Source organism: Coregonus lavaretus, assembly GCF_964263955.1.
Source record: "Coregonus lavaretus genome assembly, chromosome: 7".
Taxonomy (NCBI): domain Eukaryota; kingdom Metazoa; phylum Chordata; class Actinopteri; order Salmoniformes; family Salmonidae; genus Coregonus; species Coregonus lavaretus.
The window spans coordinates 38,522,796-38,594,884 of record NC_139994.1 but is presented as its reverse complement, the minus strand read 5'-3'; the positions used below and the strand labels follow the sequence as shown (position 1 = coordinate 38,594,884).

General features: G+C 44.3%; 1 protein-coding gene across 1 annotated transcript; it reads left to right on the top strand.

The window, feature by feature from the left end:
- The first annotated feature begins 24,156 nt into the window (after nt 1-24,156).
- On the top strand, nt 24,157-70,034 carry LOC311132243 (6-phosphofructo-2-kinase/fructose-2,6-bisphosphatase-like). The gene is made up of 14 exons (XM_084165473.1): nt 24,157-24,405; nt 24,869-24,994; nt 34,747-34,843; nt 35,043-35,109; nt 37,710-37,784; nt 49,867-49,923; nt 50,055-50,176; nt 50,498-50,705; nt 54,011-54,157; nt 55,074-55,178; nt 66,627-66,756; nt 68,412-68,474; nt 68,771-68,835; nt 69,181-70,034. Exons 1-14 carry the CDS (start codon nt 24,315-24,317, stop codon nt 69,238-69,240), a joined length of 1,413 nt encoding a protein of 470 aa, XP_084021599.1. The 5' UTR covers nt 24,157-24,314; the 3' UTR covers nt 69,241-70,034.
- Nucleotides 70,035-72,089: the final 2,055 nt, after the last annotated feature.

Genomic DNA, 72,089 nt, shown 5'->3' with positions numbered 1-72,089 from the left:
ACATAGTGAGATGTGTAACCTCTTTAGGCTCAACACAGATAAAAGCTTTTCCTCTATTCCTTCTTCTAGTCCTTTTTATTTTCACTTCAATTGTTGGATATTTTCTTCTTCTCCCTAAATCGGTGCTATCAGCTGACACCCCCCTTCGGATCTTCTAGGCACTCTAGAATCCTTGCTCCTTTAAGGGTTCACCTGGAGAACAGGTGATCTTCACTTGCTCATTTATCTTCCTCAGAAATTTCCTCTGTTGTTTCCTCCTGGCGCATTGCACTCACAGGTAAAGTGACCAACCTGTCCACAATTATAACACTCTTCTGAAAGTTGCTGGAAGTGTGGCTGAAACCTTCCTCCTCCTTCTAAGCCTTCTCGTCCTCTTCCTCTCCAATTATGTGTCTGTCCAGAAACTGGCTGTGGATATGGAACAACTTGTACCGCTATTGGTGGCTGATACAATTGCATTTGACCTTGTTCAGTTGAAGCTGTAGCAGTGATTGTTGATTTGGTTCACCCTGATTCTTCATAACCAAAGCTTTTCTTCTCCTTCTTCTTCTCCACCAGTTGTATTTGATTGAGTTTTCTGAGAGTTTCTTGGTCCTGCTCTTTCTTGTTGTTGACATATCAGTATTCTTCAAAAGGTTATATTCTAAGTTCTGTCCTCGAAATATCATCTTCCATCATCTTCTTCCTAGTGGCATTTTTCCTTGGCCTTAATGTATTCTTCTCCTCCAATTCTTGGGATCCTTTTCTCAGCAGTTTTTTCTTCTCTTCTGTATCTTCAGCTTCTCGAGTTGTACTTTGCAGTTCTCTTACTTCTTCTAAATCATTCGCTTTATCCAGGCATGATACGCATCGGTCTATATCTCTTTCTATTTCTTCTTTGCTAATCATTGTTGGATAAAATCCTCTTGAATATGAAGCACCTTTAATCTCCAAGTCTTCATCTTTGTCTTCATCTTTCCGAACCTCATTCTTCTCTTAGTTTCCAGACATCTCGGTTTGTCTTACTTCTGGAGTTTGGATTCATTTTTATGGTCGTTTCTGCTTGTCCTCTCTCTATTATTCATTCATCTTCATCTCTGATGCAATAATCACCCTCCTAAACGATCACCGGAAGCTGAGGATAGACATCGTTAAGCTCTACTTCCTTCTCATAAGGTGGGGATCTTTTTGCTGAATCCGTATGTGAGAAAGGTATACTAACTTCTGCCATTAGTTTTTCTGTCGCCTTCTCTTCCTTTAGCATTTTCTCTATACCTTTGTTTCTCTTATCGTTGGTATCTTTCATCAGTTTTTGTTTGAGAATGAAGGACAACTTAAGAACACCCAGCTCTTTTTATGTCTTTTCTTTACGTTGTTCCCTTTTTTCCCTTTCTTTTGATCTGCTTTATGAATTGACAGAAGCACTTTCATTATGTTGATTACGTCAGGGTTAAGAGTCCCTTCCACTAGCTATGGTTTGTTCAATGTCAGGCCAACTTTTGTTTCATTTGCCGGATAACCTTGCAATACTTTAGTTAATGGTATTGCTATTTTGTACTATATCAACAGGTGTAATTACCTTCATAGTCCTTATACCCTTTTTACCCATTGTAACAACTATTTTATATTCCTTTATTGTGAATTATTTTATTTTAGACTATATAGCCTATGGCTTCCTCCCTTTAATTATTAATATAAACAAAAAAATGAGTACTGTAGCAACACTACAGTACTCATAAACCCCATTGCTTAATAAGCACCCAATTATCTTAATTTTACAGAATAATGTCAGTACTTGATTTCCAACAGAACTCTAATCAAACCAACTCATGTACAGAAACTCCAAAATGCAAATTTTATTCAATCAGTCTTTTGCCAAGTCGCTGTGAAATTGTCATAACATGAAATATCCTGTAGGGGAAGATTTTGTAAACAGAACAGCACCAAAACCTTTTGACTCGATCCTCTGTCGCGTCACCCCTTGTCACGTGATGTACACGTCAGCACCTCTCTTTCTTTCTCTCTCTCTCCTCTCGTCCTATCGCCTCTCATATGACAAAAGAGCATAGAAACAGACAAGAATTTAGCAGTTTATGCAATCACTGAGTCACTTCAACCATTCAATATTCCTCCGTTCACATTCTCTCTAAGAATTAACTCAGGAATCGATTTAAATAGCTCAATAACATTTTTATTTTATTTATTTATTTATTTATTTTTATTTTTAATCCGTCAACATCTCTCTCTCATTTATCAATTCAATAGGTCACAAAAACAGTTTCATCTTTAAACAACAGCCAATGTAACAACCAGAATACACCATTAGACTCTAAATGTCTAAATCTTTGTTCCTCCGTCTGTGTCTGTGCCTCCCCCCTTGCAGTGTAACAGAGGCATATTCTCCCTACGTCACTCTAGTGTCGTAAAATCACACATGCCGTAATGTAGTGTAGTAAAATCCCACGTGTCGTAATGTAGTGTAGTAAAATCCCACGTGTCGTAATGTAGTGCCGTAAAATCACACGCATGCGCAGTACATTCACCAATACGATTTCACCGTGGAAGGGTGCTTCTCAGCTCTCTCTCCATGCCAAACAGAAAGTTAACAGTCCCGCTGTAACTCCGTTTTCTCCTCATAGCCAAACAACATTTAACAGAGCTCACAAAGCATAGAACTTAAATTCTACACACACAAACATAATTTAAGAGGCTTTATTCCATCGCAATGGCCCTCTAAGGTCACATGTTAGCATGTAGCATAATTAGCATTTAGCATTAGCATTTAGCATTAGCATGTATGTAACATGTGGCATGTAACAATGTAACCTACATTGCGCCTTAAATTCCTTTTTCCTTTGTCCCTAACTTTATGCTGCCGTGAGTTTATGGATATTCTATGAGAGGTTCCCCCAAACATATACCCCGTCGGATACAAGATGAGCAGTAACTTGCAAAAGAATGTATATTCCACTCTCCAGTCCCAGACTGACCTAAAACACATAATGCGTGAGAGGATTTTCGGCCCATCCTAAGATCGCCTCGTTTAGAGGTCTTTCCAGATTCGCAATGCCCTAATGTGTATACGTATCTCTGCCTTATTCACTTCCATCGATTGTTCTTGAATTCCTATTATTCAAGCCACATATTTCTATAGCCACTCTATTGGCTCTCTCCCCCCTTTTGCGCTGTCTACCAGTGCAAACAAATGTATAATGATTAGGCCAGACCCCCAGTTCTCAGCAATAAAGCAACACAAAGCACACATCGGTCCCCAACGGTACATCTCTCCAGCGTACACTCAAATAGCCTCCAAACTAACAAATGCCCAAAGTGGTGAGGAACTCACCCTTATCTGGCCATGACTTCGGAACGAGAGTCAGCTTGGCGGCAATGAATGGAACAAAGGAGAGAGGCAAACCCATCCTGTTCGTGACGCCATTTGTAGTGTCGAGTCAATGTTGCTAGTTATTGCTGTAATAAAGGAGTCCGCTTATACTGAACTTTGATCATAAGGTTTATTCATATCACAAGATTTCAGCATAAGTTTACGGGTGTCATGATCCCCCCGGTGAGCAGCGTCCCTGATTGCAATGGCCGCTCTAACCTCTTCTTCGTTTAAACCCAGTATATATAATCTTCCCCAAAATATGGGTGGCTCCCTCTACTGTCCAATCCCCTGTCTACAACACACAGACGTCTCTGTCCTATGTGGCGTCACACTAAACCCATTCCCCCTGACACTAAATAAACATCCCCTCAGGTTCCACTTAAAACCATTAACAAAGTCATAATCTTAATACACTACAATTGTATTACTGTTATGATGAGTTTTCTGGTATTGAGGAATTCCAGATGCAAGAGAATAGTTAAACACTTAGATGGAGAGTTGATACAAATTATTTAATATTACGGTACGGGATTCAGCATAATGAGTGAGTTGCCCCTCGTTATCTGAATGAAAGGCATACAAAATATCTCAGTTTATATACTGCTTTGCAAGCTAATTCCATCCAACAGTTGCCAACCATTATTGAGTGTCACTCCTAACCACAATAGTATCACCCTATATGGTGTCGTCTTGCACCCTAGTCAGGATATTCCATCACGTACTCCTTCTAAGATTAGCACCAGTGGCCCCCCAGTCTTCCTTGGCACGCATACCTTCTGGCACCCACCAGTGACAGAAATAAATACATGGAAATGTCCTCATCCTCAAAATCCTATGCAACACAATATCAAAGACATTAACAAATCCTGTGAAAAAGAAGTCATATCAATTATGTTAGTAATCAATAACCTATGTGTGTTTGTATTGTGTTATTATTTCACCCATTCAACAATAGCCTATTCTTGAAGTACAGTATGTTTACGATATCATAAATAAAAGTATGTTCCAAATTACATGTTATATATTCAAACGGTTTAAGGGGGCACTTTTGTCATGACGAGAAGGGGAAGGTGCTCTCTACTCAAATGGCACAGCAGAATCATTCAGATTGACCAAAGTATATCATATGCCAACCATCTTGTATAACTGAGTGATGTCTCCTTTCATGTCTGGAAAAGGACAAAGTAGTAGAAGTAGAAACTGCTGCTGCTGCAGCATTGCTCATCTTCACAGTGGGAATCCAGTCAGCTTATGAACCTACAGTACATAAACAAATGCAAAGCACACCTGATGTTAAAATATGATTTCTACTGGTCATCTATACCATCAGGGCGCTTGATTGGTTGTGTTTAACTCATTCAGGTATTTTAGTGTCATATAAAGATAAAATCTATTGTTGGGCTGGAACAACCATTAGTCCACACAGCAGGTTGTCTATCCCATTGAGGCATTTGTCCTATGCTGTAATGTCCATACATTTTCCCTGTTATGAATAAAGTTCTAAACAAATTATTATTGGGTCAGTGCCACTGGAGTTTTTTTTTATTACAATAATGCGATGATAGATTAATACAATCCTTCGTTACATATTTTATATTACATATATATTACGTCCCGAGTGGCGCAGTGGTCTAAGGCACTGCATCGCAGTGCTAGCTGTGTCACTAGAGATCCTGGTTCGAATCCAGGCTCTGTCGTAGCCGGCCGCGACCGGGAGACCTATGGGGCGGCGCACAATTGGCATAGCGTCGTCCAGGGTAGGGGAGGGAATGGCCGGCAGGGATGTAGCTCAGTTGGTAGAGCATGGCGTTTGCAACGCCAGGGTTGTGTGTTTGGAAGTTTACATACACTTAGGTTGGAGTTTACATACACTTAGGTTGGAGTCATTAAAACTCGTTTTTCAACCACTCCACACATTTCTTGTTAACAAACTATATATTTGGCAAGTCGGTTAGGACATCTACTTTGTGCTGACACAAGTCATTTTTCCAACAATTGTTTACAGACAGATTATTTCACTTATAATTCACTGTATCACAATTCCAGTGGGTCAGAACTTTACATAAAACTAAAGTTGACTGTGCCTTTAAACAGCTTGGAAAATTCCAGAAAATGATGTCATGGCTTTAGAAGCTTCTGATAGGCTAATTGACATCATTTGAGTCAATTGGAGGTGAACCTGTGGATGTATTTCAAAGCCTACCTTCAAACTCAGTGCCTCTTTGCTTGACATCATGGGAAAATCTAAAGAAATCAGCCAAGACCTCAGAAAAAATATTTTAGACCTCCACAAGTCTGGTTCATCCTTGGGAGCAATTTCCAAATGCCTGAAGGTACCACGTTCATCTGTACAAACAATAGTACACAAGTATAAACACCATGGAACCACGCAGCCGTCATACTGCTCAGGAAGGAGACGCGTTCAGTCTCCTAGAGAATAACGTACTTTGGTGCGAAAAGGGCAAATCAATCCCAGAACAACAGCAAAGGACCTTGTGAAGATGCTGGAGGAAACAGGTACAAAAATATCTATATCCACAGTAAAATTAGTCCTATATCGACATAACCAAAAAGGCCGCTCAGCAAGGAAGAAAAAAGCCAGATTACGGTTTTCAACTGCACATGGGGACAAAGATCGCACTTTTGGGGGAAATGTCCTCTGGTCTGATGAAACAAAAATAGAGTTGTTTGCCCATAATGACCATTGTTATGTTTGGAGGAAAAAGGGGGTCGCTTGCAAGCCGAAGAACACCATCCCAACCGTGAAGCACAGGGGTGGCAGCATCATGCTGTGGGGGTGCTTTGCTGCAGGAGGAACTGGTGCACTTCACAAAATAGATGGCATCATGAGGAAGGAAAATTATGTGGATATATTGAAGCAACATCTCAAGACATCAGTCAGGAGTTAAAGCTTGGTCGCAAATGGGTCTTCCAAATGGACAATGACCCCAAGCATACTTCCAAAGTTGTGGCAAAATGGCTAAAGGACAACAAAGTCAAGGTATTGGAGTGGCCATCACAAAGCCCTGACCTCAATCCTATAGAACATTTGTGGGCAGAACTGATAAAGCGTGTACGGGTAAGGAGGCCTACAAACCTGACTCAGTTACACCAGCTTTGTCAGGAGGAATGGGCCAAAATTCACCCAACTTATTGTGGGAAGCTTGTGGAAGGCTACCCGAAACGTTTGACCCAAGTTAAACAATTTAAAGGCAATGTTACCAGATACTAATTGAGTGTATGTAACTTCTGACCCACTGGGAATGTGATGAAAGAAAAAAAGCTGAAAGAAATAATTCTCTCTACTATTATTCTGACATTTTACATTCTTAAGATAAAGTGGTGATCCTAACTGACCTAAGACAGGGAATTTTTACTAGGATTAAATGTCAGGAATTGTGAACAACTGAGTTTAAACGTATTTGGCTAAGGTGTATGTAAACCTCCGACTTCAACTGTAGGTGTTCCTTTTGTCCAGGTGGGAACGTCACTGTGCAGCTCGTGGCTGGGTTTCCCTTTGTAGTCTGTAATAGTTTGCAAGCCCTGCCACATCCGACGAGCGTCAGAGCTTGTGTAGTACGATTCAATCTTAGTCCTGTATTACCTTTTTGATGGTTCGTCTGAGGGCATAGCAGGAATTCTTATAAGCATCTGGATTAGTGTTCCGCTCCTTTAAAGCGGCAGCTCTAGCCTTTATTTTGGTGCGGATGTTGCCTATAGTCCTTGGCTTCTGGTTAGGATATGTATGTACGGTCACTGTGGGGACGATGTTGTCAATGAACTAATTGATGAAGCCGGTGACTGAGGTGGTATACTCCTCAATTCCATTGGATGAATCAAGGAACATATTCCAGTCTGTGCTAGCAAAACAGACCTGTAGCGTAGCATCCGCGTCATCTGACCACTTCCGTACTGAGCGAGTCACTGGTGCTTCCTACTTTAGTTTTTGCTTGTATGCAGGAACAGGAGGATAGAGTTATGGTCAGATTTGCCAAATGGAGGGCGAGGGAGAGCTTTGTATGCGTCTCTGTGAGTGGAGTAAAGGTGGTATAGAGTTTTATTCCCTCTTGTTGCACATGTGGTATGCAGGTAGATATTAGGTAAACCTGATTTAAGTTTGCCTGTATTAAAGTCCCCGGCCACTAGGAGCGCCACTTCTTGATGAGCATTTTCTTGTTTGCTTATGACCTTATACAGCTCGTTGAGTGCGGCCTTAGTGCCAGCATCGGTTTGTGATGGTAAATAGATGGCTAAAAATAACATAGATGAGAACTCTCTTGGTAGATAGTGTGGTCTACAGCTTATCATGAGGTACTCTTCCTCAGGCAAGCAATACCTCAAGACTTCTTTAATATTAGACATTGCGCACCAGCTGTTATTGACAAATAGACAACACCCCCACCGCTCGTCTTACCAGTCGTATCTGCTCTGTCCTGCCGATGTTTGGAAAACCCAGCCAGCTCTATATTATCCATGTTGTCGTTTAGCCACGACTCTGTGAAACATAAGATACTACAGTTTTTAATGTCCCGTTGGTAGGATAGTCTTGAACGTAGATCATGGAGTTTGTTTTCCAGTGATTGCACATTGGCCAATAGAACCGATGGTAATGGCGATTTACTCACTCACCTACGAATCCTAACAAGGCACCCCGACCTTCTCCCTATGTATCTCCTCCTTTTCTTCACACAAATAATGGGGATTTGGGCCTGGTCTCCGGAGAGCAGTCTATCCTTCACGTCGGACTCATTAAAGAAAAAATATTTGTCCAGTTCAAGGTGAGTAATCGCTGTTCTGATGTCCAGAAGCTCTTTTTGGTCATAGACGGTAGCAGCAACTTTATGTTCAAAATAATTTACAAACAATGCAAAAAAACTAACAAAATATCACAGTTGGTTAGGAGCCCGTAAAACAGCAGCCATCTCCTCTGGCACCATTTTCGAAGAGAGACACATGCTAACAGCAAGACTACAAGCTATTGAGCAAGCTAATGTTGGCTAACTTAGTCTTTTTAGCATAACAGCTAAACTAAACTCAAAATGTTTCAGACTTACCAGTGGGTTGAGGTCTTGACGGTCAAAAAGGTTTCTTCGCTTTTCTGACAGTTCTTGAGTCTAGAACACCAAGTTCTAACAGTCAGTATATAGATAACACATGTGAAATGCTTGATAATGTATGTGAAATCAACAGAGAGGTATATTTTCTGGGTGATTTAAATATTGACTGGTTTTCATCAGGCTGCCCACTCAAGAGAAATCTTCAAACTGTAACTAGTGCCTGCAACCTGGTTCAGGTTATCAGTCAGCCTACCAGGGTAGATACAAACCGCACAGGAATGAAATCATCAACATGTATTGATCACATCTTTACTAATGCTGCAGAAATTTGCTTTAAAGTAGTATCCAATTCCATCAGATGTAGTGATCATGATATAGTAGCCATATCTAGGAAAACCAAAGTTCCAAAGGCTTGGCCCAATATAGGTCATAAGAGGTCATACAATACGTTTTGTAGTGACTGCTATGTTGTTGATCAAATAATATTTGTTGGTCCATGGTGTGTAATGAGGAGCAAACAGACGCCGCACTTGACACATTTATGAAATTGCTTATCCCAGTTACTAATAAGCTGCACCCATTAAGAAAATGACTGTAAAAATTGTTAAATCCCCGTGGATTGATGAGGAATTACAAAATTGTATGGTTGAGAGGGATGAGGCAAAAATAATGGCAAATAAGTCTGGCTGCACAACCGATTGGCAAACATACTGCAAATTGAGAAATCATGTGACTAAACTCAATAAAAAGAAAAGGAAACTACAGACTAAGATAAATGACATAAGGAACGACAGTAAAAAGCATTGGAGCACCTTAAATTAAATTTTGGGCAAAAAGGCAAACTCAGCACCATCATTCATTGAATCAGATGGCTCATTCATCACAAAACCCACTGATATTGCCAAATACTTTAATGATTTATTAATTGGCAAGATTAGCAAACTTAGGCATGTTATGCCAGCAACAAACGCTGACACTGTTGTAGAAATATTTGACTCAAAAGTAGTCAACTCAAAAATATCTCTCAAGAAACTGGAGCTTGTGAATCCAAAAATTAGACTTTTATTATCTAATAACAAAAGCCGAGCAGTTCCATGGAACGGCTGTCTCTCTTTGGCTTAGCGCTCCCTTTTATACACACACAAATGCACAAACATGCTTACATGGCATATACAGATACCCCCTTATGGCAAATTCCTAACTTATTTTAGTTCTGCACCACCCTTCTTTTCCAACGTCCAGCTGTCACACAATGTCCACTCCAAAAGGTCATGAATGCTTTTTTCTATATGAAGCCTCTCATCTTATCATTCTATTGGCTGCGTGGCTCAGGCCCCTTCTTAAAACAGAACTAATGAAAAGCATACTGTGTCCATAATAAGTATATGGGTTATAGGTTGAGAGCTTTTGTGAAAGAGCACATATATTCATTTAAAACACAGTATATACTACATGGCCATATTCCTTATTTAAGCATGCATCTGGATGATAAAATATCAAACATGTTTATTATATTTTACCTTTGACATCTCCCTACATTTGCATTAATGATACATATAATCATTCTATAACACTAGTATATCTGACCAAATTCTGAAAGACAAGCATTGTAATTTTGAATTCCATAAAGTGAGTGTGACAACTTGGATGGAAAATTACTGAGGATAATAGCGAATGATATTGCCACTCCCATTTGCCATATCTTCAATCTAAGCCTACTAGAAAGTGTGTGCAATCAGACCTGAAGGGAAGCAAAAGTAATTCCGCTACCCAAGAATAGCCTTTACTGGCTCAAATAGCCGCCCAATCAGCCTGTTACCAACCCTTAGTAAACTTTTGGAAATAATTGTGTTCGACCAGATACAATGCTATTTTATTGTAAAGAAATTTAAGGTTGCCAGGTATGCGTAATGATGGGTTGCCAGGACCGGTGGTTAGTAAACCGGCGACATCGAGCGCCGGAGGGAGAGAGTGGGAGTAGACGTGACAGTACCCACACCGACGCCTGGCTACAGCCACAGGAGGACGCCGGCTAGGACGACGGCACCGAGGGTGAAGAGCGGGCCGGTCCGGACGGCGAAGTTGGAAATCTCGGATGATGTTGGGATCTAGAATGTTGTCCACCAGAACCCAATACTGCTCCTCTAGACCGTACTCCTCCCAGTCCACCAGGTATGGGAGCCGACCCCCACAACGTCTTGAGTCCAGGAGAGATCTGACGGCATAGGCGGGACCTCCCTCGATGTCCATGGGAGGCGGAGGGGTGTCGTGGGGGATGGCATCAGCCAGGGGACCAGGAACCATTGTCCTGAGGAGGGAAACGTGAAAAGAGGGTGAGATCCGGTAGTTAGTGGGATGCTGTAATCGGTAAAGTACCTCATTGACCCTCCAGAAAAATTTGAATAGTCCCACAAACCGGGGGCTCAGCTTCTGGCAGGGCAGGCAGAGCGGGAGAAAACGGGTGCCTCACTGCCTGCTCCTTCTTATGGCGGACAGTGCGTTGCAGCCTCACGTGGGCAGCGTCCCAAACCTCCTCTGCGCACCAGAACCACTCGTCCACCGCAGGGGCTTCGGTCTGGCTCGGGGTCCACGGGGCCAGGGTCGGCTGGTACCCCAGGACACACTGGAAGGGAGACAACCCAGTGGAGGAGTGACGAAGTGAGTTCTGGGCGTACTCTGCCCAGGGAAGAAACCGGGCCCACTCCCTCTGCCGGTCCTGACAGTGACTCCTCAGGAACCTCCCCAGCTCATGGTTGGTCCTCTCCACCTGCCCTTTTAACTGAGGCCGGTACCCGGATGTTTTTTTATTTTATTTTATTTCACCTTTATTTAACCAGGTAAACCAGTTGAGAACAAGTTCTCATTTACATTTACATTTTACATTTTAGTCATTTAGCAGACGCTCTTATCCAGAGCGACTTACAGGAGCAATTAGGGTTAAGTGCCTTGCTCAAGGGCACATCGACAGATTTTTCACCTAGTTGGCTCGGGGATTAGAACCAGCGACCTTTCGGTTACTGGCACAACACTCTTACCCACTAAGCTACCTGCCGCCCAACTGCGACCTGGCCAAGATAAAGCAAAGCAGTGCGATAAAAACAACAACACAGAGTTACATATGGGGTAAAACAAAACAAAGTCAAAAATACAACAGAAATACATATATATACAGTGTGTGCAAATGTAGCAAGTTATGGAGGTAAGGCAATAAATAGGCTATAGTGCAAAATAATTACAATTAGTATTAACACTGGAATGATAGATGTGCAAGAGATGATGTGCAAATAGAGATACTGGGGTACAAATGAGCAAAATAAATAACAATATAGGGATGAGGTAGTTGGGCGGGCTAATTTCAGATGGGCTGTGTACAGGTGCAGTGATCGGTAAGGTGCTCTGACAACTGATGCTTAAAGTTAGTGGGAGAGATAAGTGTCTCCAGCTTCAGAGATTTTTGCAATTTGTTCCAGTCATTGGCAGCAGAGAACTGGAAGGAATGGCGGACAAAGGAGGTGTTGGCTTTGGGGATGACCAGTGAGATATACCTGCTGGAGCGCAGACTACGGGTGGGTGCTGCTATGGTGACCAATGAGCTAAGATAAGGCGGGGATTTGCCTAGCAGTGATTTATAGATGGCCTGGAGCCAGTGGGTTTGGCGACGAATATGTAGTGAGGACCAGCCAACAAGAGCGTACAGGTCACAGTGGTGGGTAGTATATGGGGCTTTGGAGACAAAACGGATGGCACTGTGATAGACAACATCCAATTTGCTGAGTAAAGTGTTGGAGGCTATTTTGTAAATGACATCGCCGAAGTCAAGGATCGGTAGGATAGTCAGTTTTACGAGGGCATGTTTGGCAGCATGAGTGAAGGAGGCTTTGTTGCGAAATAGGAAACCGATTCTAGATTTAACTTTGGATTGGAGATTCTTAATGTGAGTCTGGAAGGAGAGTTTACAGTCTAACCAGACACCTAGATATTTGTAGTTGTCCACATACTCTAGGTCAGACCCGTCGAGAGTAGTGATTCTAGTCGGGTGGGCGGGTGCAAGCAGCGTTCGGTTGAAGAGCATGCATTTAGTTTTACTAGTGTTTAAGAGCAGTTGGAGGCTACTGAAGGAGTGTTGTATGGCATTGAAGCTCGTTTGGAGGTTTGTTAACACAGTGTCCAATGAAGGGCCAGATGTATACAAAATGGTGTCGTCTGCGTAGAGGTGGATCTGAGAGTCACCAGCAGCAAGAGCGACGTCATTGATATACACAGAGAAAAGAGTCGGCCCAAGAATTGAACCCTGTGGCACCCCCATAGAGACTGCCATAGGTCCAGACAACAGGCCCTCCGATTTGACACATTGAACTCTATCTGAGAAGTAGTTGGTGAACCATGCGAGGCAGTCATTTGAGAAACCAAGGCTATTTAGTCTGCCAATAAGAATGCGGTGGTTGACAGAGTCGAAAGCCTTGGCCAGGTCAATGAAAACGGCTGCACAGTACTGTCTATTATCGATCGTGGTTAAAATATCGTTTTGGACCTTGAGCGTGGCTGAATTGCACCCATGACCAGCTCGGAAACCGGATTGCATAGCGGAGAAGGTACGGTGGGATTCGAAATGGTCGGTGATCTGTTTGTTGACTTGGCTTTCAAAAACTTTTGAAAGGCAGGGCAGGATGGATATGGGTCTGTAACAGTTTGGATCTAGAGTGTCACCCCCTTTGAAGAGGGGGATGACCGCGGCAGCTTTCCAATCTCTGGGGATCTCAGACGTTACGAAAGAGAGGTTGAACAGGCTAGTAATAGGGGTTGCGACAATTTCGGCGGCTAGTTTTAGAAAGAAAGGGTCCAGATTGTCTTGCCCAGATGATTTGTAGGGGTCCAGATTTTGCAGCTCTTTCAGAACATCAGCTGTCTGGATTTGTGTGAAGGAGAAGCGGGGGGGGCATGGGCAAGTTGCAGCGGAGGGTGCAGAGCTGGTGGCCGGGGTAGTGGTAGCCAGGTGGAAAGCATGGCCAGCCGTAGCAAAATGCTTGTTGAAATTCTCGATTATTGTAGATTTATCGGAAGTGCTCTTATTTTCCATGGACTTTACAGTGTCCCAAAACTTTTTGGAGTTAGTGCTACAGGATGCAAATTTCTGTTTGAAAAAGTTAGCCTTTGCTTTCCTAACTGCTTGTGTATATTGGTTCCTAACTTCCCTGAAAAGTTGCATATCGCGGGGGCTATTTGATGCTAATGCAGTACGCCACAGGATGTTTTTGTGCTGGTCAAGGGCAGTCAAGTCTGAGGAGAACCAGGGGCTATATCTGTTCTTAGTTCTGTATTTTTTGAAAGGGGCATGTTTATTTAAGATTGAGAGGAAAGAACAACCAGGCATCCTCTACTGACGGAATGAGATCTATATCCATCCAGGATACCTGGGCCAGGTCAATTAGGAAGGCCTGCTCGCTGAAGTGTTTTAGGGAGCGTTTGACAGTGATGAGGGGTGGTCGTTTGACCGCGGACCCATTACGGACGCAGGCAATAAGGCAGTGATCGCTGAGATCCTGGTTGAAGACAGCGGAGGTGTATTTAGAGGGTAAGTTAGTCAGGATGATATCTATGAGGGTACCCATGTTTACGGATTTAGGGTTGTACCTGGTAGGTTCGTTGATAATTTGTGTGAGATTGAGGGCATCTAGTTTAGATTGTAGGATGGCCGGGGTGTTAAGCATATCCCAATTTAGGTCACCAAGCAGTACGAACTCTGAGGATAGATGGGGGGCAATCAATTCACATATGGAGTCCAGGGCACAGCTGGGGGCTGAGGGGGGTCTGTAGCAAGCGGCAACAGTGAGATATTTATTTCTGGAAAGGTGAATTTTTAGAAGTAGAAGCTCAAACTGTTTGGGCACAGACCTGGATAGTATGATAGAGCTCTGCAGGCTATCTCTACAGGATGTGAGGCTGACCGTGACCCCCAGCTTCTCCATGAAGGCTTTCCATACTTGCGATGTGAATTGGGGACCACAGTCGGAGACGATGTCCTCCGGAAGGCCATAGTGCCGGAAGAGCTGCTGGAACAATGGCTCAGGGACCTGGAGAGTGGTAGGGAGACCAGAGAGAGGGATAAAATCTGTCCACAACAACCATAACAGTGGTGAAACCATCAGATGGGAAAATCAGTAACAATATCTAAAGACAGATGGGACCAAGGCCGCTGAGGCATGGAGAGGGGAAGGAGTTTCCCTGCTGGAGCATGCCGGGGAGACTATGAGCACATACGGAGCAGCAGTTGACGTAGCGGGCGACGTCCTGTGCCAAGGTGGGCCACCAGTAATTAACGGAGATGGATTGAGTGGTGCGGTTGATACCTGGGTGTCCGGCGGCAAGGGATGTGTGCGCCCAGGCCAATAGCCGATCCCTTACCTCCGTGGGAACGTAGGTGCGCTCCGGAGGACAGGTAGCAGGTGCAGGTTCCCTCTCCAGTGCCTGGCGTATGTCCACGTCTATGTCCCAAAGCACAGGGGCAATGATTCGGGAGGACGGTATGATGTGCACGCTCATGACCGGAACCTCTCCCAAATCGTGGAGACGGGACAGGGAATCGGCTTTGATGATTGTCATGAGCCCCCTCACTCCACCGGGTTACCACCTTAATTTGTTTCCACTATCTTCCACTCTGCTCACCACTCTCTCTCTACTCAGCCTAACTAGCTCCACCTGTCCCTGCTCTGCTCGGCTCTAATTACTCTGCCAGCTGCGCTGCATTACCCACTAACCTCTCCCAGTATTTAAGGCCCTGTCTTTCAGCTCTCCGGTGTCAGATCGTCTGCAAAGCTCACACCCGGAACCTGTTTGCTCGCGCTTCTGGCTCACCCTGGTTTTGTGACCCCGGACCTGCCTGTTTTTTGGATACTCTTCTGCCTCAGGAGATCCAGACCTGCTTCTGCCATTACGACTCCTGACTACTCTTCAATCCCGGTAACTCTGACCAGCCTTCTGCCTTGCTACTACGTATTTTGGATTTCCCTTGAACTGTACTGCTGCCTTGTTTCATTCCGCCCTGTTGTGTCTGTGTCTCCCCCCCCCCCAGGACTTCTGGACCACCCACCACCGGCTTCATAGGACGCATCGCTGCCACTGGGGGGGGCACAGACCCAGCACATTGGACGGGATCCCTGTTACCCCTGGAGCCTTCATTCACTCCCTACTTCCCTTTTTCCCTTAAGTTTAATAAACTTTCTGGTGTGACGCAATTGTGGTCCTCTGGTCGTCTGTCTGAACCGTGACAGTACGATCTGACCATTATGGACTCAGCGCACACTTTCCCCGACATGGAAACCGATGAGCATGAGCAGCAGTTCCAGCAGCAGCAACAACAACTCGCCATGATCTTTCAACTCCTCACCAACCTTACCCCAGCCAGTCTGCCCACCAGCCCTGCCCCCGAGTTACCTGCCCCGGTCATTGCAGCCGCTGCCCCGGAACCCAAGATTGGAAACCCCGAGCGGTTCAACGGCGATTCAACCCAGGTCCGGCCATTCCTGACTAGCTGCCGACTTCAGTTCTCCTTGCAGCCAAGGACCTTCGCCACGGAGGGGGCTAACGTTGGGTATGCCATCACTCACCTGACGGGCCGAGCTCGACTCTGGGGAACAGCAGAGTTCGAACGTCAAACCCCCGCATGTGCAACCTTCGACCTGTTTGCTGAGGAGATGCTGAAGGTGTTTGACCTGGATTCACCCACCGCAGAGGCGTCTCGTGAACTGTTCAGTATTCGACAAGGCAGACGTACAGTCGCAGACCATTCCATCGACTTCCGAACCCTGGCTAGACGAAGTTCTTGGAACACACCATCGTTGGTGGACGCGTTCTTCCATAGTTTGGCTGACTATATCAAGGACGAGTTGGTCTCCCATGAACTGCCTTCCACTCTTGATGAAGCCATCGCACTGACTGTCAGGATCGACAGAAGGATACAGACCCGTCGTCGTGAGAGGGGGCGCCAAGGTCCACCTACTACCGGCATTCGGAGAGATCCGACTGGGCTCCTGTCATCTACTGCCACTCACCCAGGTCAGCTTGATCAGTCTGAGCCTATGGAGATTGGGCGAGCCTCTCTCACTCCTGCAGAGCGCCAGCGCCGCTTCACCTCAAACCTCTGCCTCTATTGTGGAGGTGAGGGACATCGTGTGGTAACCTGCCCTTTAAAGGGCCGAAGCTCACCGGGCATAGGGGGAGTCCGGTTGAGTTCAATGACCATCCAGTCCTCCGACCGCAAACCCCTGCTGCAAGTTCACCTCCGCCTCTCTGACTCAACTCACACCCTGGCTGCTCTGGTGGATTCTGGCGCCGAAGCCAACATAATGGACATCAAGCTGGCACGCCAACTGGGACTGGAGAACCTCCGTTTGACACCTCCTATTCCTGCCCGGGCACTGGACGGACACTTACTCGGATCGGTCACTCATGTCACGGCCCCGGTCTCGATGGGTCTGTCCGGAAACCATCAAGAAACTATCCAGTTTCACCTGCTCCCCTCTCCAGGCCAACCCCTCATCCTGGGTTACCCATGGCTCCGCCGGCACAACCCTCAGCTCGACTGGGTGACCGGGGTGATCAGGGAGTGGGGAGAGGACTGCCACCGAACCTGCCTGCTTGCTGCCGCACTACCCCCTCGGCCAGTACCTACTAACTCCGCTCCTGACCTCTCCAATGTCCCAGAATGCTACCATGGTCTCAGAGAGGTGTTTAACAAAGCAAGAGCCACATCTCTGCCCCCTCACCGACCGTACGACTGTGCCATCGACCTCCTCCCTGGAACAGCTCCTCCAAGGGGTCGTCTTTATTCGTTGTCTGCTCCTGAAAGAAAGTCCATGGAGGACTACATCAATGGCTCTCTGTCCGCAGGATTAATCCGTTCATCTTCATCTCCTGCTGGTGCTGGCTTCTTCTTTGTGGGGAAGAAGGACGGATCTCTTCGCCCCTGCATCGACTACAGGGGACTCAACGACATCACAGTGAAAAACCGTTACCCTCTGCCTCTGCTCACCTCTGCTTTTGAGTTGCTCCAGGGAGCCACTGTTTTTACCAAGTTGGATCTCAGAAACGCTTACCACCTAGTGCGGATCCGGGAGGGAGATGAATGGAAAACCGCATTCAATACACCAACAGGCCACTACGAGTATCTGGTTATGCCTTTTGGCCTCACCAATGCTCCTGCTGTGTTCCAGGCTCTAGTGAATGATGTACTGCGGGACATGTTAAACAAGTTTGTCTTCGTTTACCTGGATGACATCTTAATCTACTCCAGAGACCTGTCTGAACACACCCGCCATGTCCAGCAAGTCCTTCATCGTCTTCTGGAGAATTCCCTCTACGCCAAGGCAGAGAAATGTGAGTTTCACGTCAAGACAGTGGCCTTCCTGGGGTACATAGTGGCAGAGGGAAGTATCCAAATGGATCCTGCCAAAGTATCAGCAGTCACTTCATGGCCAGTTCCGGAGAACAGAAAGAAGCTGCAACAGTTTCTGGGGTTTGCTAACTTCTATAGGAAGTTTATCCGGAACTACAGTACCGTTGCTGCCCCTCTCACTGCTCTAACCAGCACCAAGCAACCCTTCACCTGGACCCCAGCAGCCGACAAAGCCTTCAGTACCCTCAAGGTGAGGTTCACCTCCGCTCCCATCCTCCAGATGCCTGATGTGGACCGGCAATTCATTGTGGAGGTGGACGCCTCGGATGTGGGAGTTGGTGCTGTGATTTCTCAGTGGGCTGCGGAGGATAGGAAGCTCCATCCCTGTGCCTTTTTCTCACGTCGGTTGTCCCCCTCTGAGTGCAATTACGACATAGGGAACCGTGAGCTGCTGGCTGTGAAGCTTGCCTTGGAGGAGTGGCGTCACTGGCTGGAGGGGTCCACCATTCCATTTCTCGTTTGGACCGATCATAAGAACTTGGAGTACATCCGCACGGCCAAACGGTTGAACTCCAGGCAGTCCCGCTGGGCCCTGTTCTTCACCAGGTTTAATTTCACTCTGTCATACCGGCCTGGATCACGCAACACCAAGCCAGACGCCCTCTCCCGTCAATTCCAGAAGGATGACACCCCCTCCAAGGACCCTGTGTCGATTCTGCCAAGTCCCTGCATCGTTGCAGCTCTGACCTGGGCTGTTGAGGAACAGGTGCTGGAGGCTCTCCGTAACCAGCCAGGTCCCAGCACCTGCCCAGCTGACCGCCTTTTTGTCCCCGAAGACCTGAGGTCCCAGGTCGTTCAGTGGGGACATGACTCCCGCCTAGCTTGTCACCCTGGCTCCACCCGCACTTACAACCTGCTCGCCCAGAGGTTCTGGTGGCCCTCTCTGAGGAAGGATGTACGGGAATTCGTCCAAGCCTGCCCCATCTGCAACCAACACAAGTCGTCCTGCCAGCCCCCAGCCGGATTGCTGCAGCCCCTGCCTGTGCCCAGACGTCCCTGGTCTCACATCGCCCTTGACTTTGTCACGGGGCTGCCCCCTTCAAGGGGCATGACCGTCATTCTCACCATCGTTGACCGTTTCAGCAAGATGGCACACTTCATTCCCCTCCCCAAGCTCCCAACCGCCAAGGAGACCGCCCAGGTGGTCCTGGAACACGTCTTCCGGATCCACGGACTGCCAAGGGATGTAGTTTCTGACCGTGGTCCACAATTCTCCTCCGCTTTTTGGAAGGAGTTCTGTCACCTGCTGGGAGCCACAGTCAGTCTGACTTCCGGATTCCATCCCCAATCCAATGGGCAGTCAGAGCGGGCTAATCAGGAGCTCGAGAAGGCACTGCGATGCATGACTTCACGCAACCCCCACTCCTGGTCGCAGCAATTGACATGGGTGGAGTACGCACACAATTCTCTGACCTGCTCTGCCATCGGTATGTCCCCTTTCCAATGTGTTTATGGATACCAGCCTCCTCTATTTGCCAGCCAGGAAGAGGAGGTTACTTGCCCATCTGCACTTGCTTTTGCCCGTCGATGTCGCCGCACCTGGTCACAAGCCCGAGCCACACTCCTCAGATCCGTTGCCAGCTACACTACCGGGGCCAACCGTCGGAGAATTCCTGCTCCCACCTACCATGTTGGTCAAAGGGTGTGGTTGTCATCGAAGAACCTGCCACTCAGGGTGGAGTCGCAGAAGCTGGCACCTCGGTTCATTGGCCCATTCCCTATCATAAGAGTGATTAGCCCAACTGCTGTCCGGCTCCAACTGCCTAATTCCCTGAGGGTGCACCCCACTTTCCATGTGTCTAAGATTAAGCCCATCCATGAGAGTCCGCTGGTCCCTGCGGCGCCTGGTCCTCCTCCTCCACGGCTCGTCGATGGTGGTCTGGTTTACACCGTCCGCCGCCTGCTTCGGTCCAGACGGAGGGGTAGGGGTCTCCAGTACCTCATTGACTGGGAGGGCTATGGACCTGAGGAAAGGACCTGGGTGCCAGCTAGTCGGATTGTGGATAGGACTCTCATCACCGCTTTCCACCAACGGCATCCTGATCAACCTGCAATCCGTAGGGGCCGCCCCAGAGGGGTCCCTAACCGTCCTGCCCGCTCGGCTTCCTGTCCTGTGCCTGATCCTGTCTCGGGACCTGTCCCATCTCCCGACCACGGCCCTCCGGCTTCCTCCGAGGATGAGGACGTTCACTCGGACCATTCGGAGGAGTTCTAGCCCTCCTCCGGCTCCCCTCCTCCCGCCCGGCGTGGTGTTGCTCTTGGGACTTCTGGGGCCGTCCCTTGGGGGGGGGGGTTCTGTCATGAGCCCCCTCACTCCACCGGGTTACCACCTTAATTTGTTTCCACTATCTTCCACTCTGCTCACCACTCTCTCTCTACTCAGCCTAACTAGCTCCACCTGTCCCTGCTCTGCTCGGCTCTAATTACTCTGCCAGCTGCGCTGCATTACCCACTAACCTCTCCCAGTATTTAAGGCCCTGTCTTTCAGCTCTCCGGTGTCAGATCGTCTGCAAAGCTCACACCCGGAACCTGTTTGCTCGCGCTTCTGGCTCACCCTGGTTTTGTGACCCCGGACCTGCCTGTTTTTTGGATACTCTTCTGCCTCAGGAGATCCAGACCTGCTTCTGCCATTACGACTCCTGACTACTCTTCAATCCCGGTAACTCTGACCAGCCTTCTGCCTTGCTACTACGTATTTTGGATTTCCCTTGAACTGTACTGCTGCCTTGTTTCATTCCGCCCTGTTGTGTCTGTGTCTCCCCCCCCCCCAGGACTTCTGGACCACCCACCACCGGCTTCATAGGACGCATCGCTGCCACTGGGGGGGGCACAGACCCAGCACATTGGACGGGATCCCTGTTACCCCTGGAGCCTTCATTCACTCCCTACTTCCCTTTTTCCCTTAAGTTTAATAAACTTTCTGGTGTGACGCAATTGTGGTCCTCTGGTCGTCTGTCTGAACCGTGACAATGATCTTTGAACCTGGGCTGTATGACAGGGTGAAGTTGAATCTAGTAAAGAAAAGGGCCCACCTTGCTTGGTGCGGGTTCAGCTGTCCGTATGTACTCCAGTTTCCGATGGTCGGTGAGGATGAGAAACGGGTCCATGGCGCCCTCCAGCCAGTGTCTCCACTCCTCTAATGCCAACTTCACCGCCAGGAGCTCCCGATCACCGACGTCATAGTTCCTTTCTGCAGGATACTTTTTGGTTTGTTTGTAGTATGCACACAGATACAACATTTGTGGATTACCTTCATGTTGTGACAGGATGTCCCCCATGCCCACTTGTGAGGCGTCCACCTCCACCATGAAGGGCAGCGTAGGATCTGGGTGTTTCAGCAACTGGGCGGCGGTCAAATCAAATTTTATTTGTCACATACGCGTGTTTAGCAGATGTTATAGCGGGTGTAGCGAAATGACCCTTCAGTAGGCGGAAGGCCTCATTGGCTGCAGGATTCCAAAATCAACTTACGGGGACCACCTTTGAGGATAGAGGTGAGAGGAGAAGCGATGGAGCTGAAGTTCCTAATGAAGTTGGCAAACCCCAAAAACCGTTGTAGTCCCTTTATAGTGGTTGGGACTGGCCATGACCTGACTGCATTTACCTTCCTCTACTCCATAACCACTCCCTGCTGGCTGATCCGATATCCCAAGAAGCAGACGGCGGCCTGATGGACCTGGCACTTCTCCGCCTTGACGTACAGATGGTTCTCCAGGAGGCATTCCAGGACTACCCGGCCGTGGGTGATGTGTTCCTCCAAGGTTGCCGAGTAGATTAGCATGTCGTCGATATACACGACCACCTGACGCCCAAGCATGTCCCGAAACACCTCGTTCACAAATGCCTGGAACACCGAAGGAAGATTGGCTTATCCATAAGGCATCACCCCGCGGAGCAGTTCAATGGCGGCCGGAACCAACGGGAGGGGGTAGCGATACTTGGTGGTGATGACATTGAGACCTTTGTAGTCAATACATGGACGAAGACCTCCCTCCTTCTTGGCCATGAAAAATAAACCTGCCGACGCAGGAGAGGTGGACGGACGGATGAAACCCTGTTGGCAAGCCTCCTAGATGTACTCCTCCATAGCCTTGGTTTCAGCCACCGACAGGTGCAGAGTCTGTTAGCAGGTCGATGGCACAGGCCCAGGGGTGATGAGGAAGGAGACAGGTGGCACGGGTCTTGGAGAAAACCTCCCGGAGCTCCTGGTAAACCTCTGGGATGTCGGCCCGGAGGGTAACCACAGGACTCTCAACTGACGTGGAATCACAGGGTAAGGGAAAGCAGGTCTTCCGACATTCAGGTGCCCAGGCCTGGATGATGAGGAAGGGGAGGGTTTCTTGGTGCAGGGGACCAACGGTGATGGTGAGTGGTGCTGTGATGTGTGTGATTGTCTTAGATCCCATTGGTCGGTTGTCCAGCACTTGAACTGGAAACGGAGAGGAGAGCGGGTATGATGTTATGTTCAGGGAGGACGCAAGGGCCTGGTCAATAAAATTCCACCTACCCCAGGAGACGGAAATAACCATGGCAACCTTGGACCTCTCGGTGTTGTGGGCTCCCGTTTGATGAGAAAAATAGAATGAGCACTGAAGGAGGAAGCAACGGCATTTGGATGGAGTCCCGTCATATTTGTCCGGGAGGGACAAACAAGCATTGATGACCTGGGTGCAGCAATCACTAGCACATTAGAGGATGCTGCTGCCTATTGAAATCACTGGCCACTTTAAGAAATGGAACACTAGTCACTAATAATGTTTACATATCTTGCATTACTCATCTCATATGTATATATTGTATTCTATTCTATAATATTCTACTGTATCTCAGTCCATGCCGCTCTGTCATTTATGTATATATTCTTAAATTCCATTCCTTACCAGTTTTGTATGTATTGGGTACATGTTGTGAAATTGTTAGATATTACTTGTTAGATATTACTGCACTGTCAGAGCTAGAAGCACAAGCATTTCGCTACACCCGCTATAACATCTGCTAAACACGTGTATGTGACAAATAAAATGTGATTTGATTTGATTTGGGAAGACTGCTGAATGGGCTGGGGTGCTGGCTCGCTGGGTCGACTCATGGTAGAAGATCCTCCGCTCGTTGGGAGTGACGCCATTTGAGGAACATCTAGACGATGAAGAACACGGAGGACCTCATCCATAGCCGTCCCCAGTTGCGCCAGCTGGTCGTGGTGTTAGCGAAGTAGGTCCCCCGACCATCTGGGAGATGTCTTGGTTGGTTGCTGCTTCCATTCTGAGAGGCAGTATTCTGTAACGAAGACGCAGAGAGTCAGGAAGCATGTGCAGTCTGTGAGTTGAATAAGAACAAACATAGCGTGGATACAGACACAAGTGTAGCGTCTGAACATAAAACAGAAACAATACTGCCTGAAGAGTGACAACAACGGAGTGCTAGATAAAGGGGGAGTAATCAGGGAAGTGATGAAGTCCAGTTATGCCCAAACATTTTATCTTAAATCAGCCATTGTGACAGGGGGAATGGAAGATTGTTGTGTGCAACAGGGAGTGGCAATTTAATTTCACATTACATATAATTTTATATATTTGTCTATCTATGGGTAACAGGGTTGACGTGTTATGCTTGAACAACTCAGTTTTACACCACAAAACAACAGAAAATTGACAAAAAGAGTAGAACCAGCTCTCCAAATGTTACACTGATTTGACTTTTAGATGTAAAATATTTCTTAAAAAAATTTTTTTTTTAAAGGAATAGTTTCACCATATTAAATCATGAGTTCAGTTCATGTACCAGGGTTGACCTTAAAATGAGGGAGAGACATAAATACATCACTAATGAAATAATGATCTTCAGATATGACTTTGTCAAAGCAACAAGATAACTAGGGCTACAATGATGGTGAAAATGTGGACAATCTAGATGTCACATCGTTTTGTGCAATTGTCTGATTCTCTAATTCTCTGATTCTTTAATTGCGTAATTAAAGAATCAGAGAATTAGAGAATCAGAGAATTAGAGAATCAGACAATTAGCATCATGAGTAGAGCTGACATTCCCACAAACCAAGGCAACATTTGGTGAATATCTGTTGAAGTGGTCTTGGTGGGGTAGCTCAGAGTGTTTGGCGAATATCTGTTCTATTCCTTCAGTTCTATAAGGCCCTGGTACTGTAGCTCCTCCCACTCAGGAAGTAGCCCCTATATCTCTATAACCTCACACCCTGTAACACACTTGGAGGAGGAGCATGTACCAATACCACACACACACAGACAGACTTAGGCCGCTCCCATCATGAGGTGACCCACACAGACAGTTTCACAAACTCTCTCTCTCACACCTTGTCTCTCTCCAGGCTACTCTCTCTGTCTCTCTCTCCGTCTCTCACTATCTCTGTCTCTCCCCGTCTCTCTCTCTCTCTCTTACACACGGACACTGTGTTTTGTAAACCATGTCTCAGAGGCAGACCAAGCTAACTCAGAAACCTTTAGAGAAGATTTGGATTCCCTCCATGAGTAGCAAGCTGTACCAACGTAGAGGATGTAAGTACACACACACACACACACACACACAAATATACACACAGAAACACCAGACACACACCTGTGTGGTTCATTACCTGTAGTGTACAGGTTGGTGAACGTAACCTGCGGAACTTTGGTATTGTTTGAAATGGTGTGCGTGTGTGTGTGTATGTGTTGGGGTCAGGTTAGGACTTGCATTATGGAACACTGTGTACCTCACTGAGAGAGACCTGAGGGCCGTTCACCCCTAAGACCAAGGCCGTGTATGTGTGCGTGTGTGTGCTAAATGGTCTATCCATTTGTCTAAAACTGATGTGTGTGTGTTCTGTGATCTTTTTATAACTCCAATACATGTGTATGTGTGTGTCATGTCAGTGTTAAATCCATATTGTATGTGTGTGTGTGTGTGTGTGTGTGTGTGTGTGTGTGTGTGTGTGTGTGTGTGTGTGTGTGTGTGTGTGTGTGTGTGTGTGTGTTTCAGCATCCGTCCCCCAGTTCACTAACTCTCCTACTGTGATTGTGATGGTGGGGCTGCCTGCTAGAGGGAAGACCTACATCTCCAAGAAGTTAACCAGATACCTCAACTGGATAGGAGTTCCCACTAAAGGTACCACAACACAACACAATACCACACAACACGACACAATACCACACAACACAATACCACACAAAACCACGCAATACCACACACAACACAACCCAACACAGAAGTTAACCAGATACCTCAACTGGATAGGAGTTCCAACAAAAGGTGCCACAACACAACACACCATAATTAAACACATCACAACCCATTACCACACAATACCACACAACCCAACACAACCCAATACAACAAAACACAACACAACCCGTTAACCAAATACCTAAACGGGATAGGCGTTCCAACTAAAGGTACCACAACACAACACAACACAATTAAACACATCACAAAACAATACCACACAACGCAACACAACATAATACAACAAAACACAACACAACACGTTAACAAGATACCTCAACGGGATAGGAGTTCCAACTAAAGGTACCACAACCCAACACAACACAATACCATACAACACACCAAAATACCACATAACACAACACAATAAGTTAACCAGATACCTCAACTGGATAGGAGTTCCAACTGAAAGGTACCACAACATAACCTAATACCACACAATACCACACAACCCAACACAACACAACAAAACACAACATGTTTAAAAGATACAACAACTGGATAGGAGTTCCAACTAAAAGTACACAACACAAGACAACACAACACGTGGCAACACAAGACAACACAACACACAACAACACAATACCATACAACACAATGGGAAGTTAACCAAATACCTCAACTGGATTGGTGTTCCAACTAAAGGAAGCACAACACAACTCAACACAACACAAGACAAAACAACACAAAACAACACAACACAAGACGTTAACCAGATACCTCAATTGGATAGGAGTTCCAACTAAAGGTACCACAACACAACTTATTTTAACACAACATAACCCAGTACCACATACAGTGGGGAAAAAAAGTATTTAGTCAGCCACCAATTGTGCAAGTTCTCCCACTTAAAAAGATGAGAGAGGCCTGTAATTTTCATCATAGGTACACATCAACTATGACAGACAAAATGAGAAAAAAAATCCAGAAAATCACATTGTAGGATTTTTTATGAATGTATTTGCAAATTATGGTGAAAAATAATTATTTGGTCAATAACAAAAGTTTCTCAATACTTTGTTATATACCCTTTGTTGGCAATGACACAGGTCAAACGTTTTCTGTAAGTCTTCACAAGGTTTTCAAACACTGTTGCTGGTATTTTGGCCCATTCCTCCATGCAGATCTCCTCTAGAGCAGTGATGTTTTGGGGCTGTCGCTGGGCAACACAGACTTGAAATGCTTCTTACGAAGTCACTCCTTCGTTGCCCGGGCGGTGTGTTTGGGATCATTGTCATGTTGAAAGACCCAGCCACGTTTCATCTTCAATGCCCTTGCTGATGGAAGGAGGTTTTCACTCAAAATCTCACGATACATGGCCCCATTCATTCTTTCCTTTACACGGATCAGTCGTCCTGGTCCCTTTGCAGAAAAACAGCCCCAAAGCATGATGTTTCCACCTCCATGCTTCACAGTAGGTATGGTGTTCTTTGGATGTAACTCAGCATTCCTTGTACTCCAAACACGACGAGTTGAGTTTTTACCAAAAAGTTCTATTTTGGTTTCATCTGACCATATGACATTCTCCCAATCCTCTTCTGGATCATCCAAATGCACTCTAGCAAACTTCAGATGGGCCTGGACATGTACTGGCTTAAGCAGGGGGACACGTCTTGCACTGCAGGATTTGAGTCCCTGGCGGCGTAGTGTGTTACTAATGGTAGGCTTTGTTACTTTGGTCCCAGCTCTCTGCAGGTCATTCACTAGGTCCCCCCGTGTGGTTCTGGGATTTTTGCTCACCGTTCTTGTGATCATTTTGACCCCACGGGGTGAGATCCTGCGTGGAGCCCCAGATCGAGGGAGATTATCAGTGGTCTTGTATGTCTTCCATTTCCTAATAATTGCTCCCACAGTTGATTTCTTCAAACCAAGCTGCTTACCTATTGCAGATTCAGTCTTCCCAGCCTGGTGCAGGTCTACAATTTTGTTTCTGGTGTCCTTTGACAGCTCTTTGGTTTTTGCCATAGTGGAGTTTGGAGTGTGACTGTTTGAGGTTGTGGACAGGTGTATTTTATACTGATAACAACTTCAAACAGGTGCCATTAATACAGGTAACGAGTGGAGGACAGAGGAGCCTCTTAAAGAAGAAGTTACAGGTCTGTGAGAGCCAGAAATCTTGCTTGTTTGTAGGTGACCAAATACTTATTTTCCACCATAATTTGCAAATAAATTCATAAAAAATCCTACAATGTGATTTTCTGGAGAAAAAAAATCTCAATTTGTCTGTCATAGTTGACATGAACAGTGGGGAGAACACGTTTTTGATACACTGCCGATTTTGCAGGTTTTCCTACTTACAAAGCATGTAGAGGTCTGTTATTTTTATCATAGGTACACTTCAACTGTGAGAGACGGAAATCCAGAAAATCACATTGTATGATTTTTAAGTAATTCATTTGCATTTTATTGCATGACATAAATATTTGATACATCAGAAAAGCAGAACTGAATATTTGGTACAGAAACCTTTGTTTGCAATTACAGAGATCATACGTTTCCTGTAGGTCTTGACCAGGTTTGCACACACTGCAGCAGGGATTTTGGCCCACTCCTCCATACAGACCTTCTACAGATTCTTCAGGTTTCGGGGCTGTCGCTGGGCAATACGGACTTTCAGCTCCCTCCAAAGATTTTCTATTGGGTTCAGGTCTGGAGACTGTCTAGGCCACTCCAGGACCTTGAGATGCTTCTTACGGAGCCACTCCTTAGTTGCCCTGGCTGTGTGTTTCGGGTCGTTGTCATGCTGGAAGACCCAGCCACGACACATCTTCAATGCTCTTACTGAGGGAAGGAGGTTGTTGGCCAAGATCTTGCGATACATGGCCCAATCCATCCTCCCCTCAATATGGTGCAGTCATCCTGTCCCCTTTGCAGAATAGCATCCCCAAAGAATGATGTTTCCACCTCCATGCGTCTCGGTTGGGATGGTGTTCTTGGGGTTGTACTCATCCTTCTTCTTCCTCCAAACACGGCGAATGGAGTTTAGACCAAAAAGCTCTATTTTTGTCTCATCAGACCACATGACCTTCTCCCATTCCTCCTCTGGATCATCCAGATGGTAATTGGCAAACTTCAGACGGGCCTGGACATGCGCTGACTTGAGCAGGGGGACCTTGCGTGCGCTGCAGGATTTTAATCCATGACGGTGTAATGTGTTACTAATGGTTTTCTTTGAGACTATGGTCCCAGCTCTCTTCAGGTCATTGACCAGGTCCTGCCGTGTAGTTCTGGGCTGATCCCTCACCTTCCTCATGATCATTGATGCCCCACGAGGTGAGATCTTGCATGGAGCCCCAGACCGAGGGTGATTGACCGTCATCTTGAACTTCTTCCATTTTCTAATAATTGCGCCAACAGTTGTTGCCTTCTCACCAAGCTGCTTGCCTATTGTCCTGTAGCCCAGCCCAGCCTTGTGCAGGTCTACAATTTTATCCCTGATGTCCTTACACAGCTCTCTGGTCTTGGCCATTGTGGAGAGATTGGAGTCTGTTTGATTGAGTGTGTGGACAGGTGTCTTTTATTCAGGTAATGAGTTCAAACAGGTGCAGTTAATACAGGTAATGAGTGGAGAACAGGAGGGCTTCTTAAAGAAAAACGAACAGGTCTGTGAGAGCCGGAATTCTTACTGGTTGGTAGGTGATCAAATACTTATGTCATGCAATAAAATGCAAATTAATTACTTAAAAATCATACAATGTGATTTTCTGGATTTTTGTTTTAGATTCCGTCTCTCACAGTTGAAGTGTACCTATGATAAAAATTACAGACCTCTACATGCTTTGTAAGTAGGAAAACCTGCAAAATCGTCAGTGTATCAAATACCTGTTCTCCCCACTGTACCTATGATGAAAATTACAGGCCTACCTCATCTTCTTAAGTGGGAGAACTTGCACAATTGGTGGCTGACTAAATACTTTTTTCCCCCACTGTAATACCACACTACCCAACACAACACACAAAAAAAAAAACACAAGACGATAACCAGATACCTCAACTGGAGAGGAGTTCATACTAAAGGTACCACAACACAACACAACACACCACAAGACAAGACAACACACCACACCACAACACAATACCACACAAAACACAATACACCACAACACAATACCACACAACACAATACAACACAAGACAACACAAGACAACACAACAAAACAAAACAGAAGACAACAGAAAACAATCATTTAACCAGATACCTCAACTATATAGGAGTTCCAACAACACAATACAACAAAACACAACACAAGACAAACAACACAATTCAACACAATAACACAACACAACAACACAATACCACTCAATTTAACACAATACCACAATACCACACAACACAATACAACACAAGACAAGACCACACACCACAACACAAGACAACACAACACAGCACAGGACAATACAACACACCACAACACAAAACACCAAAATACAACACAATACAAAACAAGATGTTAACCAGATATCTCTACTGGATAGGAGTTCCAACTAAAGGTACCACAACACAACACAAGACAATAGAATACAAGACACCACAACACACCACAGCACAACAGCAGACAAGACAACACATCACAACACAACACTAGACAACACAACGAAACACAACCCAAAACAATATAACACAAGACATGACCACACACAACAACACAAGACAACACAACTGAACACAACAAAACTACACAATACCACAAAACACAACACAATACAAGACAAGACCACACACCACAACACACCACAACAACACAGCACAGCACAGAACAGGACAACACAACACAAAACAACACAACACAAGAAGTCAACCAGATACCTCAATTGGATAAGAGTTCCAACTAAAGGTACCACAACACAACACAATTTAACACAACACAACACAATACCACATAATACCACACTACCCAACACAACACAACAAAACAAAACACAACACATTAACTAGATACCTCAACTGGATAGGAGTTCCAACTAAAGGTACCACAACACACCACAATACAACACAAGACAACATAACACACCACAACACAAAACAACACAACACCAGAAGACAACACAACAACACAATACCACACAAGACAAAACAACACAGGACAACACAACAGAAGACCACACAACACAATACCACACAACACAATATCACACAACACTAGACAACACAAGACAACACAACAACACAATACCACACAACACAATACAACACAAGTCAACACAAGTCATGACCACAACACAGCACAGCACAGCACAGGACAACACAACACAACACACCACAATACAACACAACACAACACAACACAGCACAATACAACACAAGATCTTATCCAGATATCTCAACAGGATAGGAGTTCCAACTAAACATTTTTACATTTACGTCATTTAGCAGACGCTCTTATCCAGAGCGACTTACAAATTGGTGCATTCACCTTATAGCCAGTGGGATAACCACTACAATGTTTTTTTTTTGGTGGGGTGGGGTAAGGGGGGGGGGGGGGGGGGTAGAAGGATTACTTTATCCTATCCCAGGTATTCCTTAAAGAGGTGGGGTTTCAAATGTCTCCGGAAGGTGGTGAGTGACTCCGCTGTCCTCGCGTCGTGAGGGAGCTTGTTCCACCATTGGGGTGCCAGAGCAGCGAACAGTTTTGACGGGGGTGTACGGGAGCTGTGCTTCCGCAGAGGTAGAGAGCCAGCAGGCCAGAGGTGGATGAACGCAATGCCCTCGTTTGGGTGTAGGGACTGATCAGAGCCTGAAGGTACGGAGGTGTCGTTCCCCTCACAGCTCCGTAGGAAAGCACCATGGTCTTGTAGCAGATGCGAGCTTCAACTGGAAGCCAGTGGAGTGTGCAGAGGAGCGGGGTGACGTGAGAGAACTTGGGAAGGATGAACACCAGACGGGCTGCGGCATTCTGGATGAGTTGTAGGGGTTTAATGGCACAGGCAGGGAGCCCAGCCAACAGCGAGTTGCAGTAATCCAGACGGGAGATGACAAGTGCCTGGATTAGGACCTGTGCCGCTTCCTGTGTAAGGCAGGGTCGTACTCTCCGAATGTTGTAGAGCATGAACCTACAGGATCGGGTCACCGCCTTGATGTTAGCGGAGAACGACAGGGTGTTGTCCAGGGTCACGCCAAGGCTCTCGCACTCTGGGAGGAGGACACAACAGAGTTGTTAACCGTGATGGCGAGAGGAAGAGCAGCTCCGTCTTGCCAAGGTTCAGCTTGAGGTGGTGATCCGTCATCCATACTGATATGTCTGCCAGACATGAAGAGATGCGATTCACCACCTGGTTATCAGAAGGGGGAAAGGAGAAGATTAGTTGTGTGTCGTCTGCGTAGCAATGATAGGAGAGGCCATGTGAGGATATGACAGAGCCAAGTGACTTGGTGTATAGCGAGAATAGGAGAGGGCCTAGAACTGAGCCCTGGGGGCAACCAATGGTGACAGCACGTGATGCGGAGACAGCTTCTCGCCACGCCACTTGGTAGGAGCGACTGGTCAGGTAGGACGCAATCCAAGAGTGAGCCGCGCCGGAGATGCCCAGCTCGGAGAGGGGGGAGAGGAGGATCTGATGGTTCACAGTATCAAAGGCAGCAGACAGGTCTAGAAGGACAAGAGCAGAGGAGAGAGAGTTAGCTTTAGCAGTGCGGAGAGCCTCCGTGACACAGAGAAGAGCAGTCTCAGTTGAATGACCAGTCTTGAAACCTGACTGGTTTGGATCAAGAAGGTCATTCTGAGAGAGATAGCAAGAGAGTTGGCTAAAGACGGCACGCTCAATAGTTTTGGAGAGAAAAGAAAGAAGGGATACTGGTCTGTAGTTGTTGACATCAGAGGGATCGAGTGTTGGTTTTTTGAGAAGGGGTGCAACTCTCGCTCTCTTGAAGACGGAAGGGACATAGCCAGTGGTCAAGGATGAGTTGATCAGCGAGGTGAGGTAAGGGAGAAGGTCACCGGAGATGGTCTGGAGAAGAGAGGAGGGGATAGGGTCAAGCGGGCAGGTTGTTGGGCGGCCGGCCGTCACAAGTCGCAAGATTTTATCTGGAGAGAGAGGGGAGAAAGAAGTCAAAGCATAGGGTAGGGCAGTGTGAGCAGGACCAGCAGTGTCATTTGACTTAACAAACGAGAATCGGATGTTGTCAACCTTCTTTTCAAAATGGTTGACGAAGTCATCCACAGAGAGGGAGGAGGGGGGAGGGGGAGGAGGATTCAGCAGGGAGGAGAAGGTGGCAAAGAGCTTCCTAGGGTTAGAGGCAGATGCTTGGAATTTAGAGTGGTAGAAAGTGGCCTTAGCAGCAGAAACAGATGAAGAAAATGTAGAGAGGAGGGAGTGAAAAGATGCCAGGTCCGCAGGGAGTCTAGTTTTCCTCCATTTCCGCTCGGCTGCCCAGAGCCCTGTTCTGTGAGCTCGCAATGAGTCATCAAGCCACGGAGCTGGAGGGGAGGACCGAGCCGGCCGGGAGGATAAGGGACATAGAGAGTCAAAGGATGCAGAAAGAGAGGAGAGGAGGGTTGAGGAGGCAACATCAGGAGATTGGGGGGAGAAGGTTTGAGCAGAGGGAAGAGATGATAGGATGGAAGAGGAGAGAGTAGCGGGAGAGAGAGAGCGAAGGTTGCGACGGCGCATTACCATCTGAGTAGGGGCAGAGTGAGTAGTGTTGGAGGAGAGCGAGAGAGAAAAGGATACAAAGTAGTGGTCGGAGACTTGGAGGGGAGTTGCAGTGAGATTAGTAGAAGAACAGCATCTAGTAAAGATGAGGTCAAGCGTATTGTCTGCCTTGTGAGTAGGGGGGACGGTGAGAGGGTGAGGTCAAAAGAGGAGAGGAGTGGAAAGAAGGAGGCAGAGAGAAATGAGTCAAAGGTAGACGTAGGGAGGTTGAAGTCCCCCAGAACTGTGAGGGGTGAGCCATCCTCAGGAAAGGAACTGATCAAGGCGTCAAGCTCATTGATGAACTCTCCAAGGGAACCTGGAGGGCGATAAATGACAAGGATATTAAGCTTAAATTGGCTAGTGACTGTGACAGCATGGAATTCAAATGAGGAGATAGACAGATGGGTCAGGGGAAAAATAGAGAATGTCCACTTGGGAGAGATGAGGATTCCTGTGCCACCACCCCGCTGACCAGATGCTCTCGGGGTATGCGAGAACACATGGTCAGACGAGGAGAGAGCAGTAGGAGTAGCAGTGTTTTCAGTGGTAATCCATGTTTCCATCAGCGCCAAGAAGTCGAGGGCCTGGAGGGTAGCATAGGCTGAGATGAACTCTGCCTTGTTGGTTCCAGAGGCTGCCTGAGACCTGGAACTCCACGTGGGTGGTGCGTGCAGGGACCACCAGGTTAGAGAGGCAGCAGCCACGCGGTGTGAGGCGTTTGTATAGCCTGTGCGGAGAGGAGAGAACAGGGATAGACAGAGGCATAGTTGACAGGCTGCAGAAAATGGCTACAATAAACTAAAGGTACCACACCACATCTCAATACAACACAACAAACTACAACACAAAACAAAACAACACAAGACAAGACCACACCTACCACACAACACAATACAAGGCAAGACAACAAAACACAACACAAGACCACACGAGACACAACACACCACAACACAATACCACACAAGACAACACAACACAATCATTTAACCAGATAACTCAACTATATAGGACTTCCAACAACACAATTCAACACAACACCACACAACAAACCACAACACAAGACAAAACAAGACAAGACAACACAATACCACGCAACACAAAATCCCAATACCACACAATACAACACAACACAATACGACACAAGACAAGACAAGACCACATCACAACATAACACAGCACATGACAATACAACACACCACAACACAACACACCACAACACAATACAACACAATATGTTAACCAGATATCTCAACTGGATAGGAGTTCCAACTAAAGGTACCACAACACATCACAACACACCACAACAGCAGCGTACTAGCAGCACACCACCCTGCATCCCACTGCTGTCTTGCAGGGTTGTTCCTGGTCGGTCCCTGGATGGGAGACCAGATGCTGCTGGAAGTTGTTTTTGGAGGGCCAGTAGGAGGCACTCTTTCCTCTGGTCTAAAATGTTTTATCCCAATGCCCAGGGCAGTGATTGGGGACATTACCCTGTGTAGGGTACCGTCTTTCAGATGGGATTTTAAACGGTGTCCTGACTTTCTATGGTCACTAAAGATCCCATGGCACTTATCGTAGGGGTGTTAACCACACTGTCCTGGCTAAATTCCCAATCAGCCCTAATAGCCACATAATCCGCAGCTTCCAACTGGCTCATTTGTCCCCCGTAAGTATTATCCAGGTTGTTGCTGAAAATGAGAATGTGTTCTCAGTCAAGCTACCTGGTAAAATAAGGGTTAAAAAAATTACACAACACAAAATGTTCACCAGATATCCAACTAAAGGTACCACAAGATGTTAACCAGACAACACAAGACAACCAAACACAATATAACACACAATCTTAACCACATATTTCAACTGGATAGGAGTTCCAACTACAGGTACCACACCACAACACAATACAATATACCACAACTGTTTCATTGCTTCATTACAAATAGTCCACAGACCACTCTGTACAGACCACACTGTGTGTGTGTGTGTGGTCCTGTCCTCTCCAGTGTTTAATGTAGGTCAGTACCGGCGGGATGCGACCCAGTCCTATAAGAGCTATGAGTTCTTCAGACCTGACAACCAAGAGGCCATGAAGATACGCAAGTATGAACCAATCACAAAGCCTGTTAGTAGAGTATGAACCAATCACAAGCCTGTTATCAGAGTATAAACTAATATGACAGCCTGTTATGAGTATGAACCGACCAGACAGCCTATTAGAATATGAATTAGTCTGTCCTAAGAGTATGATGCAAGCGCACTGTGTGTGTTTGTGTCTGTGTGCGTGCGTGCGTGTGTGTAGGGCATGTGCCATTGCGGCTCTGAAGGATGTGTGTGCCTACTTCATGCAGGAACAAGGACAGGTGGCAGTGAGTAACCCCCATGGAATCATTAGAAGCAATATGGAATCTTTATGAACCTACAATGTGGTCCAAAATTATTGACACCCTTGATAAGGATTAGTAAAAATGACTGTGTAAAATGTATTATTAAAATACTGAGCTATATTGTATACACCAAAAATGTAGGAAACTATATTGTTCTACGCTAATACAATTGCTCAGAGACAGAGATATGGTTTAACAAGTAATATATTTTTTCTGGGAAGGGGTCAAAATTATTGCCACCCCTGTTTTCAATACCTTTTAATACCTGATCTTGTGAGGATAACGGCACTGAGCCTTTTTCTAAAATGTTTTATGAGAATGGAGAACATGTTGGGAGAGATCTTAGACCAAAATTATTTGATTTTATACGGTAATTTTTGCTAATCTTTATCAAGGGTGTCAATAATTCCGGACCCCGCTGTATACAGTGGCTTGCAAAAGTATTCACCCCCCTTGCCATTTTTCCTATTTTGTTGCCTTACAACCTGTAATTAAAAATGATTTTTGGGGGGTTTGTATCATTTGATTTACACAACATGCCTACCATTTTCAAGATGCAAAATATTTTGTATTGTGAAACAAACAAGAAATAAGACAAAAAAACAGTACACTTGAGCATGCATAATTATTCACCACCACAAAGGCAATACTTTGTAGAGACACCTTTTGCAGCAATTACAGCTACAAGTCTCTTGGGGTATGTCTCTATAAGCTTGGCACATCTAGCCACTGGGATTTTTGCCCATTCTTCAAGGCAAAACTGCTCCAGCTCCTTCAAGTTGGATGGGTTCCGCTGGTGTACAGCAATCTTTATGTCATACCACAGATTCTCAATTGGATTGAGGTCTGGGCTTTGACTAGGCCATTCCAAGACATTTAAATGTTTCCCCTTAAACCACTCAAGTGTTGCATTAGCAGGATACTTAGGGTCCTTGTCCTGCTGGAAGGTGAACCTCCGTCCCAGTCTCAAATCTCTGGAAAACTGAAACAGGTTTCCCTCAAGAATTTCCATGTATTTAGCGCCATCCATCATTCCTTCAATTCTGATCAGTTTCCCAGTCCCTGCCGATGAAAAACATCCCCACAGCATGATGCTGCCACCACCATGCTTCACTGTGGGGATGGTGTTCTCGGGGTGATGAGAGGTGTTAGGTTTGCGCCAGACATAGCATTTTTCTTGATGGCCAAAAAGCTCAATTTTAGTCTCATCTGACCAGAGTACCTTCTTCCATATGTTTGGGGAGTCTCCCACATGCCTTTTGGCGAACACCAAACGTGTTTGCTTATTTTTTTAAGCAATGGCTTTTTTCTGGCCACTCTTCCGTAAAGCCCAGCTCTGTGGAGCTTAAAGTGGTCCTATGGACAGATACTCCAATCTCCGCTATGGAGCTTTGCAGCTCCTTCAGGGTTATCTTTGGTCTCTTTGTTGCCTTTCTGATTAATGCCCTCCTTGCCTGGTCTGTGAGTGTTGGTGGGCGGCCCTCTCTTGGCAGGTTTGTTGTGGTGCCATATTCTTTCCATTTTCTATAATGGATTTAATGGTGCTCTATGGGATGTTCAAAGTTTCTGATATTTTTTTTATAACCCAACCCTGATCTGTACTTCTCCACAACCTGTTTGGAGAGCTCCTTGGTCTTCATGGTGCCGCTTGCTTGTTGGTGTCCCTTGCTTAGTGGTGTTGCAGACTCTGGGGCATTTCAGAACAGGTGTATGTACACTGAGATCATGTGACAGATCATGAATAGTTATGCACGCTCAAGTTTTCTGTTTTTTTGTCTTCTTTCTTGTTTGTTTCACCCCAAAATATATTTTGCATCTTCAAAGAGGTAGGCATGTTGTATAAATCAAATAATACGTACAGTGGGGGAAAAATTATTTAGTCAGCCACCAATTGTGCAAGTTCTCCCACTTAAAAAGATGAGAGAGGCCTGTAATTTTCATCATAGGTACACGTCAACTATGACAGACAAAATGAGGAAAAAAAATCCAGAAAATCACATTGTAGGAATTTTAATGAATTTATTTGCAAATTATGGTGGAAAATAATTATTTGGTCACCTACAAACAAGCAAGATTTCTGGCTCTCACAGACCTGTAACTTCTTCTTTAAGAGGCTCCTCTGTCCACTCGAGAACTTGCACAATTGGTGGCTGACTAAATACTTTTTTCCCCACTGTATGCATGTTGTGTAAATCAAATGATACAAACCCCCAAAAACTCTATTTTAATTCCAGGTTGTAAGGCAACAAAATAGGAAAAATGCCAAGGGGGTAAATACTTTCGCAAGCCACTGTATATGAACCTACATTATATATATGGTGTATATCAGGGGTGCCAAATTCATTCCATGGCGGGCTGAGTGTCTGCTGGTTTTTGTTATTTCCTTTCAATTTTTGTACAATTAAGACCTTGACAACCAGGCCGCTAATCAGTGACCTTAATTGATTAATCAAGTGCAAGGGAGAACTGAAAACCCTCAGACATTTGGCCCATAATGGAATGAGTTTGACACCTGTGATCAATTTGAACCCGTTTGAACTTCGATTAACTAGTATGAAGCAGTATGATGTACATGCCCTCAGGTGTTTGATGCCACCAACACCACTATAGAACGTAGAGAAGTCATTCTCAGCTTCGCCAAGGAGAACGGATACAAGGTCAGATGGAGTGTGTAGCTGTGTGTGTGTTTAGCTGTTTATGCGTAGCTGTCTGTGTAGCTGTGTGTGTAGCTGTGTTTGTGTAGCTGTGTATTATTTATTTATTTTTTAAACTTTTATTTAACCAGGGAGACACATTGAGACCTAGGTCTCTTTCACAAACGTGCCCTGGGAACAACAGTCACATCAGCACACACAATTATATACAAAATACACAAAATTACACAATATTACACAATATACATACAATATACACATTAGCCATTATAATCAAATAAAACAAACACATTCACCTCTATAAAAATCCTCAACCGATTTCCTAAATTGACCCAGGGACCCCAAATCATCTAAACGAAGTGCCAACTGGAGACTATTCCGCACATGAGGTGCCTGATATGAAAAAGCAGATCTCCCGAACTCTGTGGTTACCAAGGGAGTCATCTTCATTAACCAAGTCCGTGACCTTGTATTATAACCTGAAATTCTACATTTCAACAAAGATGTTAAGTATGTTGGAAGCTTGTGGATTAAGGCTTTATAAACAAAAAGAGGGTAATAAAGTGATCTACGTGTCTTTAAAGAGGTCCAGCCAACTTTTTGGTGAAGGATGCAGGATGCAGTGATGCATCGGATAGTATTAAAACTCTCAGATGTAATAAAACAAAGGGCGCTATGATAAACAGAATCAAGGGATTTTAGAGTAGAGTCAGTTGCACTTCAGTAGATGGTATCACCATAGTCAAGAACAGGTAGAAAAGTTGATTCTACAATTCGCTTCCTGCTAGCCAGAGAAGAACAAGCTTTATTTCTATATAAGAAACCCACTTTACATGTAAGCTTCTTAACAAGATCATTTGTATGTTTCTTAAACGATAGATCATTGTCTATCCAAATACTAAGGTATTGTATGCAGGGCCTTGCATTCAAGGAGTGAAGATGTAACCCAACTGAGATACTTTTACGAGACTTTGAAAACAGCATGTATTTAGTTTTGCCTGTATTAAGTACAAGCTTTAAATTCGTAAGGGCTTCCTGAACAGCTGCAAAATCAGACCGTAACCTTGACACAGCTAAATCAGCAGTCGGAGCAATTGCATACATAATAGTGTCATCCGCATACAAATGAAGTTCACCACTTTTAACAGATTGACCATTCGCATTTATGTAAATCGTAAAAAGAAGCACAGCTCATTTTAGCATCCAAAGCATTGATAAGGTCATTCACAACTAATGTGGTGGCTATGCCCTGGTCTAAACACTGATTGGTTTACATTTAAAATACATTTCTCAGTAAAAAAGAAAGAAAGAACTAAGCTGCATATTTTCCAATGACTCAAGAATCTTAGCTAGACAAGGAAACCTAGAAATCAGTCGGTAATTGTCAAGATCACTACTATCACCACTCTTATGGAGTGGCAACACATACGCATATTTCCATACTTTGGGAATAATTCCTGAAGACAATGTCAAATTTAAAATGTGAGTTACTGAGGCAGCAATGAGGGTCGCTGCACACTTTAACTGCCCTTTTAGATTTCTTAATGTCTAATGCCAGCAAGGCATCAAGGACTTCCTTAACATGGAATTGCCTGAATGAAAACCCCAGAACAAAATGTTCAGTATCAATCAGCAAATTATCTCCATTAATATCCAGACCACACTTATAGTGAGTTGGCTTAGAAACTGAGTCAAAAATATAGCCTGCAGAAATAAAATGGTGATTAAATGCATTAATTATATTAATTTTATCAGTAATGGTGCCAAAGAATAGATGAATTTGATGGGGAAGAGAAGACCCTCTTCAGAGATGTAACACGTTTCCAGAACTTGGCCGGATTCCCTGCACATTCAGATAGGTAATAAAATAAATTATCAGATTTTGCTTTTCTAACTAGTTTTACACATAGATTGCTCAATCTCCTAAATGATTGCCAATCTGGGTTTAGTTCGTCTGTAAATCTAGCTTTGGCCCAGACAGCATCTCTATTGTGTATAACTTTGGCTAGCTCCGGTGTACACCAAGGGTTAGACCTACTTTTAACTCTCATGGTTTTTAAGGGAATATGCTTATTGACAATAACATTGAAGACATTTAAGAAGGGTTTTAGAGCCAGCTCTGGATCATGAATAGATGAGATAGTCAATTGAAGATCATGTAAAAAAGCCTGTTCATTTAAATGTTTAAAATCCCTCTTTCTGATAAGACAGGGTTTGGATCTAGGTATTCACACACCCCTGATACATACAATAGGACAATGGTCACTTACAGTATATCTAAGGAAAACACCCCACTTACAACATATTTTTCTGGGGTATTTGTAAATATAAGTTTGATCAAGGTTGATTGTGTAGGGTCCTTCAGATTTGGACGCATGGGCTTATTAATTAACTGGGTCAGATTTAAGTTAACACAAAAATCCTCCAAATGTTAAAGTCCCCAACGATTAACACTTCAGAGGCTGAAAAGGAGGCTATTAAGTCAGTGAGTTCTATTAGCACACATTTCTTAGCAGAGGGTGGACTGTAAACTCCCATGATTGTTATTGTAGTTAATTCCTAATTGGAAACTTAAGGCCAAAAATTCTAATTGCTTTGGGATGGTGACAGACTTCAACATTAAAACAGAAAGGTGATATTTTACATAAATGGCTACACTGCACTCTTTTCAATTCCTATATGCCCTGAATACTCTGTAACCATCTATAGCAATCTCAGAATCCATTATTTTCTCAGTCACCCATGTTTCTGACTAGAAAAATATGTCTGGATTTGCGAGAAAGGCCCAGATCTTAATGTGATCCATTTTAGACAATAGGCTACGTATGTTTAAGTGCATAATTTTCAAACCTAATGGTCTTTGTATTCCATTGGTTTATCAATACAAGCCAATTCTTGGGCCGACTCTTTTCTCTGTGTATATCAATGACGTCGCTCTTGCTGCTGGTGACTCTCAGATCCACCTCTACGCAGACGACACCATTTTGTATACATCTGGCCCTTCATTGGACACTGTGTTAACAAACCTCCAAACAAGCTTCAATGCCATACAACACTCCTTCAGTAGCCTCCAACTGCTCTTAAACACTAGTAAAACTAAATGCATGCTCTTCAACCGAACGCTGCTTGTACCCGCCCACCCGACTAGAATCACTACTCTCGACGGGTCTGACCTAGAGTATGTGGACAACTACAAATATCTAGGTGTCTGGTAAGACTGTAAACTCTCCTTCCAGACTCACATTAAGAATCTCCAATCCAAAGTTAAATCTAGAATCGGTTTCCTATTTCGCAACAAAGCCTCCTTCACTCATGCTGCCAAACATGCCCTCGTAAAACTGACTATCCTACCGATCCTTGACTTCGGCGATGTCATTTACAAAATAGCCTCCAACACTCTACTCAGCAAATTGGATGTAGTCTATCACAGTGCCATCCGTTTTGTCTCCAAAGCCCCATATAATACCCACCACTGTGACCTGTACGCTCTTGTTGGCTGGTCCTCACTACATATTCGTCGCCAAACCCACTGGCTCCAGGCCATCTATAAATCACTGCTAGGCAAATCCCCACCTTATCTTAGCTCATTGGTCACCATAGAAACACCCACCCGTAGTCTGCGCTCCAGCAGGTATATCTCACTGGTCATCCCCAAAGCCAACACCTCCTTTGGCCGCAATTCCTTCCAGTTCTCTGCTGCCAATGACTGGAACAAATTGCAAAAATCTCTGAAGCTGGAGACACTTATCTCCCTCACTAACTTTAAGCATCAGTTGTCAGAGCACCTTACCGATCACTGCACCTGTACACAGCCCATCTGAAATTAGCCCGCCCAACTACCTCATCCATATATTGTTATTTATTTTGCTCATTTGTACCCCAGTATCTCTATTTGCACATCATCTCTTGCACATCTATCATTCCAGTGTTAATACAAATTGTAATTATTTTGCACTATAGCCTATTTATTGCCTTACCTCCATAACTTGCTACATTTGCACACACTGTATATATATATGTATTTCTGTTGTATATTTGACTTTGTTTTGTTTTACCCCATATGTAACTCTGTGTTGTTGTTTTTATCGCACAGCTTTGCTTTATCTTGGCCAGGTCGCGGTTGTAAATGAGAACTTGTTCTCAACTGGTTTACCTGGTTAAATAAAGGTTAAATAAAAAATAAAAAATAAAAAAAATCATTACAAATTGGATTTGGGGGTTCAGAGCTAAAAGAAGACTTCAAGTAAATGGGCACAGGATTGCTATATAAAATGCCTTCGGAAAGTATTCAGACCCCTTGACTTTTTCCACATTTTATTACGTTACAGCCTTATTCTAAAATGGATTAAATAAAACATTTTCCTCAACAATCTACGCACAATCTATAAATCACTGCAAATATCTAGGTGTCTGGTAAGACTGTAAACTCTCCTTCCAGACTCACATTAAGAATCTCCAATCCAAAGTTAAATCTAGAATCGGTTTCCTATTTCGCAACAAAGCCTCCTTCACTCATGCTGCCAAACATGCCCTCGTAAAACTGACTATCCTACCGATCCTTGACTTCGGCGATGTCATTTACAAAATAGCCTCCAACACTCTACTCAGCAAATTGGATGTAGTCTATCACAGTGCCATCCGTTTTGTCTCCAAAGCCCCATATAATACCCACCACTGTGACCTGTACGCTCTTGTTGGCTGGTCCTCACTACATATTCGTCGCCAAACCCACTGGCTCCAGGCCATCTATAAATCACTGCTAGGCAAATCCCCACCTTATCTTAGCTCATTGGTCACCATAGCAACACCCACCCGTAGTCTGCGCTCCAGCAGGTATATCTCACTGGTCATCCCCAAAGCCAACACCTCCTTTGGCCGCAATTCCTTCCAGTTCTCTGCTGCCAATGACTGGAACAAATTGCAAAAATCTCTGAAGCTGGAGACACTTATCTCCCTCACTAACTTTAAGCATCAGTTGTCAGAGCACCTTACCGATCACTGCACCTGTACACAGCCCATCTGAAATTAGCCCGCCCAACTACCTCATCCATATATTGTTATTTATTTTGCTCATTTGTACCCCAGTATCTCTATTTGCACATCATCTCTTGCACATCTATCATTCCAGTGTTAATACAAATTGTAATTATTTTGCACTATAGCCTATTTATTGCCTTACCTCCATAACTTGCTACATTTGCACACACTGTATATATATATGTATTTCTGTTGTATTTTTGACTTTGTTTTGTTTTACCCCATATGTAACTCTGTGTTGTTGTTTTTATCGCACAGCTTTGCTTTATCTTGGCCAGGTCGCAGTTGTAAATGAGAACTTGTTCTCAACTGGTTTACCTGGTTAAATAAAGGTTAAATAAAAAATAAAAAATAAAAAAAATCATTACAAATTGGATTTGGGGGTTCAGAGCTAAAAGAAGACTTCAAGTAAATGGGCACAGGATTGCTATATAAAATGCCTTCGGAAAGTATTCAGACCCCTTGACTTTTTCCACATTTTGTTACGTTACAGCCTTATTCTAAAATGGATTAAATAAAACATTTTCCTCAACAATCTACGCACAATACCCCATAATGACAAAGCACAAACAGTTTATTTTTAGATTTTTGCAAATGTATTAAAAATAAAAAACAGATTACTTATTTACATAAGTATTCAGCTCCTTTGCTATGAGACTCGAAATTGAGCTCAGCTGCATCCTGTTTCCATTGATCATCCTTGAGATGTTTCTACAACTTGATTGCAGTCCACCTGTGGTAAATTCAATTGATTGGACATGATTTGGAAAGGCACACACCTGTCTATATAAAGTCCCACAGCTGACAGTGCATGTCAGAGCAAAAACCAAGCCATGAGGTCGAAGGAATTAATCGTAGAGCTCCGAGACAGGATTGTGTCGAGGCACAGATCTGGGGAAGGGTACAAAACATTTCTGCAGTATTGAAGGTCCCCAAGAACACAGTGGCCTCCATCGTTGTTAAATGGAAGAAGTTTGGAACGACCAAGACTCTTCCTAGAGCTAGCCGCTTGGCCAAACTGAGCAATCGGGGGAGAAGGGCCTTGGTCAGGGAAGTGACCAAGAACCTGATGGTCACTCTGACAGAGCTCTAGAGTTCCTCTGTGGAGATGGGAGAACCTTCCAGAAGGACAAGCTGGAAGCCCGCTTGCAGTTTGCCAAAAGGCACCTGTTACGGCACCTGTTAATTTTTAAACTCTTCTAACAAGATTAACTCCCGTAGAGAGTTAAAATCCTTGTCAGTTACACACCGTGTGTCAAGCGCATATCACCCAGAGTCTCAGGGTGTGCTTCAACGTTGGCATCAGACACTGAAGTCTATGCACGGTAAATATTGCTTGGAATCTGAGAAGGATTGGGATGAGGGAGTTCCTCTAGTTTTGTTTGCTGTCCGTGAGACAGTACAGGAATCCTTAGGGTTCAGCCCAGCTGAACTGGTGTTTGGACACACCATGAGAGGACCTATGAAAGTCCTTAAGGATCAGTTTTTATCACAAGAGTTGTGTGTGAAAGAAAATGTGTTGGACTACGTTAGTCGCTTTCGTGAGCGCCTACATGGTGCCTGTGCTCTAGCAAAGGAAGCGCTGTCTTCCTCACAGAAACGGATGAAACGACACTATGACACACAGGCTGTTTCTCGTTCACTGCAGCCAGGTGACCAAGTTCTTGTATTGTTGCCTGTGCCAGGAGCGTCATTGTCAGCACGTTTCTCTTGTCTTTATGTCATTGAAAAGAAACTAAGTGAAACTGACTACGTGATACAGACTCCTGATAGAAAACGCCAATCTCGTGTGTGCCACGTTAACATGTTGAAGACATACCACACCAGACCCGTCACTCAGATAGACAGTCCAGAGAAACTGGCCGAGACGGCTGTCTCTATGGCTGCTACGGCTGTAGTGGGAGGTCATGTTAATGATGTGGACGGAGATGGTTTGGAGTTGCGCAATACTCAGCAGCAGTGTGCTAGATTGCCCAATTCAGAGATGCTGCTGTCTCTCCCATCAAGCCTGATTCATTTAACGGACAGACAGTCAGATGATATTGTGAGACCGTTACACAGCTTTCCATGTCTTTTTAATGATGTTCCTACATGCACAAATGTGTTAGAACATGACATTAATGTTGGAAACGCTGCACCTATCAAGCAACATGCTTATCGTGTCAACGTCTCTAAAAGAAAGATAATGAGGGATGAGGTCGGTTATTTGCTGGAGAATAACCTGGCTATGCCAAGTTCAAGTCCTTGGAGTTCTCCGTGCATGCTGGTTCCTAAACCTGATGGGACATCCAGATTATGTACGGACTATCGGAAGGTCAATGCTGTCACAGTGCCCGACTCGTTCCCGTTACCCAGACTGGATGACTGTATTGATACTGTTGGTGCTGCTACTTATGTAACCAAACTAGATCTTCTAAAAGGTTACTGGCAGGTGCCGTTAACCTCACGTGCCTCCGACATCTCTGCCTTTGTGACCCCAGATCACTTCCTACAATATGCTGTCATGGCATTTGGGATGCGGAACGCACCAGCCACTTTCCAACGCCTGGTTAACACAGTATTGGCTGGAGTTCCTAATTGTAGTGCTTACCTTGATGATCTGGTAATTTATTCAACTGAGTGGTCTGATCATGTTAACACTCTAAGGGTAGTGTGTGAACATCTAGCAGCCGCTTCTCTAACCCTGAACTTAGCAAAGTGCGAGTTTGGGAAGGCCACTGTTACTTATCTTGGTAAACAGGTCGGCCATGGTCAGGTGCGCCCTCTAGATGCCAAGGTCTCAGCTATAAATGCATTTCCCGCACCTACCACCAGAAGAGAGCTACGCCGCTTTTTAGGGATGGTTGGCTACTACCGTAGTTTCTGTAAAAATTTCTCTGCGGTAGTTGCTCCATTAACGGATTTGCTCAGTCCGGCGAGAAAATTTGTATGGTCTGAAGATTGTCGTACTGCTTTCAACACTGCTAAAGCACTCTTATGTAGTACTCCTGTTCTTGCTGCGCCAGATTTTGAACGACCGTTTAAACTGGAGGTAGATGCAAGTGCCAGAGGTGCTGGTGCTGTTCTACTGCAGCAGGACCAGAGTGGAGTGGACCATCCTGTCTGTTATTTTTCATGGAAATTTAACAAATATCAGACAAACTATTCCACCATTGAACAAGAAGCTCTAGCTTTGTTGTTAGCTCTGCAGTACTTTGAAGTTTATGTTGGTTCCAGTGCATTACCAGTGATAGTGTATACTGACCATAACCCCTTAGTTTTTCTCCACCGGATGTACAACCAGAACCAACGCCTTATGCGTTGGGCACTTGTCGTGCAAAATTATAATTTGGAGATCCGCCACAAAAAGGGGTTGGATAATGTGTTGGCAGATGCTTTGTCTCGTGTTTAATGATCTAGGTTTTTTTTGTTATCCCGTCAGGATGATTTTTGAATTTGGGGTGTTGTGATGGTACGTGTGTCGCAAACCATTGTGGTTTGCTCTTTTAAGGGTGGGAGTGTTACGGATACAGGTATCCTCTGTCTTTTTGTGTTTTTCCTCTCCTTCTGCCCTAATCACAGCTCCTTCTGCCCTAATCCTGTATGTTCCTGATTGGTGGTCGTTGAGGTGTCTGCTGATTGCTAAGGTGGACCAATCAGTGAACATTCCTCTGCATTGCACCACCTGTAGCTGGTTTTTCCATCACACATCCCATTGTTTAAAAGCCGGTCAGTTGTGTTTTTTGTTAGAGACTATTTCCGTATGTGAGTATGGAGACTGTGGTGTCCTGTGTTTTGTTTACTCACTAAGTTGCTGGTTACTCTATTTGGTAACTTTGTTAGAATACTTTTCGTATGTGAGTATGAATACTGTGGTGTTTTGTGTACTCACTCATTTGCTGGTTACTCTGTTTGGTAACTCTGTGTGTTTCTGGGAAAAGGGGAGTTTAAGCAAGTTGCCCTTGGGCGTACATTACCCGTAGGAAGAAAACTGTCTAAAAACACTAGTTAGACCTGAGCGGACCACCCACTGTATTTTTGTATGATTAGCAGTAGCTTAGCGGTTCTTGAGGCAGGCAAGATCAGTTTAGGGGTGTTTTACACTATTGTTTCATTTCTTGGGTCTTGCTCAGCCCTTTTTCCCAAACCTTTACCGTGTGTTCAACAATAAACCTTTTATGTTTGACGGTAGTTTAGGGTTGTCGTGTAGTTTTATTTCTCACTGTTCCATGTCACGCTTATAATTTGCATGAATTATGTTACGGGTCTCATGTCCATCCACCCTAGACGTGTAAAGCCACGGAGTTCGTAACAGCACCTAAAGACTCTCAGACCATGAGAAACAAGATTCTCTGGTCTGATGAAACCAAGATTGAACTGAATTCCAAGCGTCACGTCTGGAGGAAACCTGGCACCATCCCTACGGTGAAGAATGGTGGTGGCAGCATCATGCTGTGGGGATGTTTTTCAGTGGCAGGGACTGGGAGACTAGTCAGGATTGAGGCAAAGATGAATGGAGCAAAGTACAGAGAGATCCATTAGGAAAACCTGCTCCAGAGCACTCAGGACCTCAGACTGGGGCGAAGGTTCACCTTCCAACAGGACAACGACCCTAAGCACACAGCCAAGACAACACAGGAGTGGTTTTCGGACAATTCTCTGAATGTCCTTGAGTGGCCCAGCCAGAGCCCGGACTTGAACCTGATCAAACATCTCTGGAGAGACCTGAAAACAGTTGTGCAGCAACGCTCCCCATCCAACCTGACAGAGCTTGAGAGGATCTGCAGAGAACAATGGGAGAAACTCCCCAAATACAGGTGTGCCAAGTTTGTAGCATCATACCCAAGAAGACTCAAGGCTGTAATCGCTGCCAAAGGTGCTTCAACAAAGTACTGAGTAAAGGGTCGAAATACTTATGTAAATTTCAGGTTTTTATTTTAAAGAAATTAGCAAAAAGTTATAGAAACCTGTTTTTGCTTTGTAGGTTGATGAGGGAAAAAAACAATTTAATCCATTTTAGAATAAGGCTGTAACGTAACAAAATGTGGAAAAAGTAAAGGGGTCTGAATACTTTTCGAATGCACTGTACAACACCTCTATGTTTATGAGCACATGCAGTACAATAGCTAGATACAAGCCCTTTGATAGTATTGAAGGGGCTAATAACAGTGGTCTCCCTATTGTACAGTCGTGGTCAAAAGTTCTGAGAATGACACAAGTATTGGTCTTCACAAAGTTCGCTGCTTCAGTGTTATGAGATATTTTTGTCAGATGTTACTATGGTATACTGAAGTATAATTACAAGCATTCCATAATTGTCAAAGGCATTTATTACATTAAGTTTATGCAAAGAGTCAATATTTGCACTGTTGACTCTTCTTTTTCAAGACCTCTGCAATCCGCCCTGGCATGCTGTCAATTAGCTTCTGGGCCACATCCTGACTGATGGCAGCCCATTCTTGCATAATCAATGCTTGGAGTTTGTCAGAATTTGTGGGTTTTTGTTTGTCCTTCCGCCTCTTGAGGATCGACCACAAGTTCTCAATGGGATTAAGGTCTGGAGAGTTTCCTGGCCATGGACCCAAAATGTCGATGTTTTGTTCTCTGAGCCACTTAGTTATCAATGCTGGAAAAGGCATTGGTCATCACCAAACTGTTCTTGGATGGTTTGGAGAAGTTGCTCTCGGAGGATGTGTTGGTACCATTCTTTATTCATGGCTGTGTTCTTAGGCAAAATTGTGAGTTAGCCCACTCCCTTGGCTGAGAAGCAACCCCACATATGAATGGTCTCAGGATGCTTTACTGTTGGCATGACACAGGACTGATGGTGGCAGAGAAAATGACTTTACCACAGTCCTCAGCAGTCCAATCCCTGTACCTTTTGCAGAATATCAGTCTGTCCCTGATGTTTTTCCTGGAGAGAGAAGTGGCTTCTGTGCTGCCCTTCTTGACACCAGGCCATCCTCCAAAAGTATTCGCCTCACTGTGCGTGCAGATGCACTCACACCTGCCTGCTGCCATTCCTGAGCAAGCTCTGCACTGGTGGTGACCCGATCCTGCAGCTGAATCAACTTTAGGAGACGGTTCTGGTGCTTGCTGGACTTTCTTGGGCGCCCTGATGCCTTCTTCACAACAATTGAACCTCTCTTCTTGAAGTTCTTGATGATCCGATAAATGGTTGATTTAGGTGCAATCTTACTAGCAGCAATATCCTTGCCTGTGACGCCCTTTTTGTGCAAAGCAATGATGACAGTACGTGTTTCCTTGCAGGTAACCATGGTTAACAGAGGAAGAACAATGATTTCAAGCACCACCCTCCTTTTATAGCTTCCAGTCTGTTATTCTAACTCAATCAGCATGACAGAGTGATCTCCAGCCTTGTCCTCGTCAACACTCTCACCTGTGTTAACGAGAGAATCACTGACATGATGGCAGCTGGTCCTTTTGTCGCAGGGCTTAAATGCAGTGGAAATATTTTTGCAGGGTTAAGTTCATTTTCATGGCAAAGAGGGACTTTGCAATTCATCTGATCACTCTTCATGACATTCTGGAGTATATGCAAATTGCCATCATCAAAACTGAGGCAGTAGACTTTGTGAAAACTAGTATTTGTGTAATTCTCAAAACTTTTAACCACGACTGTAGCTACTGATTACCTTAGCATATCTTGGCGCTGACAGTCACTTTTTCAGGGCTGCCTTATAATGCTGTGAAAGGATCCAGGAACCCAAATTATTTGGGTGGATCCCATCCTCCTTATAAAACGTGATTTGTTTCCAAAAGGTATCGAAATTGTGAACAAAAGCTGCAATAATCACGTAGCCAGCTGTGAAGAGTAAGAATCTTGCTAAAGCGTTCAATGCCACGATTCAGAGAGGGAACAGGGCCAGATTTGAAGGGTCTTTTATTAGTGTCTAGTAGAGAATCAATCTGCTCTTTAACATCCAGTTTCATAGCTGTAGCTGTGTGTAAATCAATAGCTTTAGCTGTGTGTAAATGTGTGTCATTGTCCATCTCTCCAATCCCATTTTTCTCCTCCTCATCCCTCTCTCCACTCGTCCTTCCACAGGTCTTCTTCATAGAGTCACTGTGTGACGACCCAGAGATCATCGCTGAGAACATCAAAGTATGTTTCTGTTTCTATTAAGTGTACTGATCTCGACTGTGAGTGTGTGTGTGTGTGTGTCCTGATCTCTCGTGTGTGTGTGTGTGTGTGTGTGTGTGTGTGTGTGTGTGTGTGTGTGTGTGCGTACACAGCAAGTGAAGCTGAGTAGTCCAGACTACGTGGGTTGTGATAAAGAGGAGGCGGTCGCTGACTTCCTCAAGAGGATTGAGTGTTACAAAGTTACATACATATCCCTGAACGATGAGAAGGACAGGTAACACACACGCATACACACACACACACACACACACCCAAACACACACAACGGGTATCTAGTGAACCATGTGCAGGACTCTGACACCTCTCTCCCCCTCCTCTTTCTCTCCTCTCCTCCCCTCTAGGAGTTTGTCATATATAAAGATCTTCAACGTAGGCAGCCGGTATCTAGTGGATCGTGTGAAGGAATCTAACACCTCTCTCTCTGCCCCCCTCCCTCCCCGCTCCCCTCCCTCCCTCCCCCATCTCTTTATCTCCCTCCTCCCCTCCCTCTCCCTTCTCTCTCCCCCCCACTCGCATCCTCTCTCCCCTCTTCTAGGAGTCTGTCATATATAAAGATATTTAATGTGGGCAGCAGGTATCTAGTGAACCGTGTGCAGGACCACATCCAGAGTCGTATTGTTTATTACCTGATGAACATCCATGTAGCACCACGTTCCATCTACCTGACCCGCCACGGAGAGAGTGAACTTAACCTGGTGGGACGCATCGGAGGAGACTCTGGCCTGGGCCCACGCGGTAACAAGGTAGGAGACTGGTCTCTCCCCAGGAGGAACCAAGGTAGGAGACTGGTCTGTCCCCAGGAGTAAACAAGGTAGGAGTCTGGGGTCTGTCCCGAGGAGGAAATAAGGCCGGAGACTCTGGTCTGTCCCAAGGAGGAAACAAGGTAAGAGACTGGGGTCTGTCCCCAGGAGTAAACAAGGTAGGAGTCTGGGGTCTGTCCCCAGGAGGAAATAAGGCCGGAGACTGGTCTGTCCCTAGGAGGAAACAAGGTAGGATACAAGTAAGGACCTTGTCTGTCAGCCCTGCATTAAAGATCAAAATTAGCTAAAGAAAATTGTGATAAATAAAAAAAAGTATACCAGTTTTATTTAAGGACCAAAGAATGGACAGCTGTGCCATACAGATTGCAGAATAGTTTGGAAGACCTTTTCGATGTACCGATTCCATGGCACATGTTTTATGAACTGATACACAAAACAACACTGGATTCAAAACTTAGAGTTTTTCAATTTAAATTATTATACAAAATTCTTGCAACCAATAGAATGTTATATATGTATATATATATGGGGGATACCACCATCCCAGCTCTGCAGATTTTGCTACGAAGAGACAGAATCATTTGTTTTGGTACTGTCCATATGTAGCTTGTTTTTGGTCGCAGGGTCAGGAATGGCTGAAGAATTGCAACATTTACCTGGAGCTAACTCTGCAAAGAGCACTGTTGGGTGATTTTAAAAAGTCATAGTCAATCGATCAATAATATAATAATACTCTTAGCAAAACATGTTATCTTTTATTTACAATCAGTAGAATCTATGAGAATAGAAAGGTTCATAACTTTTGTGAAACTTCACAGCACAGTTGAAAAATATACGGCAAATAGAAATCAAAACTGGATGGTGTTCAGAGATAGATGGGAGGAGTTGAGTGGAGCTGAAGGATGGGACCAAAATCTAACAAAATATAACTATTGTAAAATATTCTGTGTCCGTCATATGTATATAGTATGTATAATTGGAAGTAGAAGCCTAAGTGTTGTTGTCCATTAGTTTACTCCAATTAGGGGAGAGATGATAGGGTTAGGGGAAAATAATAAAGACAAATATATTTTGTTTAGTTTGCCAGTGCTCTAGGAGGGTACATGCGTAGCCAGTGTATCAAAGGTCTAAAGGTGTGTGTATTTTGTTAGTGCTCTAGGACAGGGTTTCCCAACCCTCTCCTTGGGCTCCCCCAGCCATTTCACATTTTTGTTTTAACCCTAAACTGGCACACCTGATTCAATTAGTCAAAGGCTTGATGATTAGTTGACTAATTGAATCAGGTGTGCAAGTTTAGGGTTAAAACAAAAATGTGAAACGTCTGGGCCCGAGGAGAGGGTTGGGAAACCCTGCTCTAGGAGGGTACATGCGTAACCAGTGTATCAGAGATCTAAAGGTGTGTGTGTGTATGCATACGTGTGTGTGTGTGTGTGTGTGTGTAGTTTTCCAGTGTTCTAGGAGTGTACATGCGTAACCAGCAGTGGAGGCTCCTCAGAGGAGGAAGGGGAGGACCATCCTCCTCCAGTGAATTTCATAAAAATAAGAATTTTCAATCATTTAAAAAGTCTTCATTTTTAGATAAAACTATACTAAATATATTCACATCACCAAATAATTGATAAAAAATACTGTTTTGTAATGAAGTTCTACAGTAGCCTCAACCGCACTCTGTAGGGTAGCACCATAGTATAGCCGGAGGACAGCTGGTTTCCGTCCTCCTCTGGGTACATTGACTTCAATACAAAACCTAAGAGGCTCATGGTTCTCACCCCCTTCCATAGACTTACACAGTAATTATGAAAACTTCCGGAGGACATCCTTCAACCTATCAGAGCTCTTGCAGCATGAACTGACATGTTGTCCACCCAATCAAAGGATCAGATAATGCATCTAGTACTGAATGCATAAGCTACAGCTAGCTAGCACTGCAGTCAAACAGTTTTTAAACAAATTAATTTCTTTAAAACTGAATCAGAAGCAAGCGAGAGCGAGAGAGTGAGCTAGCCATATTTTGTTGTATATATTTTTTTCACTTAGCCTACTCAAACACCTGGCTCAAACAGAGAGGGATGCTATGTTAGCTAGCTGGCTATGGCTAACCAACACTGGAACTCTTCCAAGTCAAGATACGTTTTTGGTTGTATAAATGTATTGCCACCGGGGCCCGCCAGTGTAACTGCTAAACTGTACACTGTACTGAATGATTGTATTGGGTTTACTAACTCGTTAATTCTAGTTGTTATGTTGACTAGCTATGACGTTAGCTAATATGGTGACAACGCTGTAGGCTGTGTGTAGTGGTTATGATATGAAGGTTTGGCTTGGAAAGTATTTTTCACCTGGTCACAGACAGATGATGTCTTGTGCACAAAAGTCCACAAGCGAAGGGAGAAGGTGAGTGGAGGAGCGCGCGTAGATGCGAGAAGGAATTCTACAACGAGCAAAATGATCATGCTGTTTGTATGTGGCTGCTATGAAAGTGAACTGTTTTCTGATGAAAAACATTTCTTAAATGGAAGCAAAGGGAACAAAACAGGGATAAACATACCTGAATTTGTCCAATTGAAACTCTTGTTTGCAATTATTGGACTAATGATTGTACCCTAGATCAGATAGATGCAGGCAAGAGTGTGCAAGGCGGTGTTGAATGTATAACTGTCTGTCAACTTGTTTACTCAAATGTTTCTCTCGACCTAGGTTGTAGCAACTTCATGATAGATATAGGGAAAATTTGAGTATCATGTTTGAGTATCATAATACAATCGATGTTACATTGAGCTGGGTGAATGGAATATGAATGACAGTCATCCAACATGCTGTAATGGAAATAAAGCCATGCTCATTAAACATCACCGACCGCCATTGGTAACTAGTGTATTAGAGACCTGAAAATGTATCAAAGTCCAATCAAAATCAAATAGGGGGTGTACATGTGCTTATTTTTGTCCTGTTTCACACAGGTGTAAACTATAAAAGTGTGTGGTGTTAAATGGAAATGTGTTTTTTGCATATACCACTCACCCTGAGACACCCTCAGAGAGTGGGGTCACAGCCGGGGATCAGCAATTGACGGCTCTGTAGCAATTAGAGCTAAGTGCCTTGCTCAAGGGCAGATCAACAGATTTTTAATCTAGACAGATTTTTCACCATTTAGGGTTAAATCAAAAATGACTGGGGTGGGCCGAGGAGAGGATTGGGAAACCCTGCTCTAGGAGCGTACCTGCGTAACTAGTGTATCAGAGATCTAAAGTGTGTGTGTGTATGTGTGTGTGTGTGCATGCATGTAGTTTGCCAGTGCTCTAGGAGGGTACATGCGTAGCCAGTGTATCAGAGATTTGAAGGTGTGGACCAGCCATATGAAGAGAACCATCCAGACAGCTGAGGGTCTGGGAGTCCCCTACGAACAGTGGAAGGCCCTAAACGAGATAGACGCAGTAAGTGTGTCTGTGTCTATGTGTGTGTGTGTGTCTTTTTGTGTGTGTGTGTGTGTGTGTGTGTGTCTGTGTATACTGCCCTATCAAGCAAAAGAGCAGTAACTGCTCATAGTGAAACTGAGAAAATACTTCAAAGTTGTTTTATTGTCTAGCCAAATGAATTGTAGGCAGATTATTGGAGGTGGTTATCTTATCTTACTATGAGGTTATTTTTTTATTCATATTAACCCTGACCTCTGACATGACATTTGACCCTAGACGGCAGTTACTGCCTTCTTGCTTGGTACACCCACTGGAATACGTTTCCATGACGAACTTGTGTTAATATATGGCTGTCAGTGTCATATAGTTTAATACTTGTATCAGCAAAGAACAATAGGTAAACCGTAGACACTGCAGCCCAAAGCTCAGTGAAACCAAGGTAAAAAGGCAGTAAATGACATGAGTGATGGCAGTTAATAACTTTTTCCTTTGTTTCACAGTAACTTTTTGCAGTAACTACAAACAGGATCCCCCTTTTCTCCATAACACAACACAATGGAGGCAGGACATTTGTATTTTAATACAAATGTATTTTAATGTATAAAAAATGTCAACTCATTTTTGACCAAATGTGCAGTTACTGCTCTTTTGCTTGGTAGGGCAGTATAACCCTCTCCTCTGTCTTGTCTGTCAGGTTGTGTGTGTGTGTGTGTGTGTGTGAGAGAGAGACCCGCTCCTCTGTCCTGTGTGTCAGGGTGTGTGTGTATGTAACCTCTCTGTCCTATGTGTCAGGGTGTGTGGGTGTGACTCTCTCCTATGTCCTGTGTGCCAGGGTGTGTGTGTGTGTGTGTGTGTAACCTCTCTGTCCTGTGTGTGTGTGTGTGTGTGTGTGTGTGTGTGTGTGTGTGTGTAATCTCTCTGTCCTGCATATCAGGGTGTATGTGAGGAGATGACCTATGAGGAGATCCAGGACCACTACCCAGAAGAGTTTGCACTGAGAGACCAAAACAAGTACCGCTACCGCTACCCCAAGGGAGAGGTGAGAGTGTAATGTTTGTATACTATGTGTATGCACTGTGTATGTGTATAATGTGTATACTGTGTGTGTGAGCATAAGGTGTTTACTGTGTATACTAATGTGCATATTGTGTGTATAATGTGTATACTGTGTTTGGACCTATTGGCGTAACGGTTAAGGTGTTGGCTTCTTTATTAACCTGTCTCCTCCCCTTAATCTACACTGATTGAAGTGGATTTAACAAATAAGGGATCATAGATTTCACCTGGATTCACCTGGTTAGTCTATGTCATGGAAAGAGCAGGTGTTCTTAATGTTTTGTATACTCAGTGTATATAACATGTGTTTGTCAGTCCTATTTGTATTTATTATGGATCCCCATCTTGTGTTGTGTCGTGTTGTGTGCTATTGTGTTGTCTTGTGTTTTTTTCCCTGTGTTGTTTGTCTTGTGTTTTGTCTTGTGTGGCATTGTGGTGTTGTCTTGTCTGGTATTGTGTTGTGTTTTATTGTGTTGTATTGTGTTGTGGTACCTTTAGTTGAAACTCCTATCGAGTTGAGATATCTGGTTAACATCTTGTGTTGTATTGTGGTGTGTTGTCTTGTGTTGTCCTGTGCTGTGTTGTGGTGTTGTTGTGTTGTATTAAGTTGTCTTGTTTTGTGTTGTGGTCTGTTGTTGTTGTACCTTTAGTTGGAACTCCTATCCAGTTGAGGTATCTGGTTAATGTGTTGTGTTTTGTTTTGTTGTGTTGTGTTGGGTAGTGTGGTATTATGTGGTATTGGGTTGTATTGTGTTGTGTTGTGGTACCTTTTGTTGGAACTCCTATCCAGTTGAGGTATCTGGTTAACTGATTGTATTGTGTTGTGTTGTCCTGTGCTGTGTTGTTGTGGTCTGTTGTGTTGTGTTGTGGTGTGTTGTATTGTCTTGAGTTGTGGTGTGTGGTCTTGTGTAGTGTTTTGTGGTATTGTGTAGTGTTGTGGTGTGTGGTCATGTCTTGAGTTGTGTTTAATTGTGTTGTCTATTGTTGTGTTGTCTTGTCTTCTGTTGTGGTGTGCTGTCTTGTATTCTATTGTCTTGTGTTGTGGTACCTTTAGTTGGAACTCCTATCCAGTTGATGTATCGGGTTGTCTTTTGTTGTGTTGTGTGGTGTTGTCTTTTGTGGTGTGTAGTGTTGTCTTGTGTTGTATTGTGTTGTGGTGTGTTCAGTTGTGTTGTCCAGTGTTGTGCTACATTATGTTGTCTTATGTTGTGGTGTGTGGTATTTTGTTGTGTTGTGGTACCTTTAGTTGGAATTCCTATCCAGCTGATGTATCTGGTTACCATCTTGTGTTATGTTGTTTTGTGTTGTGTTGTCTTGTCTTCTGTTGTGGTGTGCTGTCTTGTATTCTATTGTCTTGTGTTGTGGTACCTTTAGTTGGAACTCCTATCCAGTTGATGTATCGGGTTGTCTTTTGTTGTGTTGTGTGGTGTTGTCTTTTGTGGTGTGTAGTGTTGTCTTGTGTTGTATTGTGTTGTGGTGTGTTCAGTTGTGTTGTCCAGTGTTGTGCTACATTATGTTGTCTTATGTTGTGGTATTTTGTTGTGTTGTGGTACCTTTAGTTGGAATTCCTATCCAGCTGATGTATCTGGTTACCATCTTGTGTTATGTTGTTTTGTGTTGTGTTGTCTTGTGTTGTCTTCTGTTGTTTTTTTTTGTGTTGAGTCGTGTTCTGCTACCTTTAGTTGGAACTCCTATCCAGTTGAGGTATTTGTTTAACTTCTTGTGTTGTGTGATATTGTGTTGTGTTGTGTGGTATTGTGGTGTGTTGTGGTACCGTTAGTTGGAACTTCTATTCAGTTGATGTATCTGGTTAACGTGTTGTGTTTTGTTGTATTGTGTTGGGTTGTGTGGTATTGGGTTGTGTTGTGTTGTGTAGTGGTACCGTTAGTTGGAACTCCTATCTAGTTGATGTATCTGTTACCTTGTTGTGTTGTGTTGTCTTGTGTTGTTTTGTGTTGTGTCGTGTTGTGCTACCTTTAGTTGGAACTCCTATCCAGTTGAGGTATTTGGTTAACTTCTTGTGTTGTGTGATGTTGTGTTGGAATTGGGGTGTGTTGTGTTGTGGTACTGTTTCTTGGAACTTCTATTCAGTTGAGGTATCTGCTTAACGTGTTGTGTTGTGTGGTGTTGTGTTGTGTTGTCTTGTGTTGCCACGTGTTGTTTTGTGATGTGTTGTGTGTATTGTTGTGTACCTTTAGTTGGAATTCCTATCCAGTTGAGGTATCTGGTTAACTTCTTGTGTTGGGTTGTGTTGTGTGTGTGTGTGTGGTATTGTGTAATGTGTTGTGTTGTGTTGTGGTACCTTTAGTGGGAACTCCTATCCTGTTGAGGTATCTGGTTAACTTCTTGGAAATGTAGGTCTTTCCTCTAGCAGGCAGCCCCACCATCACAATCATAGTAGGAGAGTTAGTGAACTAGGGGACGGATGCTGAAACACACACACACACACACACACACACACACATCAGTTTTAGACGAATGGATAGACCATGTAGCACAAGCACAGATGTACACACACACTAACCACACAGACATGGTCTTAGTCTTAGGGGTGAATGGCCCTCAGGTCTCTCTCAGTGAGGTACACAGTGTTCCATAATGCAAGTCCTACCCTGACCCCAACACACACACACACACACACGGACACAATTTGAAACAATACCAAGGTTCCGTAGGTTACGAGCACCAACCTGTCCACTACAGGTTATGAACCACACAGAGACCGACTGGTGTGTGTGTCTGGTGTTTCTGTGTGTATATTTGTGTGTGTGTAAGTCGCTCTGGATAAGAGCGTCTGCTAAATGACGAAAATGTAATGAAAAATGTGTAAAACTGAGTTGTTCAAGCATAACACGTCAACCCTGTTACCCATAGATAGACAAATATATAACATTATATATAATATGAAATTCAATTGCCACTCCCTGTTGCACACAACAATCTTCCATTCCCCCTGTCACAATGGCTGATTTCAGATAAAATTGTCAAACCTGTTACAGTCAACCCTGTTAGTTTATTCGGCACTTAATACTACTTTTTTGAGATGGGAAAACATGTTTAACCTGTGCTCTTTATGGCAGAATGTAAAAATGAGGTGAAATCAAATGTTTTCTTATTTTTTTTTGGAATGACCCAATAGAGGGTTGACAGATTTTGTATTTGTACACTGCTCAAAAAGATAAAGGGAACACTAAAATAACACATCCTAGATCTGAATGAATGAAATAATCTTATTAAATACTTTTTTCTTTACATAGTTGAATGTGCTGACAACAAAATCACACAAATTATCAATGGAAATCAAATTTATCAACCCATGGAGGTCTGGATTTGGAGTCACCCTCAAAATTAAAGTGGAAAACCACACTACAGGCTGATCCAACTTTGATGTAATGTCCTTAAAACAAGTCAAAATGAGGCTCAGTAGTGTGTGTGGCCTCCACGTGCCTGTATGACCTCCCTACAATGCCTGGGCATGCTCCTGATGAGGTGGCAGATGGTCTCCTGAGGGATCTCCTCCCAGACCTGGACTAAAGCATCCGCCAACTCCTGGACAGTCTGTGGTGCAACGTGGCGTTGGTGGATGGAGCGAGACATGATGTCCCAGATGTGCTCAATTGGATTCAGGTCTGGGGAACGGGCGGTCCATAGCATCAATGCCTTCTTCTTGCAGGAACTGCTGAAAACACTCCAGCCACATGAGCTCTAGCATTGTCTTGCATTAGGAGGAACCCAGGGCCAACCACACCAGCATATGGTCTCACAACGGATCTGAGGATCTCATCTCGGTACCTAATGGCAGTCAGGCTACCTCTGGCGAGCACATGGAGGGCTGTGCGGCCCCCCAAAGAAATGCCACCCCACACCATGACTGACCCACCGCCAAACCGGTCATGCTGGAGGATGTTGCAGGCAGCAGAACGTTCTCCACGGCGTCTCCAGACTCTGTCACGTCTGTCACATGTGCTCAGTGTGAACCTGCTTTCATCTGTGAAGAGCACAGGGCGCCAGTGGCGAATTTGCCAATCTTGGTGTTCTCTGGCAAATGCCAAACGTCCTGCACGGTGTTGGGCTGTAAGCACAACCCCCACCTGTGGACGTCAGGCCCTCATACCACCCTCATGGAGTCTGTTTCTGACCGTTTGAGCAGACACATGCACATTTGTGGCCTGCTGGAGGTCATTTTGCAGGGCTCTGGCAGTACTCCTCCTGCTCCTCCTTGCGCAAAGGCGGAGGTAGCAGTTCTGCTGCTGGGTTGTTGCCCTCCTACGGCCTCCTCCACATCTCCTGATGTACTGGCCTGTCTCCTGGTAGCGCCTCCATGCTCTGGACACTACGCTGAAAGACACAGCAAACCTTCTTGCCACAGCTCGCATTGATGTGCCATCCTGGATGAGCTGCACTACCTGAGCCACTTGTGTGGGTTGTAGACTCTGTCTCATGCTACCACTAGAGTGAAAGCACCGTCAGCATTCAAAAGTGACCAAAACATCAGCCAGGAAGCATAGGAACTGAGAAGTGGTCTGTGGTCACCACCTGCAAAACCAGTCCTTTATTGGGGGTGTCTTGCTAATTGCCTATAATTTCCACCTGTTGTCTATTCCATTTGCACAACAGCATGTGACATTTATTGTCAATCAGTGTTGCTTCCTAAGTGGACAGTTTGATTTAACAGAAGTGTGATTGACTAGGAGTTACATTGTGTTGTTTAAGTGTTCCCTTTATTTTTTTTAGCAGTGTATTTATTATGCATCCACATTATCTACTCTTCCTGGGGTCAAGCAAAATTAAGGCAGTTAAACAATTTTAAAAACATTAAAATACATTCACAACAGATTAAGTGTGTGCCCTAGGCTCCTACTCTTCTACCACATATCTACAACACAAAATCCATGTGTACGTGTGTGTATAGGGCATATGTTATCATGTGTTTGTATGCATGTGTCTGTGCATATGTTTGTGTTGCTTCACAGTTCCGCTGTTCCATAAGGTGTATTTGTATCTGTTTTTTAAATCTAATTTGACTGATTGCATGAGTTACTTGATGTGGAATAGAGCTCCATGTAGTCATGGCTCTTTGTAGTACTGTGCGCCTCCCATAGTCTGTTCTGGACTTGGGGACTGTGAAGAGTCCTCTGCTAGCATGTCTTGTGGGGCATGAGTGTCTGAGCTGTGTGCCAGTAGTTCAAACAGACAGCTCGTGCATTCAACATGTCAATACCTCTCACAAATACAAGTAGTGATTAAGTCAATCTCTCCCCCACTTTGAGCCAGGAGAGATTGACATGCATATTATTAATGTTAGCTCTCTGTTTACATCTAAGGGCCAGCTGTGCTGCCCTGTTCTGAGCCAATTGCAATTTTCCTAAGTCCCTCTTTGTGGCACCTGACCACACAACTGAACAGTAGTCCAGGTACTACAAAACTAGGGCCTGTAGGACCTGCCTTGTTTATAGTACTGTTAAGAAGGCAAAGCTACGCTTTATTATGGACAGACTTCTCCCCATTTTAGCTACTGCTGTATAAATATGTTTTCACCATGACAGTTTACAATCCAGGGTTATTCCAAGCAGTTTAGTCACCTCAACCTGCTCAATTTCCACATTATTCATTACAAGATTTAGTTGAGGTTTAGGGTTTAGTGAATGATTGTCCCAAATACAATGCTTTTAGTTTTTGAAATATTTAGGACTAATTTATTCCTTGCCACCCATTCTGAAACTAACTGCAGCTCTTTGTTAAGTGTTGCAGTCATTTCAGTCGCTGTACTAGCTGACATGTATAGTGTTGAGTCATCCGCATACTTAGACACACTGGCTTTACTCAAAGCCAGTGGCATGACGTTAGTAAAGACTGAAAAAAGTTAGGGGCCTAGACAGCTGCCCTGAGGAATTCCTGATTCTGCCTGGATTATGTTGGATTAACCCTTTGATGTGTATGATCACATATTTATGAACATTGTTGAGTGGTCCCTGCAGTGTACCATTACAAATATGTGATTGGGACAATAGGAACATCATTTATGATGCAACAAATGCGTCTAAACAGCATTGTTGTCTGAAAAGCATCCAATCAATGTTTTGTACTGCTGGGAAATAAAGGTCTTCACGACTTTATTCCTCAATTTCACCTTTTATTTGTTAAATATATATGCAAACTTCATCATCATCACAGCCAAACTCATTCCATAAACCAGTCTAAATAACAAGTTGAAAACTAAACATAAGTTAGTGACCTAATAGCTAAACTTGTTTACAATGTATCCCATCTTTGGTGAGCACAAGGGAGAAATTGTTTAATATTGTTTAGAAAAGAGATGCGTGACAGCTAAGCTAACAGCAGCTAAATTATTTATGATGGCAACCATGTTTGTTTATGTTTGACAAGCAAAAACTCCCTAATCCCAGAATGCCATTCACTATAAGACGCAAATAAACAAAGTCAAAGATAGCTGCGCCCATTGCCTGAAAAATATTAACTTAGTTTGGCCACTTTTCAGCATATTACAAATCTTCAATGTACATGTTTGCGTATACAAGAACCAGAGCACGACTTGACAAGTCGTTTATCGTTTTTGACGAATCACAAAGCAAATAAAATGTTATCACCTAACTAGGGGTGTAACGATTCGTTTTAACAACGATTCGATTTGTATCACGATTCGTGGTTGTCGATACGATTCAAGGACGATATTGGTTCATTTAGAACGATACGATCCGAAACGATTCAGTGACTTGAAATCGATTCAGTAACCTTTTAGCCAAAAATTCAACCAGTGTGACTGAAATAAATACCTGGATACTGGACAGTGCAGGTGAAGTTTCCTAGATTCCTGTTTCTTGTAAGGACCGCAATGGTGGCTTGATAATTTTTTGCTCGTCGGCTTCTCCTCTTTCGTCCGCCATGCTATGTTTAGTTGTCTTTGCGCCTTTGCGCTGCTGTTGGCGCGATGACGTCACGGATAGGCAGACTGAATCGAGTAATGTTTAAAGCCTTTATCATTAAAAGTGCTAAGAAAAAACATCCATATAAAGTCTGACGTGCTTAAATCCAATGGGTTATTTCCTAGTATCGATACAATCGATTTATTACATTTTAAAACGATGTTAGATCGATATATGTTGTCCAAAAGGCCAACTCGCCGAGCACAGATCGATGTGGTTGGATCATAGGAATATAAATCGATACATCGATGTAGTAGATGGATCGTTACACCCCTACACCTAACATATCATCACCCCAAATGCAAGCCTACTGCTTAGCCTAACCGTAGCGCGAAAGCTAAACAGGGATAAAACCATTTTACGGGGGTTTGTGGAGGGGTTCATTTTATTTGTGGTGGATTTTCAAGTCCACAGGGGTAGAAATGGGGGAAGGTCTCATGGGGGGATATGATACAGGAAATATTACTATGATGGACGATTTATCAATTATGGGGGGGCAAACAGGAGAAGTTTATACGCTAAATAAAAATAAAACCCCTGGAAAGGGGGGTCTGAGCTGCCAACCCTGAGGTACCTTAGTTACAATCTGATGCCGCGTTCAAAACAACTGGGAACTCGTAAATCTCCGACTTCCAACTTCAGTGCATTCAAGACAACTGAAATATTCAAATATTTTGAACTGTCATCCAAATCGGGAACTCGGGCCTATTTCTAGAGCTCCGATCTTCCGACCTGAAGATCACTGACCTCATGATTTGACCTCATATTTTTCAGAGTTCCCAGTTGTCTTGAAAGCACCATAAGTCAGTGGAGTGAACTATCCCTTGTTATAACATCTTTGGTCTGACAGACGCTTACGTGACAACCAGAATGCATTGCATGATGTCAACAAACATGGCGCAACACATAGCTGGCAAGTAGCTTAGCATTAGCTCTTCATAATCAGTACAAGCTTCAAAAAAGTATTTTACACACATCATATTTGTCCATTACAATCTATACAAGAATCAGAATGCACGATTTGTCAGCAGTACTTGAAAACATGTGAATAAAACAGTAAATACATGTTGATCCATACATACAATGGTATGCTACAGTAGAAATGACAACACGATATACAGAAAATAAGGCGCTTACTTTGATAGGAATGCACACATGTACAAAGTCCAATTTGTAAGGAAGACAACAAGGAAGGCAATGCGGGCGCCAGCCATGAAATGTGCTGGGGGGAAAAGTTTGTGCAAGGCCTGTTCTGACTAGAGATGCGTAATGTCTTCATACTTGATATTGGGGAAAACTGGGGAAGTGCTTGGGCTCTTGTTGAAGAGAGAAGTTTGTCCGGCTCAGTAAAGCCTCAAACATAAATTGTCCGCAACAGTGAAATGGGCTACTTCTTATGTGAATTAATGTGGAAGCGGAACACACCTCAATTCAAACTGTTGTTAGAAAATAAAACTTGTTAGAAAATAATTTGAAGTTGAAACACAGCCTATAGATAATTAGCAGGCAGCGTGCCTTGGTTTGAGGGCAGTGCGGGTTAAATGTCCTGTTGAGTCACAATCACATTTTGGAACAGTGAGTGCATTCTAACATCATGCACATAACAAAACTCATGCTAAGGCGATCATTAGAGATATTTTGAACGCGTGAAAAGGTAAAGAAAACTCTCTGTGTTCTGTTAGACAGGTAACTCTAGTCAATATTGTGGCAAGAACAGCTCAAATAAGCAAAGAGTCCATTATTATTTTAAAACATGAAGGTCAGTCAATACCGAACATTTCAAGAACTTTGAAAGTTTCTTCAAGTGCAGTCACAAAAACCATCAAGCGCTATCATGAAACTGGCTCTCATGAGGACCGCCACAGGAATGGAAGACCCAGAATTACCTCTGCTGCAGAGGATAAGTTTATTAGAGTTACCAGCCTCAGAAATTGCAGCCCAAATAAATGCTTCACAGAGTTCAAGTAACAGACACATCTCAACATCAACTGTTCAGAGGAGACTGTGTGAAGCAGGCCTTCATGGTTGAATTGCTGCAAAGAAACCACTACTAAAGGACACCAATAAGAAGAAGAGACTTGCTTGGGCCAAGAAACACAAACAATGGACATTAGACTGGTGGAAATGTGTCCTTTGGTCTAGAGTCCAAATTGGAGATTTTTGATTCCAACTGCCGTGGCTTTGTGAGAGGCAATGTGGGTGAATGGATGATCTCCGCATATGTATTTCCCACCGTAAAGCATGGAGAAGTAAGTGTTATGGTATGGGGGTGCTTTGCTGGTGACACTGTCTGTGGTTTATTTAGAATTCAAGGCACACTTAACCAACATGGCTACCACAGCATTCTGCAGTTATACGCCATCCCATCTGGTTTGGGCTTAGTGGGACTATCATTTGTTTTTCAACAGGACAATGACCCAACACACCTCCAGGCTGTGTAAGGGCTATTTTACCAAGCAGGTGAGTGATGGAGTGCTGCATCAGATGACCTGGCCTCCGGGTAGCCATTTCATGAGCTGCTCAGGAGTCTTATGTCTTGGGGGTAGAAGCTGTTAAGAAGCCTCTTGGACCTAGACTTGGCACTCCAGTACCGCTTGCCGTGCAGTAGCACAGAACAGTCTATGACTAAGGTGGCTGGAGTCTTTGGCAATTTTTTTGGCCTTCCTCTGACACCGCCTGGTATAGAGGTCCTGGATGGCAGGAAGCTTGGCCCCAGTGATGTACTGGGCTGTACGCACTACCCTCTGTAGTGCCTTGCAGTCAGAGGCCGAGCAGTTGCCATACCAGGCTGTGATGCAACCAGTCAGGACCCATGCCAAATCTTTTCAGTCTCCTGAGGGGGAATAGGCTTTGTCGTGCCCTCTTCACGACTGTCTTGGTGTGTTTGGTCCATGATAGTTTGTTGGTGATGTGGACACCAAGGAACTTGAAGCTCTCAACCTGCTCCACTACAGCCCCGTCGATGAGAATGGGGGCGTGCTCGGTCCTCCTTTTCCTGTAGTCCACAATCATCTCCTTTGTCTTGATCACGTTAAGGGAGAGGTTGCAATCCTGGCACCACACGGCCAGGTCTCTGACCTCCTCCCTATAGGCTGCCTCACCGTTATTGGTGATCAGGCTTACCACTGTTTGACCACTTTATCTGGCCAATATAAAGCAAAGCAGTGCGATAAAAAACAAAAAACTAAAACAACAACACAGAGTTACATATGGGGTAAACAAAACATAAAGTAAAAAATACAACAGAAAATATAAATACAGTGTGTGCAAATGTAGCAAGTTATGGAGGTAAGGCAATAAATAGGCCATAGTGCAAAATAATTACAATTTAGTATTAACACTGGAATGATAGATGTGTAAGAGATGACATGCAAATAGAGATACTGGGGTGCAAATTAGCAAAATAAAAAACAATATTGGGAAGGGGTAGTTGGGTGGGCTAATTTCAGATGGGATGTGTACAGGTGCAGTGATCGGTAAGGTGTTCTGACAACTGATGCTTAAAGTTAGTGAGGGAAATAAGAGTCTCCAGCTTCAGAGATTTTTGCAGTTCATTCCAGTCATTGGCAGCAGAGAACTGGAAGGAATGGCAGCCAAAGGAGGTGTTGGCTTTGGGGATGACCATTGAGATATACCTGCTGGAGCGCATACTACGGGTGGGTGTTGCTATAGTGACCAATGAGCTAAGATAAGGCAGGGATTTGCCTAGCAGTGATTTATAGATGACCTGGAGCCAGTGGGTTTGGCAACGAATGTGTAGTGAGGACCAGCATACAGGTCCAGACAACAGGCCTTCCGATTTGACACAACTCTATCTGAGAAGTAGTTGGTGAACCAGGCAAGGCAGTCATTGGAGAAACCAAGGCTATTTAGTCTGCCAATAAGAATGCGGTGGTTGACAGAGACGAAAGCATTGGCCACGTCGATGAAGACGGCTGCACAGTACTGTCTATTATCGATCGCGGTTATAATATCGTTTAGGACCTTGAGCGTGGCTGAGGTGCACCCATGACCAGCTCGGAAACCAGATTGCATAGCGGAGGGTGCTACAGGATGCACATTTCTGTTTGAAAAAGCTAGCCTTTGCTTTCCTAACTGCTTGGTTCCTAACTTCCCTGAAAAGTTGCATATCACGGGGGCTATTCGATGCTAATGCAGTACGGCACAGGATGTTTTTGTGCTGGTCAAGGGCAGTCGAGTCTGAGGAGATCCAGGGGCTATATCTGTTCTTAGTTCTGAATTTTTTGAATGGGGCATGCATATTTAAGATTGAGAGGAAAGCACTTTTAAAGAACAACCAGGCATCCTCTACTGACGCAATGAGATCGATAGCGAAGGGGGGACCAACTCCATATTAATGCCCATGATTTTGGAATGAGATGTACATTTGGCCATGTAGTGTATAATGTGTGTATTGTGTATGTGTGTCTGTGTTAATTAATTATAATGTTCAAATATAATGTGTGTAAAATGTGTGTGTCTGTCAGTCGTATGAGGACCTGGTGCAGCGTCTGGAGCCAGTGATCATGGAACTAGAGAGACAGGAGAATGTTCTGGTGGTGTGCCATCAGGCTGTCATGCGCTGTCTGCTAGCTTACTTCCTGGATAAGAGTGCAGGTAAGACTGTCTACCCACAATCCACAGCCTCAGACACTACAGGCTACAGACACTACACTACTACTACTACTACTATTATACTATATACCATTCGGAAAGTTTTTAGACCCCTTCCTTTTTTCCACATTTTATTACGTTACAGCCTTATTAAAAAATGGATTAAATAAAACACTTCTCTCATCAATCTACACACAATACCCCATAATGACAAAGTCAAAACAGGTTTTTTAGAAATGTTTGCAAATTTATAAAAAAAACAAAAAAACAGAAATACTTTATTTACATAAGAATTCCGACACTGCATGTGTATGTCTGAGCAAAAATTAAGCCATGAAGTCGAATGACTTGTCCGTAGAGCTCAGAGACCGGCACAGATCTGGGGAAGGGTACCAAAAAAATGTCTGTAACATTGAGGGTCCCCAAGAACACATTGGCCTCCATCATTCTTAAATGGAAGAACTTTGGAACCATCTTCCTAGAGCTACCCGCCCGGCCAAACTGAGCAATCTGGGGAGAAGGGCCTTGGTCAGGGAGGTGACCAAGAACCTGATGGTCACTCTGACAGAGCTCCAGAGTTCCTCTGTAGAAATGGGAGAAGGACAACCATCTCTCAGCAATCCACCAATCAGGCCTTTATGGTAGAGTGGCCAGACGGAAGCCACTCCTCAGGAAAAGGCCCGCTTGGAGTTTGCCAAAAGGCACCTAAAGACTCTCAGACCATGAGAAACAAGATTCTCTGGTCTGATGAAACCAAGATTGAACACTTTCGCCTGAATGCCAAGCGTGACGTCTGGAGGAAACCTGGCACCATCCCTATGGTGAAGCATGGTGGTGGCAGCATCATGCTGTGGGGATTTTTTTCAGTGGCAGGGACTGGTAGACTAGTCAGGATCAAGGGAAAGATGAACGGAGAAAAATACAGAGAGATCCTTGATGAAAACCTGCTCCAGAGCTATCAGGACCTCAGACTGGGGCGAAGGTTCACCTTCCAACAGGACAACGACCCTAAGCACACAGCCAAGACATGCAGGAGTGGCTTCTTGACAAGTCTCTTAATGTCCTTGAGTGGCCCAGCCAGAGCCCGGACTTAAACTCAATCTAACATCTCTGGAGACCTGAAAATAGCTGTACAGCGACGCTCCCCATCCAACCTGACAGAGCTTGAGAGGATCTGCAGAGAAGAATGGGAGAACCTCCCCAAATACAGGTGTGCCAAGCTTGTAGCATCATACCCAAGAAGACTCGAGGCTGTAATCGCTGCCAAAGGTGCTTCAACAAAGTACTGAGTAAAGGGTTTGAATACTTATGTAAATGTAATATTTTAGTTTTTTATTTGTGATACATTTGCAAACATTTCTAAAAACCTGTTTTTGCTTTGTCATTATGGGGTATTGTGTGTAGATTGATGAGGGGAAAAAAACAATTTAATCAATTTTAGAATAAGGCTGTAACGTAACAAAATGTGGGAAAAATGATGGGGTCTGAATACATTCCAAATGCACTGTACTACTAGCACACAGCTTTGGAACCTTTGAAATGTCAGTGTTGAAATGATCCATCTATCAGAGGAAATGTTTGAGTTCTGTCTCCCCATCTTTCTCTCTCCTCTTTCTCCCCTCCCCTCCACTCTTCTCCCCATCTCTCTCGCCCTCCAGCGGAGTTGCCATATCTGAAGTGTCCTCTCCACACGGTGCTGAAACTCACCCCAGTCGCCTACGGTCGGTTTCTCTCTCTCTCTCTCTCTCTCTCTCTCTCTCTCTCTCTCTCTCTCTCTCTCTCTCTCTCTCTCTCTCTCTCTCTCTCTCTCTCTCTCTCTCTCTCTCTCTCTCTCTCTCTCTCTCTCTCTCTCTCTCTCTCTCTCTCTCTCTCTCTCTCTCTCTCTGTTTCTCTCTCTCTCTCTCTCTCTCTCTCTGTTTCTCTCTCTATGAATATATAAGTAGAAATGTTTAACAATGATAATGCAAATTGATTTACCAATCAGCTGTAGCCCTGGGGTCTCTATTCTTTCTCTCAGGCTGTGAGGTTGAGTCCATCTTCCTCAACATTGAAGCAGTCAACACACACAGAGACAAACCAGTGGTGAGCCAACACACACACACACACACACACACACACACATGCACACACTACATATAAAGTCCCCATTTCCGAATAAAACCCCTGTACGGCCTCATATGTACTAAAAGCGTCTAGCAGCAATCTACTCCTGGCAGAACAGCCTTGAACTGTCAGAACACCTCATTGGGTGATCATACTTAAGCCCCTATGGTTGTCAAGACAGCCAATGCAGTGCCGTCCCCACACCAAGCCCGACCTTGAACAAAACACTGCAGTACCTCACCAAACTTAGCTTGCAGGTACACATACACACACACAAACACACACACATCATCATACCCTCTCTTTCGCTCCGTCTGTCTTCAGAATGTTGACGTGGACAGAGAACCAGAGGAGGCACTACTGACTGTCCCAGACCACATCTAGAGGAGAGGAGGAGAGGAGAGGAGGAGAGATACCATATTGCAACACAATACGGGGAGAACCAATGAAGTGACACCATTGCCATAGAGACTGAAGTGAAGCAATAAGAGAGGCTGCTGGGAGATGGAGTTTAAAGAAGCAGACTACATGAACCCTACATCTATAATCCTCTAAACGGTGCTAGAAAACAGTGCAACATTTCTCTCAGTGGAACCCTGTTAGTGGAACCCTGTTAGTGACAGTAGAATGAAGTGAAGTCAGAACTCAGAGTGATGTGAAGTCAGAATCATGTGTCTGTCTGTGTGTTAGGAACATTAGTCTGTCTGCGTGTTATGATCATCTAGTCTGTCTGTGTGTTAGGATCATTTATTCTGTTTGTGTATTAGGGTCATTTAGTCTGTCTGTGTATTAGGTTCATGTAGTCTGTCTATGTTAGGATCATGTGTCTGTGTGTTAGGATCATGTAGTCCATGGTTTCCCAAACTCAGTCCTCAGGACCCCAAGGGGTGCACATTTTGGTTTTTGCCCTACACAGCTGATTCAAATAATCAACTAATCATCAAGCTTTGATCATTTGAATCAGTATTAGGGCAAAAACCAAAACGTGCACCCCTTGGGGTCCCGAGGACCGAGCTTGGGAATCACTGATGTAGTCTGTCAGGATCATCTAGTCTGTCTGTGTTAGGATCATGTGGTCTATTTGTGTGTTAGGATCATCTAGTATAATCATCATAAACTGTCCATGTGTGTGTTGTTTGCATGTGGTGTGTCATGAAAAAAGGTGTGACTGATTGACACTGGGATTCCTTCTGAGGTGTATTATAGAGCGCTTGACATTTAAAGGTAATTTCTGATTTAGAAATCTGCAGTGTTTACCATAAATGTGATTTTCGCTTGATGGGCAAAATTGCCTTTAAAATGTTGCATCGTGGACAGTGCTCCCCTTACGTAAAAAACACATGATTTCCATGGGGAAAATCACATAAATTCACATGTAACAATGCATATGTGAAATCATGTCAAACCATGTGTCACATGTGATGATGTGGATTTTAACATCAAATCAAATCCAATTTTATTGGTCACATACACATATTTAAGAGATTTTATTGTGGGTTTAGCGAAATGCTTGTGTTCCCAGCTCCAACATTGCAGTAATATCCAACAATTCACAACAATACACAAAAAAAATCAAAAAGTAAAATAATAGAATTAAGAAATACAGTGGGGAAAAAAGTATTTAGTCAGCCACCAATTGTGCAAGTTCTCCCACTTAAAAAGATGAGAGAGGCCTGTAATTTTCATCATAGGTACACGTCAACTATGACAGACAAAATGAGGAAAAAAATTCCAGAAAATCACATTGTAGGATTTTTTATGAATTTATTTGCAAATTATGGTGGAAAATAAGTATTTGGTCAATAACAAAAGTTTCTCAATACTTTGTTATATACCCTTTGTTGGCAATGACACAGGTCAAACGTTTTCTGTAAGTCTTCACAAGGTTTTCACACACTGTTGCATGTATTTTGGCCCATTCCTCCATGCAGATCTCCTCTAGAGCAGTGATGTTTTGGGGCTGTCGCTGGGCAACACGGACTTTCAACTCCCTCCAAAGATTTTCTATGGGGTTGAGATCTGGAGACTCCAGGATCTTGAAATGCTTCTTACGAAGCCACTCCTTCGTTGCCCGGGCGGTGTGTTTGGGATCATTGTCATGCTGAAAGACCCAGCCACGTTTCATCTTCAATGCCCTTGCTGATGGAAGGAGGTTTTCACTCAAAATCTCACGATACATGGCTCCATTCATTCTTTCCTTTACACGGATCAGTCGTCCTGGTCCCTTTGCAGAAAAACAGCCCCAAAGTATGATGTTTTCACTCCCATGCTTCACAGTAGGTATGGTGTTCTTTGGATGCAACTCAGCATTCTTTGTCCTCCAAACACGACGAGTTGAGTTTTATCCAAAAAGTTATATTTTGGTTTCATCTGACCATATGACATTCTCCCAATCCTCTTCTGGATGCACTCTAGCAAACTTCAGACGGGCCTGGACATGTACTGGCTTAAGCAGGGGGACACGTCTAGCACTGCAGGATTTGAGTCCCTGGCGGCGTAGTGTGTTACTGATGGTAGGCTTTGTTACTTTGGTCCCAGCTCTCTGCAGGTCATTCACTAGGTCCCCCCGTGTGGTTCTGGGATTTTTGCTCACCGTTCTTGTGATCATTTTGACCCCACGGGGTGAGATCTTGCGTGGAGCCCCAGATCGAGGGAGATTATCGGTGGTCTTGTATGTCTTCCATTTCCTAATAATTGCTCCCACAGTTGATTTCTTCAAACCAAGCTGCTTACCTATTGCAGATTCAGTCTTCCCAGCCTGGTGCAGGTCTACAATTTTGTTTCTGGTGTCCTTTGACAGCTCTTTGGTCTTGGCCATAGTGGAGTTTGGAGTGTGACTGTTTGAGGTTGTGGACAGGTGTCTTTTATACTGATAACAAGTTCAAACAGGTGCCATTAATACAGGTAACGAGTGGAGGACAGAGGAACCTCTTAAAGAAGAAGTTACAGGTCTGTGAGAGCCAGAAATCTTGCTTGTTTGTAGGTGACCAAATACTTATTTTCCACCATAATTTGCAAATAAATTCATTAAAGCTCCTACAATGTGATTTTCTGGATTTTCTTTTCTCAATTTGTCTGTCATAGTTGACGTGTACCTATGATGAAAATTACAGGCCTCTCTCATCTTTTTAAGTGGGAGAACTTGCACAATTGGTGGCTGACTAAATACTTTTTTTCCCCACTGTATATAAATATTAGGAGGAGCAATGTTGGAGTCAGGACAGTGTGTGTGT

Excerpts from the sequence above, each read along its gene's own strand:
- LOC311132243 (XM_084165473.1), top strand. The coding sequence starts at position 24,315 with ATGTCTCAGAGGCAGACCAAGCTAACTCAGAAACCTTTAGAGAAGATT. Across the intron at positions 24,406-24,868 it reads GCTGTACCAACGTAGAGGAT|CATCCGTCCCCCAGTTCACT; the intron begins GTAAGTACACAC and ends TGTGTGTTTCAG. Across the intron at positions 35,110-37,709 it reads AGGAACAAGGACAGGTGGCA|GTGTTTGATGCCACCAACAC; the intron begins GTGAGTAACCCC and ends ACATGCCCTCAG.